The sequence below is a fragment of the Sodiomyces alkalinus genome, assembly GCF_003711515.1.
Source record: "Sodiomyces alkalinus F11 unplaced genomic scaffold SODALscaffold_3, whole genome shotgun sequence".
NCBI lineage: Eukaryota > Fungi > Ascomycota > Sordariomycetes > Glomerellales > Plectosphaerellaceae > Sodiomyces > Sodiomyces alkalinus.
In genome coordinates, this window is record NW_021167081.1 from 2181991 (window position 1) to 2254079 (window position 72089).

The 72089-nt window shown below is 43.1% G+C and overlaps 7 protein-coding genes across 7 annotated transcripts; 3 read left to right on the plus strand and 4 right to left on the minus strand.

Annotated features, from left to right (window-relative positions):
* Window positions 1–16109: 16109 nt before the first annotated feature.
* Window positions 16110–17824, minus strand: SODALDRAFT_358520 (hypothetical protein; the record flags this gene model as incomplete). The annotated part of the gene is made up of 6 exons (XM_028614114.1): window positions 16110–16145; window positions 16703–16820; window positions 16898–17139; window positions 17192–17217; window positions 17474–17505; window positions 17628–17824. 6 exons carry the CDS (start codon window positions 17822–17824, stop codon window positions 16110–16112), a joined length of 651 nt encoding a protein of 216 aa, XP_028467889.1.
* On the plus strand, window positions 17383–19632 carry SODALDRAFT_377962 (hypothetical protein; the record flags this gene model as incomplete). The annotated part of the gene is made up of 8 exons (XM_028614946.1): window positions 17383–17933; window positions 18031–18071; window positions 18195–18288; window positions 18379–18529; window positions 18780–19052; window positions 19111–19239; window positions 19296–19472; window positions 19581–19632. Exons 1-8 carry the CDS (start codon window positions 17861–17863, stop codon window positions 19630–19632), a joined length of 990 nt encoding a protein of 329 aa, XP_028467890.1. The 5' UTR covers window positions 17383–17860.
* Window positions 19633–19669: 37 nt separating this feature from the next.
* Window positions 19670–22358, minus strand: SODALDRAFT_339378 (sulfate permease; the record flags this gene model as incomplete). The annotated part of the gene is made up of 6 exons (XM_028612853.1): window positions 19670–19921; window positions 19956–20299; window positions 20333–20678; window positions 20709–21217; window positions 21301–21860; window positions 21985–22358. The coding sequence occupies 6 exons, from the start codon at window positions 22356–22358 to the stop codon at window positions 19670–19672; spliced, it is 2385 nt and encodes a 794-aa protein (XP_028467891.1).
* A 1689-nt stretch (window positions 22359–24047) lies between these two features.
* Window positions 24048–25715, plus strand: SODALDRAFT_339379 (cell division control protein; the record flags this gene model as incomplete). Its single annotated transcript, XM_028612854.1, has 3 exons — window positions 24048–24569; window positions 24666–25510; window positions 25592–25715. 3 exons carry the CDS (start codon window positions 24048–24050, stop codon window positions 25713–25715), a joined length of 1491 nt encoding a protein of 496 aa, XP_028467892.1.
* Window positions 25716–25985: 270 nt separating this feature from the next.
* On the minus strand, window positions 25986–27604 carry SODALDRAFT_377965 (hypothetical protein; the record flags this gene model as incomplete). Its single annotated transcript, XM_028614947.1, has 5 exons — window positions 25986–26078; window positions 26233–26393; window positions 26436–27198; window positions 27290–27367; window positions 27566–27604. 5 exons carry the CDS (start codon window positions 27602–27604, stop codon window positions 26022–26024), a joined length of 1098 nt encoding a protein of 365 aa, XP_028467893.1. The 3' UTR covers window positions 25986–26021.
* An 877-nt stretch (window positions 27605–28481) lies between these two features.
* SODALDRAFT_274440 (FMP42 protein) lies at window positions 28482–30298 on the plus strand (the record flags this gene model as incomplete). Its single annotated transcript, XM_028607943.1, has 2 exons — window positions 28482–28707; window positions 28800–30298. 2 exons carry the CDS (start codon window positions 28482–28484, stop codon window positions 30296–30298), a joined length of 1725 nt encoding a protein of 574 aa, XP_028467894.1.
* Window positions 30299–30674: 376 nt separating this feature from the next.
* Window positions 30675–32924, minus strand: SODALDRAFT_332250 (histone deacetylase phd1). The gene has a single exon (XM_028611654.1). The coding sequence runs from the start codon at window positions 32497–32499 to the stop codon at window positions 31006–31008; it is 1494 nt and encodes a 497-aa protein (XP_028467895.1). The 5' UTR covers window positions 32500–32924; the 3' UTR covers window positions 30675–31005.
* Window positions 32925–72089: the final 39165 nt, after the last annotated feature.

Consider the following 72089-nt stretch of genomic DNA (forward strand, 5'->3'; position numbering starts at 1 on the left):
GCTACGATAAAGGCGCGTATACTTCCTATTAGCGATATCGCGCGTGTAAGGGAGGCACGGCTTAGCACGAACGCTACCGGGAGGGTACTTAGGAGGCCGACTACCCGCCGACTTCTTTTTCTTAGGCGGCGGCGAGGGCGATAACGTGAACTATTATACAGTTAGTATCGCCTTAAGACGTAAGAGCGTTATAACTATATCGTTATCGGCGGTATATTTATTACTATTATTACCCCTATTATCGCCGGGGGCTAACGCCGTCTATAAAAATAATATAAGTTAGTAAAGGGTTCTTAATAAAAAGATTATAAGAGACGGTTTACCTTAGACGGGGAACTCTTAAACTAGCCGAGTATGACTATTATTTTCTAAGGACAGGTAACGTTAGAGAAATTATCACTATAAAGAAGAATAAGTATATATATAACCGCTATTACTATTATTATTATTATTAAAGGTAGGGAGGGGAATAGAGGAAAAGAGGGTCTATAAGGAAAACGGGGCCGATATATCTACAGATAGTATCTACGCAAGGGTGGCCTATATTACTATTTCGGGTATATAAATAAAGGTTAGTAGGCTACCTAAGACTTCTTTAATATCGAGGTAAGGGCGAGGTAAGATAAAAAGATACGATTATTCCTTTATTACCGCGATACAAGGGGGAGCGGAACCACGACGGTGACGCGCGGTTATATAACCCCCGGAGGGAGAGAGAGGGGGTAGTATTACGGGTTAACCCCGATATAGAGGATCCGGCTATACTCCGGATCTTCCTAACTACGCGCTTAGTCAACAGACCCATATCGCTAAGTCATCGTTACCTTATAGCTAGCCTAGCGCTATAGACTTTTCTCCTTGTCCTTCTTTCTCCCTTAGTTCTAGATAATGTATTATTACGACCTCACTTAGTGCCACGACCTATAACTAGTCGTTTATATAGTATAGCTATAGTTATTATTAATCTAACTAAAGCTTTAGATTCCTTAATATCTGGCTAATAAATAACGTCTCCTTAGCGGCCTTTATAAGAGCGAGTAGTTCCGACTCTATTAACGATATTATAACTATCGGTTATTTACCCGCCTTTTAGTTAATAATACCGCCGAAGAGCTTTATCGTGTATCCTTAGGAGCTCTTACGATCTAGACTATCCCCGAAGGACGCGTCGCTTATAGTTAGAAAAAGTCTATCCCTACCAAATTCTAGGTAGTAATATCTCGTGTAATATAAGAATAGCAGCACTTATTAAGCCCTTTTAAGGTGATTAAAGGAGGGGTTAACGTTATATTAGAAAAGCTTTAAATACGCGAACGCGATATCGGGTCTTATTACAATAGCGGTATATAGAATTAAACTTATTATATCCTAATACAAGTAGACCTCGGGAATTAACGTATATATACTATCGCGTAGAATTAGCGGTTCTATAGTTAATAATAAGACCTTTAATGGTTTTCGGTAAAGGATATCTACATAGTATTTAACCGCGATCTTTTCTATATAGGAGGATTATAATAACTATAACCTATATATAGCTCTATCCCTTAAAACCTTAATTCCCAGGCACTAACGGATTTCGTCGCCTTCTGATAACCTATAGCTTTATTTAAGGGCAGCCTTAAAGTCGTTGGCTTTAGTCTTATAATCTCTATTGTAGATAAGCCCGATATTATTAACGTAGAAGAATAGAATTAAACCGTCGCGGATTATAATATAAGGGTTATTAGGCATAGCCGTAAATCCTATCTTCTATAGTATACCGCTGAATTCCTTTTACTATAGTAGTGGCGATACCCTTAAGCTAAATAGGGCTTTCTGTAATAGTAGGGCCTTACCTAGCACTTCGTAGCCTTATAGTATTTTTATAAATATTTCCTTTTTAAGGCTAGTATTAACGAATACGTTAATAGCGTCGAACTACCTTATCTTTAGGTTAAATCGTGCGGCGATCGCTATTATTATACGGAAGGACCGCGAGGCTAGCGTAGCAGAGTAGTTATCTTTAGTCTCTAACCGTTTGTATTAATCTCCTCACACTATAAGGCGTGCCTTATATTTAAGGAGGGTGCCCTTTTTATTGAAGTTATAGGTATATACCTATCTATAAGTAAGGACTTATTACTTATTAGCCTAATCACCGCTTACCTCCTACTAGTAGCCTATTTATTGATGACCCTTAAGGTACTCCCCCTTGGCCTATAACCACCGCTCCCATAATAGGTAGAGGTATATATCGTGGTGGTAGTTTAGCGGAGGCGGGAGATCCTCGCGGGTTAAACGCGATAGCGGCTAAAAGGCGTTAAAGAGAGAGGGATCTATAATACTAGCGCCGATAACGTTACCGTTATCTATAGCTTACTTCCTCTTTCGTATAGGGTTATAAGTCCTTTTAGTATTAGAGAACACCTTCTAGGTATTATCGTTCTATACCTTCTTAGTTATATACAGACTCGCGATAGTTCTCACGATAGGCGCGCGGGTAATAGGCGCGCGGCCGATAAGCACCCTCTAAGGGTATCTATAGCTATCCGTTAGTGGTTATTGTATTCTTCCATCTTAACGCCCCTACTACTGCTAACGCTATAAGGAACGCGCGCGCAGGATCTTCCGGGGATATTAAAGGCGTGGGAAACGGTTTAAACCTTATAGTAGTAAACCGCGGAGTATCCGTAATAGTATCGGTATCCGTAATAATAGCGGTATCTATAATAATAACGGTGGCCTTTCCCGTAATAATAATAACGGCCTCGCCTTTATCCGTAGTAATAGCGGTAGCGTTAAAGTCTTCCGACCTAAGATCTAATACGTCTATAGCTATACCCTTTAATAGTAGCCTATTCGTTATATTATTAGATTAGGTGATACGGATAGATTATAGGTATTCCCTAATTTTCTTAGCGGAAGCTATAGCTTATAGCGTTTTAATCCTACCGTTAGAGGTCTTATCTTCGTTAAAGATCACGTCTTTTATAGTGATAATATCCGTTAGGTGTAGGAGCTAGACGCAGAAGCTATTCGAGGATTAGTATCTAATATAATATCAGACCTATACCTTCGGTTCTAGCCTTTATAGGCGGTTTCTTTTAGCTTAGGTATCGCGCGTTTTTATAAAGACTTTATAGCCGTATACTCGTAGTTATATTAGGTTAGGTTAACGGCCGCGTAGACCTTCGTATAGCGTCTTCTAATTATGAATATATCGTAGCGTTCTATTTTATAGATATATAGTAGTCTTAAAGATCTTATGCTAGATAGATATAAGCAGATTAGCCCTAATCCTTATAGCCCTTACCCTCCTTTTAACGATACCTTTAATCAGTTCTGTAACGCCGTTTTAATCCTATCAATATAGTACCGATAGTTAACCTTCTACCCCCTTAGTAACGAGGAAAGTAATAATTTCTGGGTACTAAAATATCTTAGAATTGGCCCGTAGAACGGATAGCCTAATATCGAAGTAGGTCTTAAGCAGGGTAAAAACGTCTTTTAACGTATAAAGGTTAGAGTCTTAGTCTCTTTTCTATAAGTAGTAATCCTATATATAACCTATATACACGTCTATAATAAATATAATAGACTTATATAGGCCGCCCGCTAACGACTCCGCCTCTTCGAGATTATAGAAATTAATAGCCAGGGCTTCGCCGGGCCTTAATGGGTAGAGGGATAGTATACGTCTAATCTACGCAGGTATTTACGATTATCTATACGCGTTATACTCTACGGTTCGCGGCCCCTTAATCCTTACCCCCTAAGTAGCGTCGATAACACTTATAAAGGTATCGGTACCGTAGTAACTAAGGTATTCGTGTTACCTTTACGCGGTAGTGTTCTACGGTTACCGCGGTTATCGTGATCTTCTATACGGGTTATCGCGGGGATACTAAGCTAAAACCGTAAACGCCGTAGCCGGTATAGCTTCCGCGCGTTTAATTATATACTAGCTATATATATCTAGCAGCGTATAGATAGGCCGGTTATTAGCAGAGCTAATAATAGTGTTATTTACGGTATCCTAGCGGTAGCCTTATAGGCGTACCTAGTTTTCCGAGACAATATTACTAACAAACTCCATATAGTATACGACGTTATAGAGGCGTAATAGCCTCTTCGTAGCTAATAAGGATTATATACGTAGCTTAACGTCTTCGTATCCAGGAATAGAAGCCTTATAAGTACCTACGTAAAGAGATAAAGATAAAGTATTAATAGGTGGTCTAACGGCCGTAAAACGGCCTTAATTATTAAAGATATAGATTAACGATCCTAAGTCTAGGATCGCGTAGTGTAGTGATGCTTTAGCTTAGTTAATAGAGAGTAATACTCTCTATTATAATCTTAATAGTATTATCGTATAAGGGCGCGCTACCCCTCCTTCTTAGGAGGGGTAGACGCCTAGCCGTATACTCGCGGTGACAGAAAGGTCTTTTAGAACTATACTTACGGGTGGCCTAGTAACCCGCCGATTTTATAGTTATAGTATAGCAGTTATAATAGGCGTAGTATTATAGAGTTAATCTTCCTGGACCTCCTCTATCTTACTAGCGGTGGCGGCCCCTAAGGCTTCCTGCCTCTTCTATATTGCGGTATCCACGCGGATTTTAAAACTATAGTTACGTATCCTCTTTTCTATAACCTTTATAATATCTTCCCGGTCACGCTACCTATAAGGGCGTATATCCGGCCTTACGTACTAATAGGCGGTAGTAGTATAGGTATTCTTATATATCTTATAAGGCCTTCTTATTACGGGAGGGATAGCCTTTATAGATATATTACTATAAGGACGTTTCTTAGTATCTTTATTATTAGTAGTATCCTTAGTATCGGGGAGATTCGTAAGAGTATTAAAAATGCCTCTCCCGACTCTAGCCTTTATTGCGGAGGATTATAGGCTCTTTACATTACTAAGAACCGCCCTTAAAGCCTTTACGAAATCGTTAATTATTAGCTTATTTTCCATAATCTTATCGTAGTTATTAACTAGGTAGTTATTACTCTATTCCTGGGTAATAAGTCTAATAGTTTTTAACGCGTCTTCCGCCTGATAGTCCGCGCTTAATGGCTCTAAAAAGCGTATATATTTATAGTATATTTTCGCTCTTTTCTAGCTTATAACCTACCCGTTTATATCCTTAGGTATAGCCTTTATAGGCGTAGTATATTATCGGTATAGGGCTAGGGCTTCCTTATAGAGGTCTATAGGGGTTAGTCCTATATACGTGTAGAGGAGAGTAATCTAGGCCTATAGGTTATTTACGGTATTATCCTATAATTAGGCGAGGAGGTTTTTATTATGATTATTATTATAATTATTATTATTATAGCTCTTACTCCGCTATCCTAACTAATCTAATAATACTAATAGTAGTAGGAGCCTTTCTAGGCTATACGGTCCTTCTCGGGTGGCTATAAAGGGGAAAACCTAGGTAAAACCCGGGGAAAACCTGTATATACTTCCTTAGGTAGAGTGGTGCCGCTACGGGGCCGGTATAGCCCCGGTTCGTCTTTACTACGTATCTGGATTATACCTTTAGGCTAGTGGCTAACGGGAAGTATAGTAGGCTAGTGGTTAGATAGGTTAGCCGAAGCTAATCGTTAGCGACGGAGTGGAGGCTGAGGGGGTGCCGCCCCGCCTCCGCGGTGCGGCGGCTACGACCCTTTAGCCTCGGCCTCCCTACGTCTCCGAGGATTATGCCTTTATTCCTTCCGTTCGGTTAATAAAGAGTATAGGGGACGCAGGCGCCTCCTGCCTCCCCTGGGTAGGTTCCTGCTATATCCGGCGGTAGGTAGGGAGGATAATACTTTACCCTATTATAAAATTTAGATTGTTAATATCCTATAAGGTCTTTATACCTCTTTTTCCTCTTTTTTCCTCCTATAACGCTAACGAGTTTATTATAGGTTTTCCTCCCGGTCTATACCCATTTACGGTACCGTAGGCTTATTATTATAGCTTTATACTAATAGTAAACCCCTTTAGTTTTCCTTATTATTTCTCCTTTATAATTTAGCTATAAGTGCTTTATAGGTGGCATTATAATAGCGTGGTAGTATAGGGTTAACTAGGTAATATAGTATTAATTTATATATATAAATAAGTAATCTAAAGTGGTAGTATAATATAAGTTCTTTTCGTGGCGTAGCGGTGCCTTAGTGGTAGCGTGCTAATAGTCGTAGATATCCTCTCCTAATAATACTAATACTAATAATAATAACCGCCGCTATAAGCGCGGTATAGTTCGTGTTATGCCGTATATAGCCTTTAGTGGCGTTAGAGTGGTGCTATAGCGCTGATATAGGGTAGTTATATTCGTTATAGTAAGCGTTTAGGTATTTACCCAGATAATATAGAAGCTTACGCTAATACTACGGGAATAGGCGCGGCCTATTACTAGTATACTAATAGTCGCCGTCTATATAAGAATATTAGTCGCCTTAGTGCTATAGTGGTACCGTGTGTGCGTTAAGGTGGATATAGCTAATAGTTTAATAGGTCCCCTCCGCTACTAAGAAGCAGTAATAACGCTTTATACATATCTATTAGGTATATATAGCGGTAAAGGCCGCTAGTGGCGCGGGTATCGCTATTATAGGTATCCCCTTTTAGTGCCGTGGTGGTTCCGCGTTAATAAGTTATAGGCTAAGGAGTGCCTAGAGACGGCGTCCCGGTCTTTTAGCCGGGCCTTAAACCGGGCGTTACCTTCTAGTCGCGGTCGTGGCGGCACCGCGTTAGTAGAGGTATAGGAGTTATTTCATTAGATAAGACGTCTAGAGGGTAAGATAGATCTAATCCTGGAATACCTTATAAGTGTCCCCCCTTAGTCCCGCTACGGCTCCCTGGCGTTACTAGCTAGCTAACTAGCCTAATAGGGTCTTAAGTATATTAAGAGCGGTGTTAGTGCTATTAAGGGAGGTAATAACGATAACAGCTAATCGGTGCTATACTAGTACTATATCGATACCGCTAGGGTCCTGGCTTATAGGGCCCCTATTCTAATACTTATTTAGTCGTCGTACCGCCTTATCCCCGATACGGTCCCGCTTCGGTATTACGGGTGTTTTCGTAGGCCTTTATAACTTCGAGGGCAAGGCGGAAGTCCTTAAGCCTCTTCCGTTATAGAAACCACTTTATAACTGCTCTGGCCTCGGTATTATATTCTAGTGCGTCGTATAAGTCTCCTCTGGTTATAATTAGCCTTCCTATAGCACCGAAGAGGTCCTTACAGTCCTCCTCGGTTACCTCCTAGCACTAGAGTACTACGTGCTCTGCTATTTCCGCCCCTCCGTCCCCGTAAGGGCACCGCGGTGATAGAAAGCCCGGCACCCTTGTTTTAGCTAGGAATACCCGTAGGCCTAGTTTTTCTGGTCTAATCTGGGTAAGTGCGGAGCTCTATAGCTTAAGGAGCCCTCTGTGTTTGCGAGAAGGTTATATAGTATAGTATATATAATCCCTTAGATATAGGAGTATACCTCGTTAAATTCTTTTTACTACGCGTTATAGTCCGCCTTTTCTTCGCCGTATATATAGCGATCTTATAGGTAGCGTATATACCCCTTTTTAGAGAGGTCGTTAATAGATATAGGTGTCCTTATCGTTAGTTATTTTATTATAGCCCTAGCGTTCCGGCGGGCGGCCGTTTTCTTCTTACCGGCGACTATAGCCGCCGTGGTAGCCGCTATAATAGCTATAGTATCGGTATCCGTGGCGTCCGTGGCCTTATCGCCCTTTAGTATAATAGTGGAAGACGGAGTAGCTGTGATAGTGGAAGGTGGCTATAACCTCCTCCGTCGTGTTAGGGTTAATAAGGGCTTTATATTTACGGACGTTAGGTGGTATAGGCTTAAGAAATAGGTAGGCGTTAGCCTCCTTATCGCTTAGCTTTAGATTAAGATAGTTATTCTAGTAGGAGTTAGATTTACCACGTATAGCGTGCTCCTGTATTACCTAATCCCTCTAGTTAATAAGGGTAATAGCGGCCGCCTTCTATTCGGCGTTAGATACGTTAGAAGATATCTTTACTAGTTTATCGGTTAATTAATCTTTGAATTACTCTAATTAGGTTAATAGTAGTTATTTAAGGGTGCTTATATAAACGTGATTACTTTTATAGTAAAATAGGGGTAGCCTTATTAATATCTATTATTTAGGCGTTATAAACCGAGCTTATAACTATTATATATTAAATAGCACTTATTTAATTAACTTAGTAGAGCAGAAATCTCGTATATATATATATTATATTAAGTTATATCTATATAAGTCTCTTATACCCTTAATTTAGGTAGTGAAGACTCTATTATAGATATTATATTATTTGGATCCTATCCGGTCTTTTCCGGTATCCGCCCCTGTTATATCCTAATACCCGAGGTCCGAAGCCCTTAGTTACATATAGATCCCCTATAGACTATGTCGTGGTCTGTGTACCTATACGATACCGCGAGGATTACGTAGTATAGGTAGAAGAGAATATAGGCGAGGTCGTGGTAGAATCTTACTAGTAGCGAATAGTATATGAACTGCTTCGGATAGAATATCTAGATAGTCTAATACGAATTGCGCGAGTAAGCGGCTATAATAGAAGCTACGGTAGTAGGAGGCAGTTAATTAATTAATGCGAAAATGCTTTTTTTTAATTATAGATCTGATTAATCGGTTATAGTTACGTAGATTAATCAATTAATTATAGACGCTAACGATTGTTAATAGCTTTGTCAGCTGTAAAACATTAGACCCTAGTTGGAATATCCGGTTGCCCTAGTCGGAATATCCTTACCCCTGTAAGAACGGACTAAGGTAGTTATATAGCTAGACTCGTACTTTTTCTTATAAGTATATTTATATATATCGAGAGACCTAGGAAACCTACCTAATTTCGGGTGGTGGAGATATAGTGGATTATGTAATCCAGAAAGGGTCTAAGAAGACCCGGAAGACCGAATAGGGGGTGGAGGAAGACCGGTACTCTAAGACTACCTATGTATTATTGTCGTATAGGCAGGACCACGACGTGGTCTATAGGGGATCCAGGGGGGATCCACTCCCTGACTAAGGGCTTCGGACCTCGGGCATTAGAATATAATAGGGGCGGATACCGGAAAAGACCGGATAGGATCTAAATGATATAGTACCCATAACAAAGTCTTTACCATCTAAATTAAGGGTATAAGAGACTTATATAGATATAACTTAATATAATACCCACAGACGAGATTTCTGCTTTAATTATCTAAATGCTATTTAACGTGCAATAGTTATAAGCCCGGTTTATAACGCCTAAACGATAGATATTAATAAGGCTACCCCCATTCCACTATAAAAGTAATCACGTTTATATAAGCACTCTTGAAGAACTACTATTAACCTAATCAGAGTAATTAAGCGATTAATCAACCTACTAACCTACCTATTAATTAATTAATTAACCGATAAGTAAGTAAAGATATCTTCTAATATATCTAATACCGAATAGAAGGCGGCCGCTACTACCCTCGTTAACTAGAGGGATTAGGTAATATAGGAGCACGCCGTGCACGGTAAATCTGCCTCCTACTAGGAAAACTATCTTGATCTAAACCTAAATAATAAGGAGGCCGATACCTACCTACTTCTTAAACCTATACTACCTAACGTCCGTAAATATAAAGCCCTCGCCATGGACCCCGATACGGAGGAGGCCACGGCCACCTCGGCTTCTACCGTCACGGCTACTCTATCTTCCACTATCACGCTAAGAGGCGATAAGGCTACGGATACTATAGACACTATAGCTATAGCTATTATAGCCGGTACTATAGTAGCCACGGCCGCCGGTAAGAGGAAGACGGCCGCTCGCCGGAAAGTTACGGCTATAACGAAAGAACCACTAATAAAAACGCCCACGTCTATTAACGACCTCTTTCAAAAGGGGCGTACGCGCTACCTATAAAATCGCCGCATATACCGCGAGGAAAAGGCAGATGATAACGCGTAGTAGAAGGAGTTTAATAAGGTACGCTCGTATATCGAAGGGACTGTCTACACCACGTTACGTAACCTCCTTGTATAACTATAGAATAATAACGTAAATAACCTATAAGCTTAGATTACCCTCCTATATGTGTACGTAGGACTAACACCTATAGACCTCCGTAAAGAAGCCCTACTCCTATACCGATAATACACTACGCCTATAAAGGCTATACCTAAGGATATAGACGCCTAGGTAATAAGCTAAAAAACAGCGATAATATACTATAAATATATAGGCGTTTTAGAACTATTAAGCGCGGACTATTAGACGGAAGACGCGTTAAAAGCTATTAGACCTATCGCCCAGGAATAGAGTAATAACTACTTAGTAAATAACTACGATAAGATTACGGAAAACGAGCTAATAATTAATAACTTCGTAAAGGCTTTACGTACGGTTCTTAGTAATATAAAGAGCCTATACTCCTCTACTATGAAGCTCAGAGTCGGGAGAGGCACCTTTAACACTCTTAGGAACCTCCCCGATACTAAGGATACTACTAATAATAGAGATAATAAAAAGCGTCCTTATAGCGATACGTCTATAAAGGCTATCCCTCCCGTAATAAGGAGGCCTTACGAGATTTATAAGAACCCCTATACTACTACCGACTATTAGTATATAAGGCCGGATATACGCCCTTATACCTAGCGCGGCCGTGAAGATATTATAAAGGTTATAGAAAAGAAGATACGTAACTATAGTTTTAAAAGCCGCGTAGATACCGCGATATAGAAAAGGCGGGAAATAGTAGCTACTACCGCTAATAAGATAAAGAAAGTTTAGAGAGATTAATTCTATAATACTATAATAGTTTATACAGACTTATCCGTTACCGCGATAAGACTAAGAGCCTACCTAACCTAGGGGGTAGCGTGTTATCGTATAATAATACTATTAAGTTTATAATAAGAATAAAGGGTATCCCTTTGTATTAACTAAGCCAGAGCGCTATTATACTACGTGATCCTAGATTTAGGATTATTAATCTATATCTTTAATAATCGAGGCCGTTTTACGGCCGTTAAACCACCCACGGATACTTTATCTTTATCCCTTTAGGTGGGTACTTATAAGGCTTCTATCCTTAGATACGGAGACGTTAAGCTACGTATATAATCCCTATTAGGCACGAAGAGACTACTACGCCTTCGGGATATCGTATACTATAAGGAATTCGTTACTAATATCGTCTCGGAACACTAGCTACGTCTATAAGGCTACCGCTAGGATACCGTAAATAATACTATGATCAACTCCGCCGATAACCGGCCTATCTATAAGCTACTAGATATCCACGGCTAGTATATAATCAAGCGCGCGGAAGCCACGGCCGCCACCGCGTTCGCGGTCTCGGTAAAATACCCCCGCGATAACCCGTATAGAAGATCACCATAACCGCGGTAACCATAGAAGAGAGACTAAGGCTCTATCCAATACGCGTTAAAAGACGTTTTTGCCTTACTTAAGACCTAATTCGACATTAAGCCATATATCCTAGAGGCCGATTCCGAGATATTTTAGCACCTAGAGGTCGTTACTTTCCTCGCTACTAAAGGGGTAGAAAACTAGCCGTCGGTATTATATTCATATAATTAAAACGGCGTTATAGAATAGATTAAAGGCATCGTTAAAAGGAGGGCGAGGGCTATAAGAATTAGGGCTAATCTACCCACGTCTATTTAGCCTAAGATCTTTAAGACTACTATATATCTATATAATAGAACGCCACGATATATTAATAACTAGCGAACGCTATATAAAGGCCTATACGGCCGTTAACCTAACCTTATATACCTATAAGCTTATAGCTATAAAGCCTTTATAAAAATACAGGATACCTAAGCTAAAAGGAACCGTCAATAAAGGCTAGAACCGAAGGCATAGATCGGTTATTATATCGGATACTAATCCTCGAATAGCTTCCATATTTAGCTACTATACCTAATAGATATTATCCCTATAAGAGACGTAGTCTTTAACGAAGATAAGATATTTAATAGTAGGATTAAAACATTATAAGCTATAGCTTCCGCCGAGGAAATCGGGGAACGCCTATAATCTATCCGTATCACCTAATCTAATATGACCGTGAATAGGCTACTATTAAGAGGTATAGCCGTAGACGTATTAGATCTTAAGTCGGAAGACTCTAACGCTACCGCTATTACTACGGGTAAAGGCGACACCACCGCTATTACTATAGATAAAGGCGAGGCCGTCGCTATTACTATAAAAGAGGCTACTACTATTACTATAGATAAGGTTCTAAATCTATAGCCTAATACCTAAGCTATAGATTTAGAACCTCGTAACTCTAATACTACTGCTATTATTATAGGAGAGGCTACCGCTATTATTACAGATACTACTATTATTATAGGAGAATACTATACTACCGCTATTACTACGGGTAAAGGCGATAATACCGCTATTACTGCAGATAAAGGAGACGCTACCGTTATTACTACGGGAGAGGCTACCGCTATTACTCTAGATACTTTAATACGCCCCGGCGCACTATAGATACTAGGTAAGGCATAGGAACCGTATTCCACGGCGGTCTACCGCTAGAACCGTGTTTTACGGCGGTCCACTGTTAGAACCGCGTTCTACGACGGTCTACTATTAGAACCGCGCTCCACGGCGGTCTACTATTAAAACCGTATTCCACGGCTGTCCACCGTTAGAACCGCGTTCCACGGTGGCCGAGCTAAAGTATCCCCGGGGTTCCCCTATAGATATATTAGTTCTGGGCTTTGCCCCTTAGTTTAGAGAAGATATCTATATTACACCGTATTTTCTATACCTAAAGGTTACCCCTTAAGAAAAGCCTAGTATATAGGTCCTATAGTACCGGCTGGCCAGGGATTTGCCGGTCAGGCATATTATACTTTATAGTTTACCACTACGAGGTTTAAACCGTTTCCCACGCCTCCAATATCCCCGAAAAATCCTGCGCGCGCGTTCTTTATAGCGCTAGCGGTGGTTAGGGGCGCTAAAGTAGAAGAACACGATAACCACTAACGGATAGCTATAGATACCCCTAGGGGGTGCCTGTCGGCTATACGCTTATCGGCCGCGTGCCTATCTATCGCGAGAACTATTATAAGCCTATACACGACTAAGAAGGTATAGAATAATAATACCTAGAAGGCGTTCTTTAACACTAGAAGGATTTATAACCCTATACGCGGGAGGAAATAAACTATTAACGACGGTAATATCGTCGGCGCTAGCATTATAGATCCCTTTCTCTCTAACGCCTCCCTATCGCGTCTAACCCGCGAGGATCTCCCGCCTCCGCTAAACCACTACTATAATATACGCTTATACCCGTTACGGGAACGGTGGTTATAGGCTAAGGGGGAATACCTTAAGGGGCACCGATAGATAGGCTACTAGTAGGAGGTCCGCGGTAATTAGGCTAATAAGTAATAAGTCCTCGCCTATAGATAGGTATACACCTATAAATTTAATAAGGAAAGCACCCTCCTTAAATATAAGGCACGCCTTATAGTATAAGGGGAATAATAAAAATAGTTAGAGACTAAAAATAAGTACGCCGCTATACTAGTATCGCGGTTATTCCGTATACTAATAGCGATCGCCGCCCGATTTAATCTAGAGATAAGGTAGTTCGATACCGTTAACACGTTCGTTAACGCTAGCCTTAAACAAAAGGTATTTATAAAGATACCGTAAGGCTATAAAGTGCTAGGTAAGGTACTACTACTAAGGAAAGCCCTTTTCGGCTTAAGGGTATCGCCACTACTATAGTAAGAGGAATTTAGCGGCACGCTATAAAGGATAGGATTCACGGTCGTGTCTAATAACCCCTATATTATACTCCGCGACGGTTTAATTCTATTCTTTTACGTTAACGATATCGGACTTATATACTATAAAGACCGTAAGACTAATACCGATAACCTTAAGGCCGCCTTTAAGCGAAGCTATAGGTTATTAGGAGGCGAAGAAATCTATTAGTTCCTAGGAATTAAGGTCCTAAGGGATAAAGCCACCCGTAGGTTATAGCTATTATAATTCTCTTATATAGAGAAGATCGCGGTTACATACTACGTAGATATACTCTACCAAAAACCACTAAAGGTCCTATTATTAACGATAAAGCCGCTAATACCCCGTGACGGTATACGCGCGTCGATTCCTGAGGTCCGCTAGTATTAGGGTATAATTAGTTCTATCCTGTATACCGCTATTATAATAAAACCCGATATCGTGTTCGCCTATTCGAAGCTTTCCTAATATAACGTTAACCCCTCCTCTAACCACCTTAAAAGGGCTTAATAAGTACTGCTATTCCTATACTATATAAGACACCACTACCTAGAATTCGGCGGGGATAGGCTCTTCCTAATAGTAAGCGACGCGTCCTTTAAGGATAATCCAGACCGTAAAAGCTTATAAGGATATACGATAAAGCTCTTTGGCGGCACTATTAACTAGAAGGCGGGTAAGTAACTAATAATAATAACGTCGTTAATAGAGTTAGAACTACTCGCTCTTACTAAAGCAGCTAAGGAGACACTATTCGTTAGCCGGATATTAAGGGATTTAGAGCTTCGGTTAGACTAATAGTACCTATAGCTATACTACGATACTTAGTAGACTATTAACCTCGTTAACAAGAAGGCATAACGCCTACGGACAAGGCTACGGCATATTAATATATATAACTAGTAGGCGCGCTAGTTAGTATAATAAGGTCTTTTTAAGGTTATATACGTTAATATAAAGGAGATAATCGCGGATAGTTTAACAAAAGCACTACCGGAGGCAGGGATTAAAAGACTATAGTAATAGCTTAATTTAACGGATTAAAAGGATCGTATCGAGTAGTCTAAACGGCTATACGAAGAGATTAAATACGCTAAAGCCACGGCCGTAGCGATTATAAAGGCCTCTAAGGATATAGTAGATCCGATAAATATACATCCGATTAAGTAGATCCGGCTAATTAGGATCGAAGAACTAATTAAGATAGAATTAAATTAAACGGTTAAATAGGGCAGATTTAGATCCCTTTTATAAGGGCGTTTTTCCCTTAACTATTGATTTTACGATAGAAAAGCTAAGAGCGTTTAGTTTAAACCGAAGCCTTTAATTAGTTAGTTAACCTGGAAAGACCCACCTTAACTAAGGGGGTGTATCGTATAGGCAGGACCACGACGTGGTCTATAGGGGATCTAGTAGGGATCCACTCCCTAATTAAGGGCTTCGGACCTCGGGTATTAGGATATAATAGGGGCGGATACCGGAAAAGACCGGATAGGATCTAAATATTCTAGTACCCATAATAGAGTCTTTACTACCTACATTAAGGGCATAAGAGACTCACACAGATATAACTTAATATAATACATACACACGAGATTTCTACTCTACTAAGTTGATTATCCAAGTGCTATTTAATATACGGCAATTATACGTTAGGATTTCCCTTTTAGCGTAGTGGTAAAATTCTGCTCCAAATAAAAGGGGGGGGTATTCGACACGTTATCTTTATGTATTTTCTATAATACAGGCGGGCCTATAGATAAGATATACGAGTGCCGGTCCTCCGCCCCCCCTATTCGGTCTTCTAGGTCGACTTAAACTCTTTTAGGACTAAAAATCCACTTTATCTCCCCTACCCAAAAATAAGTGGGTTTCCTAGCTACTCTAATATAAGTAGATAGATAGAATGTGTACGAGGACTCTATAAAGGCCTCTACGAAAAAGGACTCCGCCTTACGAAGAAGGCCTCCACGATAAAGGAGCCCTAGCCCTGACCCCTTCCGTGATACGTTATTATGTTCTGATAATATAGAGATACTTTACAAGACCTAGGAAACCCACTTAATTTCGGGTACTGGAGATAGAGTGGGTTTTTAGTCCTAAAAGAGTTTGAGTCGACCCGGAGGACCGAACAGGGGGGGCGGAGGACCGGCACTCGAGATATACAGGTACCGTGCGCTTTTCGAGAGCCTCGATGCCCTGAACAAGCCAAGAAAATAGAGCTCTCCTTTTTGGTGTTCTCGTCCTCTTCCATGCAGGATAGTGGAGTCCCAGAACACAACGTACTCCCTACCATCCTTGAAGATCGAGGCAGAGGAGGGGTGGCTAGTGCAAATCAGGCATCGTGCACTGAACTAAGTGGAGGGTTTTTCGTTCTTTTTTTTTTTTTTTTCCTCTCATATTCTTCTTTCCCCCTTGTTGCCTGTTGTCGATTTGGCAGGTGTCATAGGTGATTAATATCTTCCTCTCCATTCGTCTTGCGACGGGCCGTAGATCAGTATATGCGGGAGGGAGCATGGGCGAGGGAAGGGCCTTTTCCTAGGTATCTTACACTTGGTATTCGCCTGGAGGCGGTGGTCAACAGAAAATTATCGGCGCACCAACGTAAGGATGTATCCAACCGAAGCACGTAATTCGTCACAAACCGCGCCTTGACAGCTGCACCGGTTACGTCTGTTTTCTTATTCTTTTTTTCTTCTTCTTTTAGCCCGCTGCCACGAACAATGGATTATACCTACCTTTCGTTTACTTACACCAAGGGAACAGAATTTGTAATAATTTGCCGATACCTTATTAGTAGGTATGTATTAGTAAGGTAGGCTTGTCCTCCGCATGTACGATGTCTACGTAGGACTGTACTCCTCATTATTCGTACTCTGTACTTTGTGCAACTCCATGCTCTCGTCATCTCGGCAGGGTGAGAAAATGGCCGGAAAACTACCTAATGAACGGCCAAGCACATAGACGTTGGTGCGGTCCCGTGCCGCTCGAGGAGGGATTCTGGAACACCCAAGGAGGTGGACAGCGGACGGACGTAACAACTGTTTTAAGGGTCGTGCGCCGACAGAGAAATTCACATGATTGGCCCCTGGCTCGGAGTCGCAGACCGGTGCTTCGGGGAGGCATTAGGCTGAACGGACGTGTTGACCATTTCGGGCTCAAACGCTGGCCGGAACGTTATCGTTGTCTCAACCTCAATCATCCGCGTTCCCGGATGCCTGGTGGCCGTGTGCGCCAACGTCGAGGAACGTTCTTCAAGTCCGGCCCGAAGTGCGAAATGTGGCCAGACGCGAACGACGATCAGGGGACCCCGCCAAGTCTGCGTGTGTGTTGCGTGGAATGCCCTGGAAGGTATATTACCCGAGACTTACAACGGACGGCCCAGGATCGTGGCTCACTGTGGCTCAACAAAGCACCAAGCCACTAAGGATTCAGGCTTTCCTGCTTTGGGCATTTTTTCTAGTACACGTAATTATTGGGAGTACACGTGTACACGTACAAACAGATTCCGTGCATGGATGCCTATTACTCCCTTCCTACCTTCCCACCTTCCCAACCACCATGCTCTCTCACTCGCCTTGAGTACGAAGTATGCGTTTACATACCGGATTGGTGATATAAGCTAACCTACGAAGTTCTGCCTTTCTCCTTACTTCGTACGGAGATCTCGTGCTGCTTCGACTCACTGCCGATCAATGGCTTTGACCGCCGGATAAAGACAGAAGCGATCGCCAAACGATTCGAGGCTTCGCCAAGCAATACTACGCACCGACTGACCCTCCCCATAATATCATACCTAGATATCACAGCATCGCCCGCAAGGGCCCTTGCGAACAGCCGCGATGCCTCACCCTCTTTGAGGTCGGTCGTACACATCCCTCGAAGCAGCTCGCAGGGCCCTTGGCACAGTGGCTGGCGAAGAGGGCCATGTAATTGCTGTGAGGACGTCGAAGGCCACGGGGACTCCAAAGCGCGTGAGCGGCCATGCTGCCATCCCCAACCATCGCCGGCGGTTAATCCAGCAGGCACGGTCAGATATCATGGAGCTGTCCAACAGCGGCGTGAAACCGAGAGACATCCTCCTCACATTGGAAGACTCGCTACCCCGGCGGCGTCTTTCATATCCTAAAGCAACCAAGATATGTACAACGAATTACGCCTCCAAGGAGAGGCTGAAACGGATAATAAGACTCCGCTGTTGGGGATCAAGGGAAGGCTGTCGTTGTTGTTATTGTGGACAGCGAGGCAGCAGTCAACCATGCGGACCGAGCTTCCTAATTTCTTCCCCTTTTGGGAGGGGGAGAAAACAAAAAGAGGGGCGGTTGGGGAGGCAGGAGAGAAAGAAAAGAGGCTCTGGCTCTGCCGCAATCCGAGGCCGGCACTTCTCAAATTCTCCCGACTGATGGACGCCCTCCGAAGCAATACATAGGTAAGGACGCGGCGCCACCGTTTAGGTTGCAGTCCCGACGTTGCGCTACCTACCCCGTATTACTGCTTGTAACCCAGCATGATAATGCGTCGTGCTATAAACAAGTTCAGCTGCGGTCGAGAACACCAGTGGGCCGCATCGGTGAGACGCCCACAGTCCCGATGCGCTGGGGCAAACTGGTGCACGGGACTCCCGCATCACCCGTCGCCTTCTTTTTTCCACCCGGCCGACGTCAACGTCAAGAAATGCAGGCTGGGGGCCTCGGCGATGTGCCATGCCGGTAACATAACTTGGGGATGCGGAAGCGAAATGAAACGAAATTTGCGACTTACTTCGCACTTTCGCTTGCCATGTGGCATTTCCGTTTCGCACTACCCCGTAAATCATTGCCAAACGCCCTTGGCTGCACGGAGAGGTCGGCCTCCGTGCGAGCGTTAGTCCGGAATAGGTTGCAATCGAAAACCGGGGCCCTCATTCTACGAACAATTATTCGTACATTCACTCCTCTTTTGTTGCCTCTCTTCCTTGAGGCTGGACCGGTCGACGTTGGCGGAAGCCCAGATTCCAGTTCTTTTCGTTGACCCCAATAATCGCCCGGGTCGTCGACATAACCCGTCGGATGTCGTTGGAGTGGATTCCGGGAAGACCTCATTCGCGCGATTACAGAATAGGATCGGTCTCTCGACTCATCTTTCGACTTCCGTGCCCTTTCAAGTTGGGTGCGTGACTCAAGATCCGACGTCTGACGTTCGACGCCCGACGATCAGAGCAAGGACGCGGCAACCTTGCCTACCGAGCTTCCAGTTGCTATAGTCGGGTCCTCTTCAGGAGAGTCTCGAAAGCGTCATCATCATTTTGAAGTCTGCTGTTCTCGCCTGATATTCTGTACAGCATGGTCTTACTTACTGCCGCCCCTCTTGAGCCCGTCTTGGTATCTTTGAAACATCGTCCTCTCTGCGGGGTGTACGATCATGGGTTTTGCCAACTCTCGTGTGCGGATAAGGTGACTGGAACTATGCTACTCCTCCTTTTCATCCTTGCGACAGACAACCTACATGGCCCATGGCATGGCCTGGCCTGGTCAAAGGTCATCATAATTATACCGATGCACATGCGAGCAACCTTCCAGACACAGGCGACCAAACCCACTGGAGAAGTCGAGGTCCCGCTTCGGCCCTTGCGCGCTGTGATCGTATCTTCACTGGTGAGGGGCAACGAGACTTGTGCGAAATTAAAACACTTATCCTTATCATGAAGCAATGTGCTGCTCTCCAACGTCAAAGGCGACTACTAAATCGTTAGATTTTGGAATTGTGCCGTGGTTTACCAAGCAAGGAGAAAACCTCGGACCGTGACCCTGAACGCCTGTTCGTCTGCTCATGATGCTTGCTTTGCTCTACGCTACTCCCTTAGCACGTCGTCAGGGACTCGGCATCTTGCCTTCTTCCATATCCTCTCCTTCCCTTGCTTCCACATTCGCAATCGCGCTTTGCAGTGCGTTCGTCAAGTCGACGTGGAAAAGCGGCCGGTTCACCCCCGCCACCGCAACCCCCTTCCGCTGGACTATAGCTTCCATTTGTTCTCCGTACGCGTCGCGTCCGCCCGCGGCACTGACCCCGCCACGGCCGTCATCGAAGATGGCGTCGGTTATCCGGTCTATGCGGCCCTCTTCCTGACCAGCCTCGACATAAAGCATGACTTGCTACCTTCTCCGCCATCGCGGCGGCCGAGTCGGAACCTCCAATCTCGGCTACGCTAAAGATGGACTTCCGCCTGCGCGGCGGGTGGCGCTGGTCGGCATTCGTTTCGTGCACCGTCCTGTACCCGAATCCTGCGGCGGCGAGCGCCCGCTTCGTCCAGCGGTTGTTGATGCACGCGAAGTGCCAGTCGACCACGTCGGGCGCCGCGTAGCGGTCGAGCTGATTACGGACGTCAATGAGCCGTTGGACAGACGTGATGTCGATGTTATTGACGGAGCTGAAGTCGAGGGTGACGGCTTTGAGAGTCGGTCGGCCCTCGGCGGCATGACGCTCCGCTGCGGCCTTCGAGGCTTTGCGCGAGGGGCCGGGGTCGTTTCAGGGACGGTCGCCCAGCTTCTCGTGCGTCTCCATATCGGTGCGGTGCGTGCGCTTGAAAATATATTCGCATAGGTACTCGAGCGAGTGCGCTGCGTTGGGATAGTTGAACCCTTCCAAGAACCGGTAGATGAAGATGCCCGGGTAGGGGTTGTCGACCTCCACCTGCGGGTTGGACCCGTCTCCGTGGTCGATGGGCAGGAATACGTTACGGGCGGCAGTTTTCCTGGCATCGGCGTCAAAGGTCCCATATTTCCCCAGGATTTCGCGGTGGTCTTCCCCGATGATATGGTCTCCGATTACCGAATGGATTTTGACCTTTCCAAGAAATCGACCCCTGCCTCGGAGGATCCGCTAAAGGAGCAGGATAATAGACGCGATGACCGTCGCATATATGTCGTCCTTAATGGAAGAGAAAACGGTGACGAGGACACCAAGGAAGAACATAAACACTTCTAAGGGCGAGACGAGCCAGAATCGATATACCGTGTCAGGAGGAGTGATCAGGTCACCCACTGTATGAATGATAACGGCGGATAGAGAAGCGTTGGGAATATAGAAGAACACGGACGTCAGGGCATGAATAGCTAGCAGGACGACTATACACGTGATCACTCCGGCAAAAGGTGTCCTGACTCCTGCCTTCGATTTGATCGCCGTACGACTAAAGGAGACGGTCGAAGGATATCCGCCCAGGAAGGGAGCTAAGACGTTGGTGACACCGATAGCTACAAACTCCTGCGACGGGTCGATGGTGTAGTTGTTCACCCTTCCGAAGGACTTCGAGATGGGGATATGCTTAATCACCAGGACGATGACGGTGGCTGGCAGGTCCGAGGCAAAAGAACGAATAAGGGTGGTGTCGATCTTAGGAACACCAGCGTCTTGGAAGCCTGGGAGAAAGAAACGATGTGATTAGCCCCCTGAGTTGAAATACGAAGTTCAGGTTCGTTAGGGCCTGTCTTCTCCAACTTACCTCGGGGCACCTCTCCCAGTATCTTAAATAAGGGATCGCCTCGCCTGGTCCTGTTGACGAGCCAGCTAATCATGGTGTACAACATAATCACAAATGCGGTGCGGAGAGTGGAAAGGAAGAAGAAGGTCCATTGACGGGCGGGCCACCGGCGAGCTGCGTAGGAACAAGCTGCTCGTATCACGTACAGGAGCGATAGAGCGGTCAGGCCCATAGCTGCGTCAATCTTGCTGTCGCCCAAGTGTTTTGGTATGTTGATAATGACGAGATAAGGGGCCTCTCTGGTGGGAAACTCCGTCATGCCCATCATGGATGGTATCTGACCCACGGGGATGGTAATGGCCGATCCGGTCATGAAAGCCGGGAGGGACGTCAAGGGAATGATATCGATCATCCATCCGAGGCGAACCAGACCGATAAAAAGAACAATGGATCCCGATACGATGGCCACAGCTGACGCTATGTGATGTGGCTCATACTGGGGGAACTGGTCCCGGGTGCGGGCAACAATATTTCCGACGACAGTTGAGAGCACAGCGACGGGCCGGAGGGGAGCGTCAGAGCTGGCCAGAGTTTTGATTCCCCAAAGGAAAAGAGAAAGGAGAAGAGAGAGAAAAAGAAGGAGAGAGAAAAAAGGGAAAAAAAGAACATACCCCGATGGTGATGTCTTTTGAGGTAGCGAAGAACCAATATATTATGACGCCCATGAAGGAGGAATACAAGCCGAATTCAGAGGCGAGGTTGGCTAGGATGGCGTAGGCCATGCCCTGAGGTACGACGACGGCGCCAACAGTAATACCGGCAACCAAGTCCCCGGTAAACCATTTGAGGTTATAATATCCGACCCAGTTGACGAAGGGGAAGAGGGACGTGACGTAGTTTACGCAAGCTGTGCGATCAGGCACAAGTTCTCGAAGCCACTCCGCCGATGTTGGGGGTTCTTCAGCGAAGCTGCCGGTGGAGAGGACCGACTCTTCACGTAGCAGTTCTTCCGTTTCCCCAGGCTCGGGCAGTTTGATGCCGAGAACCTTGGCCAAAGCATTGCCAGCTCTTGACCCCATGCCGTCCATAAGGAGCTAGGAGCTAGGAGCTAGGAAGAAGAGAGGGAAATGAGAGGTCCACCCTTCTCGGAATCGCCTGGAAACATTCCCCTGTCTGTGATGTAGGGCGTGCTACCCCGATGCTGTGATAGGCACTTCCAGACGTCGTCCTCAGATAGCCGAGATCATCGGAGGCGTTGATACCTAGTCGAGGGGGGAACCTTTGGCGAAGGGCACGCGCCGTAGGCTACCGGAGCAATCGGACACGGCGATCCCTATCCAACTATCTACCGTCTGTTATGCGCTGAGGTGGAAGGAAGTGACCGAGAGAAATGGTAGGCCAATGGAGAGTCAGGAACTTCAGGGCGTATGATATGGTTGGATATTTTGGGTAACATCAATAGATTTCAACGAGGCATAAGGATGAGAAGCTCGATAGAAGACGGAGGATGCTTGGACAAGGACCCAACCCAGTATCTGAGTTATATATATCCACCTACGCGCCCCAGGACGCAAGCTGGTATGCAGCTGCAAGGCAGTAAAAACCAAAAGTGTAAGGGACCAAGGATGTGTACTCAGGTAGACCGAACACCGAAAAGAAGGCGTCGGTTATTGAAAAGACGTTACCGCATTCCTCTCACAAGGCAACGTGCACTGGTGTCCTGAAGACAAGACATAGATAGATGACAGCCAATGGACTTGAGCTTCTCGACGGGACGAGTCCGATTGCGCAATAGCGACAAAACGCGAGTGGCTGAATACCCGGCACGAGGGTTGTCGGCAACGGCGGAGGATGGAGCAGAGGGGTGGCAGCGTAAGTGCCCTTGGGCGGTTTGGTGGCCCTTCGGACAACCATCGACCTCTCGGCCTCAGAGAGTTTGGAGCAGATAGCCGAGAATCGTAGAATCGCAACTTGTTTGCGGAGTAGTTAATCCGGTGAACATAATGTAAAATACCTTTGAGTTTTCCTAACGGGGGGCATCTCATTTGAAGCGTTATCACAATTTATCACAAGCTAGAGGAAGACCATCGCTGCCAACCGTGGGGTTTGACGGTGTCGAGTTCAACAAGAAACGAGTCCGAAGCACGCAATCGCGGCACCGGCCAATGACAGCATGGCTAAGCTGTGGTCACTGCGCGGGCTCCAAGCACCTGGGTGCTGGTGACGCAATGTGGGGTACAGGGAATCCTCACCGAGGGGCACCGGTCTGGCCGAATTCACCTTCTGCTGCACGTGTAATTACCTTACTCATACGCTTATAAGTAAGCTTAGAAGCAACGCCGTATAAGGTACGTTACGAATACCTAGGTAAGGTACGGGTACCGCCTGGGAAGTAATTATGTGACGAAAACTTGATATCCAAGGTACCTTATCTTTTGGGTTGAATGATGAATGATGACCAACGCTCTTGCCATTTGGCGTGCTGACTAAGAAGATATGTATCGCCAGCCCCTGATCCGTCCGTGCCTGTGTGACATTATTAACGGCGTGAGGTTCCGCCGCGGTTTGCTTCCTGGGTCTTGGGTTGGGTCCTGGGTCCTTACCAACCTCCTCCTCCCCTGCCTCCATCGTCACCCACCACAAACACTTTTTTTCTTTTCTCCTTCTTTCTTTCAGTTGCAATGCGTTCTCCTCTATCGGTTGAATGACTCCAGCCTTTGTAATGCACAATCATGACCCCTCATTTCTCTTTTAACGAGACGGCCAAAATGCCGAGTCCGACAAAAGAAGCGACCGCCCCTACCCACGGATACACATTCGCCCATACCACCGATCTCCTCCCGCCGCCTTCCCCTCGAACACATCGTGCGCTGCGCAAACTTCAGTCGGCGCACAACCTGGGCTCGCGGGCCTCCGCCTCGAGCCAGCCTTCTCTTATTACCCAGCAACGCCTACAACAGCAGCAGGTCCTCTCGACCCCCCACCGTGACCTCTCCCATACCCACGGCTCCGCCGCCGCGACGCCCCCCTCCATTAACACCTCCCCGGCTGCTTCTCACCATGTTCGTCAGCGGGCCCGCGCCAACAGCGACGCGCCGCCCATGGGCCAACACCTCAATTCCACGCCTGCCAACAAGCGCAGCATGATGGGTATCAACCCAAGGTACACCCACATCTCGTTAGCACAGCTCATTCGCGAGGGACCTCCTGAGGGTGACATTCCCGAGGCCCTCGGGGCAGCTCGCCGCAAAGTCTTGAGCGAAGGCATCAAGACAGACACAGACGGCATGGTACGGCCACCGGGTTTTGCTGTTTTGCTGTTTTGCCCCCTCCCTGAATCTCAAGAGACGGCAACCGCCCTGACTAACCGTGTTCCTTCTTCTCAGTCCCCGTTGCGCATCTATGCCTGGCTCATCTTCCTCGACGCGCCCATTCTCCCGACCGACGACTACCTCGGCCTTATCCACCGCGGCGCTTCCCCCGCCTATTCCAAGATCCGCAACGACACCTTCCGCACTCTCACCACTGACCCTCTATTCCGCCGTCGCGTCAGCGAAGCCAGTTTGATCCGGCTTCTCAACGCCGTCGCCTGGAAGCTTCACGATGCCCGCGAGGCACAGCGTCTTCGAGATCGCCCTTCAATCCAAGAAAGCGCCGTCGCAGCCTCGTCCTCCGCATCCGCCTCGGGCTCCACGACCCGTCCTTCGACGTCGCACTCGCGGCCCTCGTCCCAAGGGGGCGGCTCGACCTCTTCTCCTGCCGCGAAACATCGTGCCCGGGCTCTGACCCTCACCACCGAGGCCTCTTCCAACGACCCGGCCCTCGCCTCCGAACCGGGGACCTACGTCCAGGGCATGAACGTCCTTGCGGCCCCATTTCTCTATGCCGCTCGTTCCGAAACCGAGGCCTTTGTCGCCTTCCACACTCTGTTGACACGCGAGTGCCCGGCCTACATCCGCGGCGCCATGGACGGAGTGCATCGCGGCGTCGCCCTTGTCGACCGAGTCCTCGCCACTGTCGATTCTCGCCTCAGCGGCTACCTCCTCTCGAAGGGTCTTTCCGCCGAGCTCTATGCCTTTCCCAGCGTGCTCACCCTCTGTGCATGCACGCCGCCGCTGCCCGAGGTGTTGCGTCTCTGGGATTTCCTCTTTGCCTATGGTCCCCATCTCAACATCTTGTGCATTGTGGCGCAGCTCATGGGTATGCGCGACCAATTGATGAACTCACCCAAGTATGTGTGACCTGTTCCTCTTGGTTTCTTTTTTCTTCTTCTTCTTCTTCTTCTTGGTTGACTAATAATCACGCGATATAGCCCGAATCGGCTGCTGAGGGCGTTCCCTTCGCTGCAGGCCGATAAGGTCATAGAACGAACACTATGGATCATTGAGAGAATACCCGACGTCATCTATGCGGTCATTGTAACCCATGCGCTCTAGACGAAAGACGTAAGAAGAGAACGGGTCAATATCGCACCGAGAACATAAAGTCAAGGGAGCAGCTTTCTGATATAACGGTTGTACGGGAATCAGGATGCAGCACGGAGGGCATTTCGTGCTATGGACGATACACACGCATCGCATGTGGTTTGGCTGGCGTTTTCTGGATTATGGAGGGTCAAAACACCGGCTGCTGGTTTGAATTGCAATACGGACCGGGTGGGCATGTGAGATGTACGAAAACCATGACGACTAATGATTATAAGACCTGTGTAATGAGTAGCGCGCAGGTAAGGAGAAAGGCGATCAGTTGCGCCTGAGATGGCAAATCCGACGCTTTTCCCTCAGGCCCTCCGCCACTTCCTGTGAAGTGCGAGAGTCAATTTCCCATCCGATATTTACATGATGTGTGTACAGACTGATACGAATGACTCGAAGGAAAATTTTCCCGGCGTCACAAACCTCAGACCTCCTTAGGCTTCTCGGACGACTATGAAAACCACCCCTTGACGAGGACCCACAGCATCCCCAGGATGTACACGGACTGCCCTTTCTTATACAACTGAGACCGGTCCCCAACCTCGGCCATGATGCAGGCGAGATCCCCAAGAGCAGGTGCGAAGTGTTTTCCGCTACGCGCATACGCTGCTATAAGATCGTTGCCGTTCGTTACGCCACCTTGAATGGGACAAATCGTATACATGTCAGCGCTCGGGCAACATCGAAACCCAGACCCATTAGAGGTTTGAAGAGACACGGAGTCTAAGAGGGCCAATGGCAATGGCAAAGGCACAAAGGGAACAAGGAACAGGAACAAAAAGAAGAGGGAGGGCGCGGGGGTGAACCCACCAGCAGACCAGAACCGGCCATCCTGATACCACCGATACTTCTCTCCGACAAATTCGGCCCCGGGGAACTTGTTTTTTAAATCATCCTGTATCCCCCTGGGCCCGCACACCTTCTTCCCATCCAACAGGCCCGCGGCACCGCACAGTAAGATGCCCGTGCAGATGCTCAGGATATCCGTCCCCTCGTTTGCGGCCTGCTCGCGCAACCAGCCAGTCATCTCGTCGCTGAACTCGGTGCTGGGGTCCGGGCCGGGGACAACCACGATGTCCAGTTTTCCGGGAGCCACGTCCGGGTGGTCCGTCGCGTGGGTGGGACGAGCATCAAGTTCGGCGGTCATGGGTATGCTGCCTTCAGCCATGCGGGCGCGGGTCGTGATGTAGAAAATCTTGACGTTGGGGGCTAAGTCGATCATATGCTGCGGGACTAGGGACCGGATGGCCTGTATGTACTCGTGCGACATGACGTGCAGGATGTCCACGCAGGCCATGTCGAGGAGCTGACAGCCAGCGGGGATGTACACGCCGACCTTGACGACTTTGTTGAGCATGATAGCGGGCGAGGGCTGATGCGCAATGCTGGTTCCGCGTTCTCTGCTCCTTGAATACTCGGGAGGAATGTAAGCTTGATGAGTCGACTATTGATCAGAATGTAGGTGATTATATATTAACAGAACTATCTATACTCGCGAATGCCTCCGTTCATAATTATTCTAGTCGCTCCTTAACACCCGCTGCGTCTCGGTCTTCAGTGATACCGATACCGCCAGAGTCCCAGGCACCAATGCCGCTCTCTTCGGCGTGGTGCTGTCGCCAGAAATGGCAACAATTGGGGGGGGGGGGGGGGGGGGGGGGGGGGGGGGGGGCCGCAGGGGGGGGGGGGGCGGGGGCACTGATTGGACAAGCCCTTCTTAACTCCCGAGTCTTCTCGGTCCTCCCTTGGAGCTACCTTACGGAGCTTTGGATTACCCCGTAGAGCTTTCACTCTGCGAAGACTTGTGACACCTCCAGGGCGTGGGCATAGTTCAAGTCCTCTGATGGCATAGCAAAGATATTTTGCGTACAATACAGCACTTCTCGGTGTGCCTTGTACTCGCAGACAACGGAGACGGGGCAGGTTTGCTTTACAGAATACCTAGGTACCTTAGGCAAATTGGTAGGTAGGTACCAGGGTAACTTGAGGGGTGCGTCATGATTACTCGATATTCCTATTTTGCTTCCTTAAGGCCCCTTTCCCAAGCCAATAACCTTAGCTAAACGGTACCTACTCCGTACGCTCGTACCTTATTCACTAAGGTACTGGCGATTTTTGCCGAAACAAAGACGGACGAGAGCCAACATTTGAAAGCGGATAGGTTCCCCCTCCCCGCCGATATCGGCATCCGTACATGGCATGGATGGCTCTCCGCAAACGTACGAGTACGAAGCAATACGAATAGTAGCCAGTAGCTCTTGAAAAAGCGCTTCGTTCCCTCTTCTGTCATCCTGTCCCGGTCCAGGCGCAGCTAACTTGAGCAGTCTCCGGTCAACGGTCAACAAGCCGAGCACAACATCTACAATACTCCCAAATTCAGGTTGTTTGTCTATCCGCAAATAAGAAAACCTACATGTCAGAAAATCCGATATTTCTTGAGCCTCCTTCCTATCTACCTATCCTGGTTCCATCCTTTACGCCCTCCCAGGGTAAACCAACCCAACTAGACGATAGTCGATAGGTAGGCTAAACAGGGCTATCCCCCTTCCACCGCGAATGCCCCGCTGCTTACTATCAGCAAACTCTTGTTGCCGGCATTACTACTACATGGTCAAATTTTGACGAGTCTCGGCCTCTACGTTTCTTCCTCAACCTCGACCTCAACCTCAACCTCAACCTATTGTCCATTGGTCAGAGCCATAGGAGGGACGGCGGCCATCCGCAAACATGTCACTCCAACGTGTTGCTTCCCTCGAGACGTTCCAATCCATACAGCCACCCTACCACCAACCTAGCCGCCTCCCCGGCTCCAGGCGCGGCAGCGATGCTTCTAGCACCCGTCCTCGGAAACTGAGCTTCAACCCTCTTCCCGACGAATGGGATCCTCACGATCTCAAGTTGGACGTGGTCCAGGCTGTGAGCGCCTTTGATGTTCCTTCGTGGAAACGAGTCCGTGAGTGAAGACCCCCCCTACCGAACAATATCCCTATCCCTACATATGCAGCACCGTGAGTTAACGTGGGACCTGCCGGTCACTCATCGCAGTTCAGGTCATTGTTGCTGTCGTGTACTGTCTCTTCGCCGCAGGCATCGTCTTTGGGTATGCAGCTATCAAGCCCGTATTGAAACATGAAGGTGCCTACCAAGATGTCTGCCGCTCCGACTCCGATGTCCACGACGGGGACTCTATCCCTGTCGACGACACCTGCGTTGAGATACATCTGAATCTAATGTTCACCATCGCCGCCGTTGCCACCAACGTCGTCGCCCTGCCGGTCGGTGCTATTCTCGATCACTTCGGCCCGCGCATATGCGGCATCATCGGCAGTCTCTTCCTCGCCAGCGGTGCTCTCACCATGGCCTACGCACAGCGCCTTCCCTTCGACGGCTTTGTCGTCGGCTACTTGCTCTTGGCCCTTGGCGGCCCTTTTACCTTTATTCCTTCCTTCCACCTATCCAACGCCTTCCCACAGCACTCCGGCCTCATCCTCGCCTTGCTTACCGGAGCCTTCGATTCCTCCAGCGCCCTGTTCCTCGTTTATCGCGTCATCTACCAGTCGACCGGCTTTGGCTACCACCACTTCTTCCTTGCCTATCTGGTCGTCCCCGTCTTCCTTCTCATCACCCAGCTGACCCTCATGCCGAAGCAGTCCTACAAGACTGTGGGTGATCTGGTGGAACAGGCCGAGGAAGCCGAAGCCGCCATTGATGCCGACGAGACCGACCTCTACGACGACCAGGTCGACGAGAACACGGCGCTTTTGCGTGAGGAGCGCCGCCACCAGATCCAAGCCGTACTGGCTGACACGGAGCAGCTCCTGGGCGAAGACCGTGCCGACGGGCAGGCCCAACGCGAGGAAAAGTCGAACGAGGTCTCCGGCGTTTGGGGCGTCATGCACGCTCATTCGGCCCTAGAACAGATCGCCTCGCCATGGTTCATCCTCATCTGTCTCTTCACCGTCATCCAGATGACGCGAATCAACTACTTCGTCGCCACCGTCCGCGCACAGTACGAAGCCATCTTCGGAGATCATGAGACGGCCGTTGAGATCAACAATTTCTTCGACATGGCGCTCCCCGCCGGTGGCGTGCTGTCTATCCCTTTCATCGGGCTCATCCTCGACCATACCAGCACCATCGTCGTCCTCACCGTCCTCGTCGCCGTAGCCACCGCCATCGGCATACTGGGAGTGCTCCCCTTCCACTGGGCTGCGTACCTGGGCATCTGTCTGTTCGTCCTCTACCGTCCCTTTTATTATACCGCTGTTTCCGACTACAGCGCCAAGGTCTTCGGCTTCCGCACCTTCGGCACTGTCTACGGCACCATTATCTGCCTTTCCGGCGTGCTCAACTTCTCCCAATCCGGACTGGATTTCCTCTTCCACCAGACGTTCCACGGAGACCCTGTACCCGTGAACGTGATGCTGCTGGCGGTGGGATTCGCCGTCGGCGTCGTCCTGGTTACCTTTGTCGGTATCAAGTCCCGGGGCATTCGGCGCAAGTTGTTGGAGCTTGAGGCTGAAGAAGTCACACGCGCCCCTTGATTTCTGACATATCGACATATATATATATATTCCAATATATCCGTCCCATGCCTTATCACAACCGAGGCCACAAATTTTTGGATACGCCCTTCCTCTTACTGTTCAACAACCCCTCCCCCCCCCGGCAAAAGGGACTACGGTTTGTCCCTTTCTTTGTTGCATATCAAAAATGGATTTGGTTATTCATTCCTGCAAAATGTGTATATTCCTCGCCATATTCAGCCTGGCTTGTTTGATACTACACCGTGTTGGTTTTATTTAAATGCTGGATCCTTGCTCGTCATGCACTTCACGAGTGTACCATAGACAACCAGGCGTTTGGGTTGCAAGTGTCAAGGGGCGCAGAATTTGGAGTAAAATCATCATCGCAACAGTTACCATTGATTTGGAAAGGCGACGTCCACAAGGCCGATCACATTTACACGTATATATACAGACAAACTGTTACCCATGTTGTAACTTCTATAGCCCTGGGATTTGTGATTCGCACATACCGTACCCAGAAACCGCAGACACAATTGCACGTTCCCTGACTCCCCATCTTGGTAACCCTACCTAACGCCATGCCGACCGACTGCTGGAGTCCCTTTACCATAGACCCTTGGGCTTGTACAAGCCATGTCCAGAACAAACGGCAATAAAGACAAGAAGAAGAAGAAATGGGCGGCGCCCACATCCGAGAGTATCACGCCCATAGAACCGCAACCTCACATCTCCATCGGAACCCCCACTGCCTCCTCCTGGGCTCTCCTCAAACTGTCATCTCTGGCCTCCCTTTCCTCCTTCAACCTCTCTTCCACCTCATCCCGCAGACCCTCCAGGTCCGGCGGAATAACCTGGTATTGTACACTGGGCGCGGCTTCGACGAAGCGGAGCTGCTCATTGACATGTTGCACAATTTCCTGCAACCGCTTGGGAGGGTTCTTATTCGCCCGGGGCTCGCCTAGTATCTGTTCCAAGGTCGGGAAAAGCTCCTCGTAGCGAAACTGGTCGCGCCAGGGGGTGTGGGTCGGGATGATGGGGGAGATGCGGTCCTGCACGCCGGCGGCGATGCTCGTCTCGTAGGCCCAGGCGCGGGCCACGTTCCTAGGCGTGTACCCGCCGCCGCCGAAGAGGATCATGGGCAGGCCGAACTTCTTGCAAAACTCGACGCAGGCGCCGTGGCCCTGGACCTGCAGGTTGAAGCGGCCCAGGCGGTCGCCGGCCAGCGAGTCGGCGCCGCACTGGAGGGCGATGGCGGTGGGGCGGAACTTCTCGATGCACTTGCCGATGACGTTCTCGAAGAGCCAGCCGTACTGCTCGTCGGTGATGCCGTCGTTGAGGGGCACGTTGATGGCGTGGTGGGCGCCCGGGTTGTGCTCGTTCTTGGGGCCGTTGTCGTCGAGGGCGCCGGTGCCGGGGAAGAAGTTGCACGGGTCGTACTTGTGGAAGGACACGGTCATGACGCGGTCGGTGGAAAAAAAGGCCTCTTCGACGCCGTCGCCGTGGTGGACGTCGATGTCGATGTAGAGGACCCGCGGGTGGTAGCGCAGGAGCTGCAGGATGGCGAGGACGATGTCGTTGATGTAGCAGAAGCCGGACGCCTCGGATCGTTTGGCGTGGTGGAGCCCTCCACCCCACGCGACGGCGATATCCGACTGCCCGGAGCAGATCTTGCGCGCGGCGTCCAAAGAGCAACCGCCGGACATGGAGCAGTACTCGTATAGGCCCTCGAACAATGGGCAGTCGGAACCACCGAGGTTGAATTTGAGCTCCGGGTTGGGGTTCTCTACGTCGCGGGGTGTCGGCTCCGGGAGTACGGTGCCGAGGAAATCGAGGTAGTCGGCGGCGTGGAAACTGTTCAGTTCTTCATAAGTAGCCGGCCTGGCCGTGTAGTTGTCCATGGCAAAGTTCATGCCGTAGGAGAAGACGAGGCTCTTGGACAGCGTCAGGCGCCACGGCTTCATGGGATGGGTCATGCCGAAATGGTGGTTCTCCATGTCCGGGTTGAGGTGGAAGGAGACACTGTAGCCCTTTGGTCGGGTAATGCCGGCTTCCAGAGCGTAGCGCTTGCATTTGGCAAAGTACTTTGCATTCTCCTCTCCGCTGGGCTGGCTGAGAGGCACGTTGTACTCCTCGACGATGGGATCGGTGCCGATGGTGTGTGGTAGGTAGTTGGGTTTGGCCACGCGGAACTTGTATGGCGGGTTGACATTGGACATGTTGAGGACGCCAGGCGTTGAGAGGAAGGGTTGCGGGATAGCGAGGGGTAGGAGTGAAAAGAGGAGGACCAGGACGGCCCTGGAGAAGAGCACTCAGAAGGAGAAGCCAGACTTTCGTCGCGAGACGGCTAAAGGCGTCGGCTCGGTGAGGTCAGCAAACCCCGATGGGTGGAATCGGAAAGGCTTCCTTCGTACGAACGTCGTGTGCTCTGACAGCCCGTAGAACTATTTTCAGGCAGAAATTCTTAGCGGGGTGGGATATGCTTGGAATGGACGAGACAAGGGCTGCCGCGCTGTGCAGAGTGGTCTGCGACTCGTTCGACTTGGTAATAATACCGGTATTTGAATTCGAGATTTCGAGATCGATTTTGAAACCTCGACTTCCAATTCCCCAGATTTTACGAAGTAACTCCGTACCTTACTTTCATGCGGAAGGAAAGTACGAACGAAGGAACTCAAAAACGAACAAATGAAAGTTGTCACAGACCAGGGCTTAATTCGGTAGTGGCGCATCAATTGGCCGAAGGGGTGGGGCTTATCTATTAGTAAGCAAACAAAAAAAGGACCCCTGTCTAGGTACGTGTCGTATGGGCAGGACCACGACGTGGTCTATAGGGGATCTAGGGGGGATCCACTCCCTGACTAAGGGCTTCGGGCCTCGGGTCTTAGGATATAATAGGGGCGGATACCGGGAAAGACCGGATAGGATCTAAATAAGATAGTACCTATAATAGAGTCTTTACCACCTAAATTAAGGGTATAAAAGACTTATATAGATATAACTTAAGATAATATATATATACGAGATTTCTGCTCTACTAAGTTAATTATCTAAGTGTTATTTAACGTGCGATAGTTATAAGCCCGGTTTATAACGTCTAAACGATAGATATCAATAAGGCTACCCCTATGCTACTATAAAGAAGTAATCACGTTTATATAAGCACTCTTAAATAACTACGATCGACTTAATTAAAGTAATTAAAAGATTAATTAATCTACCTATTAATTAACTAACCGATAAACGATAAACTAGTAAAGATATCTTCTAACGTATCTAATACTAAATAGAAGGCGGCCGTTACTACCCTTATTAATTAGAGGGATTAGGTAGTATAGGAGTACGCCGTACGCGGTAAATCTGCCTCCTACTAGGATGAATATCTTAATCTAAAGCTAAGCGATAAGGAGGCTAACGCCTATCTCCTCCCTATACCTGCGCCGCCTAATATCCGTAAATATAAGGCCCTCGCCGTGGACCCTAACGCGGAGGAGGCCACGGCTATTACTATCACGGCTACTCCGTCTTCTATTATTACGTTAGAGGGCGATAAGGATACCGTAAACGCCGCCGCTATTACGGCTACCACGGCCGCTATTATAGCGGCTATAGCCGCCGGTAAGAAAAAGACGGCCGCCCGCCGGAAGGTTACGACCATGGCCGTAATAAAAGAACTAACGATTAGGACGCCTATATTTATCGATAACCTCTCTAAAAAGGGGCGTACGCGCTACCTATAAGATCGCTATATATACCGCGAAGAAAAGGTAGACTACGATGCGTAGTAGAAGGAGTTTAATAAGGTACGCTTTTATATTAAAAGGACCGTCTATACTATATTATATAGCCTCCTGGCTTAGCTATAGGATAATACCGTAAATAACCTATAAGCTTAGATTACCCTCCTATATACGTATATAGGACTAATACCTATAGACCTCTATAAGGAAGCCCTAGTCCTATACTAACGATATACCATGCCTATAAAGGCTATACCTAAGGATATAAACGCCTAAGTGGTAAGCTAGACAATAGCGATAATATACTATAAATATATAGGCGTTTTAGAGCTATTAAGCGCGGACTATTAGGCGGAAGACGCGTTAAAAGCTATTAAACCTATTACCTAGCAATAAAGTAATAACTACCTAATTAATAACTATAATAAGATTACGGAAAACGAGCTAATAATTAACGACTTCGTAAAGGCTCTATATACGGTTCTTGGTAATTTAAAGAGCCTATAATCCTTTACTATAAAGCCTTGAGTCGGGAGAGGCACTTTTAATACCCTTAGAAACCTCCCTGGTACTAAGGATACGGCTAATAATAAAGATAATAAGAAGCGTCCTCGTAGTGATATATCCGTAAAGGCTATCCCTTCCGTAACGAGGAGGCCTTACGAGATTTATAAGAACCCCTATACTACCGCCGCCTATTAGTATATAAGGCCGGATATATGCCCTTATACCTAGCGCGGCCGCGAAGATATTACGAAGGTTATAGAAAAGAAGATATATAACTATAGTTTTAAAAAGCCGCATGGATACCGCGATATAGAAAAGGCGGGAAGTAGTAGCTACTACCGCTAATAAGATAGAGGAAGTCTAGGAAAATTAACTCTATAATACTACGCCTACTATTATAATAGTTTATAAAGACCTGTCTATTACCGCGACGGGATTAGGAGCCTACCTAACTTAGGGGGTAACGCGTTATCGTACGACGATACTATTAAGATTATAATAAGAATAAGGGGTATCCCTTTTTATTAACTAAGCTAAGGCGCTATTATACTACGCGATCCTAGATTTAGGATCATTAATCTATATTTTTAAATAATCGAGGCCGTTTTACGGCCGTTAGACTACCCACGGATACTTTATCCTTATCCCTTTAAATAGGTACTTATAAGGCTTTTATCCTCGGATACGGAGATGTTAAGCTATATATATAATCCCTATTAGGTATAAAGAGGCTATTACGCCTCCGTAACGTTATATACTATAAGGAATTCGTTACTAATATCGTCTCGGAATACTAGCTACGCCTATAAGGTTACCACTAGGATACAGTAAATAATATTATTATTAGCTCTGCTAATAACCGGCCTATCTATAAGCTACTAGATATCCACGGCTAGTATATAATTAAGCGCGCGGAAGCCACGGCCGTTACCGTATTCGCGGTCTCGGTAAGGCACCCGCGCGATAACCCGTAAAGGAGATTACGATAACTACGGTAACTATAGAAGACCACGGTATAACGGTGGCACGAACGCCTTAGCTATTATAGCACGGATACTCTCGCGAAGATTATTAACGCTACTTAGGGGGTAAAGATAAAAGGACCTCGTATAACGGACTATAACGCGTATAGGTAATCGTAAGTGCCTACGTAAATCCGGCGGATACTATCCTTTTACCCGTTAAAGCCTAAAGAGGCCCTGGCTATTGATTGTTATAATCTAAAAGAGGCGGAGTCGTTAACGGGCCGTCTATATAAGTCTATTATATTTATTATAGACGTGTATATAGGTTATACGTGGGATTACTACTTATAGAAGAGAGACTAAGGCTTTATCCTACACGCGTTAAAAGACCGTTTTACCCTGTTTAAGACCTAATTCGACGTCCGGCCACGTATCCTATAAGCCAATTCCGAGATATTCTAATACCCAGAAATCGTTACTTTCCTCGTTACTAAGGGCGTAAAAGGCTAGTTATCGGCACAATATTTATAGGATTAAAACGGCGTTATAGAACGGATTAAAGGTATCGTTAAGAGAAGGGCGAGGGCTATAAGGATTAAAGCTAATCTGCATATATCTATCTAGCCTAAGATCTTTAAGATTACCGTGGATCTATATAATAGGACGCCACGATATATTAACGACTAGTAAACGCTATATAAAGGCCTATGCGGCCGTTAACCTGACCTTACGCACCTACGAGCTTACGGCTAGAAAGTCTTTATAAAAACGCGCGATACCTAAGCTAAGAGGAACTGCCTATAAAGGCTAGAACCGAAGGTATAGATCGGTTACTATATCGGATACTAATCCTTAAATAGCTTCCGTATTTAGCTACTATACCTAACGGATATTATTACTATAAGAGATATAGTCTTTAACGAAGACGAGATATTCGATAGTAGGATTAAAACGCTATAAGCTATAGCTTCCGCCGAGGAAATCGGGGAACGCTTATAATCTATCCGTATTACCTAATCTAATAAGACCGCGAATAGGCTACTATTAAGGGGCATAGCCGTAGATTTATTAGATTTTAAGTCGGAAGACTTTAACGCCACCGCTATTACTACGGGTAAAGGCGACGCTACCGCTATTACTACGGGTAAAGGCGACGCTACCTCTATTACTACAGATAAAGGCGAGGCCGTCGCTATTACTACAGGAGAGGCTATTACTATTACTATAGACTATATTACTGCTATTACTATAGACGAGGTTCTAAATCTATAGCCTAACACCTAGGCTATAGATTTAGAACCTCGTAACTCTAACGCTACTACTATTACTACGGGAGAGGCTATTACTACGGATACTACTATTATTATACGAGAAGACTATACTACCGCTATTACCACGGAAAAGGCTACCGCTATTACTGCGGACACTTCACGGTTTACTACTACGAGGTTTAAACCGTTTCCCACGCCTCTAATATCCCCGGAAGATCCCGTGCGCGCGTTCCTTATAGCGTTAGCGGTAGTCAGGGGCGTTAAGATGGAAGAACACCATAACTATTAACGGATAGCCAGGAATGCCCCTAGGGGGTGCCTATCGGCCGCGCGCCTATTACCCGCGCGTCTATCTATTATAAGCCTATACACGACCGAGAAAGTATAGAATAATACTACCTAGAAAGCGTTTTTTAACGCTAAAAGGACTTATAACCCTATACGCGGGAGGAAGTAAGCTATTAACGACGGCAACGTTATCGGCACGGGCACTATAGATCCCTTTCCCTCTAACGCCTCCTTATTATATCTAACCCGCGAGGATCTCCCGCCTCCGCTAAACCACTACCACGATATACGCCTATACCCGTTACGGGAGCGGTGGTTATAGGCCGAGGGTAAATACCTTAAGGGGCACCGATAGATAGGCTATTAGTAGGAGGTCCGTGATGATCGGGCTAATAAGTAATAAGTCCTCGCCTATAGATAGGTATACACCTATAAATTTAATAAGGAGGGCACCCTCCTTAAGTGTAAGGCACGCCTAATAGTCTAAGTGGATTAATAAAAACAGTTAAAGACTAAAGATAACTACGCCGCTATATTAGTATCGCGGTTATTCCGTATACTCATAGTAATCGCCGCCCGATTTAATCTAGAGATAAAGTAGTTTAATACCGTTAACACGTTCGTTAACGCTAGCCTTAAAGAAGAGGTGTTTATATAGATACCGTAAGGCTATAAAGTGCTAGGTAAGGTACTACTACTACGGAAAGCCCTTTTCGGCTTAAGGGTATCGCTACTACTATAGTAAGAGGAATTTAGCGGCACGCTATAAAGGATAGGATTCACGGCTATACCTAATAACCCCTATATTATAATACGCGACAGTTTAATCCTATTCTTCTACGTCGACGATATCGGACTTATATACTATAAAGACCGTAAGACTAACGCCGACGACCTCGAGGCCGCCCTTAAGCGAAGCTATAGGTTATTAGGAGGCGAAGAAATCCGTTAGTTTCTAGGAATCGAGGTCCTAAGGGATAGTGCCACCCGTAGGTTATAGCTATTATAATCCTCCTATGTGGAGAAGATCGCGGTTAAATACTACGTAGATATACTCTGCCGAAAACTACTAAAGGTCCTATTATTAGCGATAAAGCCGCTAATACCCCGTAATGGTATACGCGCGTTAATTCCCGAGGTCCGCTAGTACTAGGGTATAATCGGTTCTATCCTATATACCGCTATCGTGATAAGATCCGATATCGTGTTCGCCTATTTAAAGCTTTCCTAATATAATGTTAACCCCTCCTCTAACTACCTTAAAAGGGCTTAATAAGTGCTATTATTCCTATACTACACGAGATACTACTACCTAGAATTCGGCGGGGATAGGCTTTTCCTAATAGTAAGCGACGCGTCCTTTAGGGATAATCCAGACTATAAGAGCCTATAAGGATATACGATAAAGCTCTTCGGCGGCTAAATAACTAATAGTGACGATATCGTTAATAGAGTCGGAACTACTCGCTCTTACCGAAGCAGCTAAGGAGACGCTATTTCTTAGCCGGATATTAAGGGATTTAGAGCTTCGGTTAGACTAATAGTAACTATAGCTATACTATATTAATTAGTAGACTATTAACCTCGTTAATAAGAAGGTATAACGCCTACGGATAAGGCTATAGTATATCGATATATATAACTAGTAGGCGTGCTAGTTAGTATAATAAAGTCTTTTTAAGGTTACGTATATCAACACAAAGGAGATAATCGCGGACGGTTTAATAAAGGTATTACCGGAGGCGGGGATTAAAAGACTATAGTAATACCTTAATTTAATAGATTAAAAGGATCGTATCGAGTAGTCTAAACGGCTACACGAAGACATTAAACGCGCTAAAGCCACGGCCGTAGCGACTACGAAGGCCTCCGAGGATATAGTAGATCCGATAGATATAGATCCAATTAAGTAGATGCGGCTAATTAGGATCCAGGAACTAATTAAGATAGAATTAAATTAAACGGTCAAATAGGTCGGATTTAGATCCCTTTTACGAGGGTGTTTTTCCTTAACTATTAATTTTATAATAGAAAAGCTAAGAGCGTTTACTTTAAACCGAAGCCTCTAATTAGTTAGTTAACCTGGAAAGACCCACCTTAACTAAGGGGGTGTATCGTATAGACAGGCCTATAACGTGGTCTATAGGGGACCTAGGGGGGATCTACTCCCTGACTAAGGGCTTCGGGCCTCGGGTATTAGGATATAATATAGACGGATACCGGAAAAGACCGGATAGGATCTAAATAAGATAATACCCATAATAGAGTCTTCACCAACTAAATTAAGGGTATAAGAGACTTATATAGATATAACTTAAGATAATACACACACACGAGATTTCTACTCTACTAAGTTGATTATCTAAGTGCTATTTGACGTGCGATAGTACAGTACCTAAGATAGGTAAGCCACGGTAGCTCCGAAATAGATTAGTAAGGTAGGTAGGTAGGTAGGGAAGGTATATTGTGTGTAAGATAATCGTCGTGTACGTGGTATAGATGTGTATGTATAAGGAAGAAGCTAAGTACTAGCTATAGGTCCTTATACGGATATAATAAGTTATCCGTTCCTGGGCAGGTTATATAACCTGCCCTATAGCCTGCTCGATTTTATCCAGAGCTCGACACTAAGCTTAACGCAAATAAGACCACTAATCCTCCTAAATCTCGCCTTTAATCGAGGTCGTCTTTATATCTGTCGTGATATCCTACACGCCCTTATACCTCCTAATAGTTTCTCTTATTCGTCCTCCTATCTTAGTTTAAATAAATAATATATAGAAGCCGCCTATAAGTCCAGTAATCTATTACCTATCGCTATTCTAGCCTTCGCAGTCTTTAAGTCTACTCCTTTAGAAGTAATATCTTAGTGATAGTCGATTAGGTGCTTTAGCCTTACTATAACCGGTTCAAGATAGTTCGCGTGTATCTTCCGATACCGTTCTTTGAGAACCTCGCTTAGTAGACCCTCTAACTAAGTAGTAACTCACTAGGTTATATACGACGCAGGCTTGAATAACCGTAACGGTCCTACCTATATCGGGTCGAACTTAGATATTAACTTTCTTTCTCTATCGGCGAGTTCCTACACGTATATATCTTTTCGTAAACGTTCCGATACTCTTATAAGCTCGATAGTATCCTTTTTTAGTATCCTCGTATTAAACCTAGCGATCCTCTCTCGTTATTTATTCCGAGCCTCCGTAAATACTCCTAGCAATACGTAATATCGGAAACTATCTATATTAAGAGTAGATTCTAATAATTCTCCTAGCTCGATGACCTCCGGCAGGTATCTGTCCCCACGAAGCCCTCTTAATATAGCTATAAGTGTCACTTTACGATTATCCTGATATTCGCGTGTTTATTCGATATCGTTATCCTCTACGGCGTTATCGCCGTATAAAGGAGTAAAACCTAATATTACCTTTACTGGTGATATTCTTAGTAATACGATATATCTCGCGTTAATCTTCTATGAAAGAGCTAGTATCTCTCGATACTATCGAGTAATATTACCTCTCTTTATACTATCTAGTGATATTGAAACTACGAATCTTCGTAGCTAAGCCTTAATAAGTTTTACTATACTCTTCGGAAGTCCTGTTAATCCCGGGTAAGATACTAGACTAAAGATTATCCTAGTACCGTGATGCTTAAAGACTAAGTCTATAAAGGCGTTCTTAAAATATAATTTATTATTGGAGTAAAACAAGCTTAGCTATCCGAAAACGGGTGCTATTCTATTCTAAAGTGTCTTATACACCGATAAAGCGTTTACTATCTTTATAGCGTATAGAAGGACGAACCTGGTTAGGTAGTCGATAAGTACCAGAATATACTAGTGCCCTTCTGCTAAAACGGGGCTAATCAGGCCTATAAAATCTATCCCTACTAGTTTAAAAGGGCGGGAGATAATGACTTTTCTGGGTAATAGCTATAGGATCCTCGGGCCTATTTACTGGTATACCACGTATAAGCGGATATAATCCGTTAAGTCCTTTACCCGTTCTAGCTAGTAATATCTTCCCTTTAAGTTAGCGAGCACTATATTAATCCCGTAGTGTCCTTTATCGTTATAAAGTCTCCTTAGTACCCTTAGGATATTCTGTTAGGGAATATACTTCGCCAGGGATCTATTCTTCTCTAATCTATAGAGGTATACTCCGTAGATATAGTACTTCTTACTTAGGTGTTATAACGCCATTTTCTTCGCTCGTTTCTCGTGTTTATAGCTTACCGGTCCGATTATAATATGTCGCACGATATCCCTGTACTATTCCTTGAGATCTTGGTAATCCGGGTCGAGAAGGAACTTAAGTAATTCCTGTCTATAAACGTTCGAGATATTTACTGGTTCCGCTATTACCCTTAATAGCACTACTCGACGCTATAAATCTTTTAGAGTTATTAGCGGTAGTATAAACGCTATATAGTGAATTAGGTATACCTTTAACCGTAGCTAATTATTCTTTCCCCCCTTTCCGCCGCCCGGGTTTGAAAAATATAGCTTAACCCGAGCCGGGACGATAACGTTTAGACGGCCGTCCGTTATCGAGAACTCCGGGGCTTCGCGTTATTATAGTGGACGTGGTTTATCCTGAAGGCGTGTTAGTATATGGCGTAGGCTATCTACGACTTTAATAATATGCTATATATTAGGTTAGTGAAGGTAGTGGTAATTAAATTCTATAAGCTTCTTAATCCACTTTAGAAGTTTTCCGTGGACCTTTATAACCTTATTTATAGATTATATTATACTAAGGTGGTCGGAGTATACTATAATTAGAAATAGACTATATATTATTAACTATTACGTTTCCTATAGGCCTTATAACACGGCTAAAGTCTCCTTCTCGGGTAGTAAGTATCGCCTCTCTACTTTATTATGACGGAAAGATATAAACTAAATAACTCGTATAGAAGACTCCTAATTCTTATCCGTAATCTCTATCCCTAAAGAGTAACCCTTAAGCTATATAAGGACGGCGCTTAGTCCGTGATCCGAGGCGTTTACTAAGACTTGAAACTATATATTATCTAACACGCTAAAGACGACGTTTTGCTAAACTGCCTAATAGAGTTATTAAAGGGCCTGGTCCTGTTTTATACTCTAAGCTGGGGTTAGCCATCGTATATACTTCTTACGGACGCTAGATTTACCTAATAGTATAAAAGTAGGCTTAAACTTAAAGAATACTTAGCGAATAATATCTTCCTAGCTAGCTCTGCCTAGGATATACTTACGGAACGGTGGTATATATTATTGTAGTGGTTATATCTCATCCTAGGAGGCTAGTAGCTTATCTGCGTATTATCTCGCGAAGTCTAGGAACTTATCGTGATACTTATAGCCTATTCTGATTCTGCCTCCGTAGATATATATACCCACCGGATCCAAGTAGTCGAGGAAGAAATAACACTTCTTAGGCGTAAGTCCCACGGGTCCCTAAAGCACCCTAGGAAAGTAGTAGACCTAGAGATATAAAATGAGTGAAGAAGTCTTTACTGCCTATATTATAATCGTCGACGTAAATAAATAAATTAGACTAGAGCTCTTTTATATAGCCGAGTATAGACAGATGAAAAGTATAGGGAATTAAAGTACTTTCGCCGTCGTTAAAGATATCCCCGAATACTATATCGCCGAACCGAGTATATATACTAGGAGAACCTAAAAGACCTTACGATATACGATTATAATACTAAGCGCTATTAGGTCCGGTGACTATAAAAAGTTTCCGTGCGTCGGGATATAGCTAAATACCCTAGAAGCCGTTTAATATATTACAGCTAGAGTATACTGTGAGATATCCCTGGTGAATAGAATCTAAGTCTGTTTCCAGGTTATAGTATAGATATGCGGGGCGTTAGATGGCCGTATTAAAGATTCTGAAATTATAGATAATACGGAATATATCTTTAGCGTAAGGCTTAGAAGGGAAAAGGGTAGGTATAACCCACTAAGCTTAAGACGCTTTAGTGAGAATTCCGGCCTATTCTATTTAAGGTATAGTAACCCTTATAAAGTCGCGTTATCGTCTACCGTATCTCTGCTATCTTTATCGGGAGGGCGGCTTTATATACTCCTTTAGGGAGATCTCGTGTTAAAGTCTTATAATAACTCGGATATTGTCCAGAGTTATTATAAACGTATCCCTATATATGTATAGGAGGGTCTTAGCTAAGTCTCTTTCCTAGGGCGAGTCTGCTATTATCCTAATATCAATATTACTAGATATATACTATAAGTTAATCTCGGATATAGGTGTATAGCTTAAAGTACGAAATATATAGAGGACATTAAAGTAGTAGGGGGACTCCTGAATTTCTGAAAGTCCTATATAAAGTGGAATTTCCGACTAGGATAATAGTTTCGGGTAATAATATTAGGGTAATATATCCGGAATACTTAATAATACTACCGGGAGAAGTATATCTCCTTAGCCCTCCGAAGTAAAGTCTGTCTAATCTTGATCCGTATAGGCTTTATTGCCTAATCCGGAAATATCGTCTAGATCCACCGGCGTGGAATCTTTAGCGACCGCTATAATCGCTCTATAAGCGAAGAATACTGCCCGGTACGAATTAACTATTCCTCCGGCCACGGCCTTCCGTAACTCCGTAGGTATTATAACTAGAGGGTGTTCTTCTATGTCTTCTTCTCGCTAAACTTTATATCCTGAATACACTCCGTCTCCCATACTCGTCGTAGTAAGCTATCGTCTAGCATCTTAACTCTAAGGTAACTAGAAATAAGGTGTTAAAGGGGTATTCTGTTAAGTAGTGTCTTAGGGAAAAGAAGTCTTAATTCCCTTCTAGGTTTCGGGTAATAGAATAAAGTTAGGGAGGATTCTATAGTACTCTTTTATAGTTAACCCAGCTATTCAGAAAACGAATTAAGGTAGGTAAATTCTCTAAATCTTCTTCGTCTAGCGACGACTCGTCTTCCCGCTAAGTCGACGCGTTATTTTCTGATTTCGTCCTCCTATAAGGTAGTGCGTCCTACGATATCGCGGGGAACGCTATATCTAATATAGCCCCTTTATCGGTCTAACAAGGTAAATATCTAAAAGAGTATAAAGATAATAGTGTTAAATAGATCTCTTATTCGTGTCACGGAAAATATAAACTTAATAATCGTAAAAAGAATTTCATTTATTTTCTACTCGTTATCCGTTATAATAATAATAATAATCATAACTCCTCTACTTAAGATATCTCGAGAGCTGCCTATCTATATATCGACCGTGTTCTATAACTTATAAAGTTTTACCCGTATACTTCCTTCCCGATAAAATAACCTACTCGTACACTCACGTTATAGACTCTACTACGCACCTGCCTAAAGCTATATAAAGGATACTATATAGCAGGAGTAGTACACTAAACCGGAAATCCCTAAAGTAAGACTACCTCCTCCGTTCCCTTGTAAGACTTCTTAATTTAGTGGTGGTTTCCCGGTCGCTATCCTCTTAATCCTCTATATACTATTTCGCACGGGCCTTTAGCTTATCCTGTCCTGCCGCTAAAGTATCTTCTAAGTTCTTTAGGATATCGTTATCCTAATTATTACCAGAATCTCTATCTATCTTACTATCTAAGTCCTCCGTTTCGCCTAGTACTTTTATCGTGTAAGTAGGCGGGCGGCTCTTAATCTTATATAGTTATTTAGAGTCGGGGCGAACGTAGAAGTTTCGGGAGTTAGGGTGTGTTAGCACTACCTTAGTGTGTCCGTCTATACCTCTAACTATTAATATCGCTCCGCGATAATCCACGATAGCCTGTATACGTCTATGCTATTACTTTCCGAGGAGGAGGTCCTATTCCTCTAACTATCCGAGGATAAACGGCCTGATTATACTAAGAATACCGCCTACCACGATTTATAATAGATGATAATCAGTAACGGGTATAATTTTATTATCCGTTAATCGGACTATACTTAGTTTACCGAGTTTTCCTACCGGCAAGTCGTGTTTAGAAACGAAGTGACCGCTAACGGCTTTTATACTAGATCCCGAATTAAGGAGGATTATATCAGAGTATATATCTTCTATATAGTCGAATATATAGACTAATATATTCGGCACTCCGTCTTCTATTCCGAAAGCGATATCTCTGTATTTTAGAGTAAAGGGCGCGATATCGCGGCCCCCGGATATTAGCGCGAGATAAAAGATCGTTATTACCTTATTTCTCTTCTTTTTATTCGCTCTTATTCGGTTCGCCTCTCCTTTACCGTCCTACTTAGATATCTCCGTCTGAATTATATAATATAGCTCCGCTCTTATTAATAGGGAAGCCTAAAATAGTTATATTATGCTTATATTCACGTTCTAGCGGGAGAGAAAATCTGTTATAGAAAAAGGCGCTAACCTAGAGACCTTTATACCGCGAATCGGCTTTAGTCTCCTAAAGGTATCTTTATCTACCTTTTTCGTACCTCTATCCTGGATCTAAATCTATTTCCCCTTATCCGCCAATAAGGTTCCCGCCTCTTTTCGCTACGTAGGGCGAGTAACCTCCAGAATTAGTTCTATAAAAGGCTAGGGGATCGTCTCCGGTTTATTAGCTTCATCCACCACGGTTAAGTATAGTGGGTGCTTAACTATAGCGGGCAGCTTAGATTTAGGTTATGCTAGAGGACGGGGGGGTAGTACAGTACAAGGTAGGATAGTGTTAGGATAATAAGGTGGAGGAGGATATATTCTCTAAGGTTTAGCCCTTAAGTCGGCTATATCCTCGTCTTTCTCCGCTACCTCCCGTTATCTCTTATTCAGAAACGCTTACTCAGTCTCTTAGTACCCTATCGTATTATAGTACCTGGGTCTTAAGTCTCTAACCCGGATATTATTAACCTTATATTCTAGTAGACTTTTTCCTTATAAGCGTAAGTTAGAGGAGGGATCTATATACTCTATTCGATCGATACTATTATATACCCCGCGGAACCTATAATATTATAGTAATTTAACCCCTCGACCTATACTTATAAGGATTCCGCCTATATACGATTAATATTCCGGAGGATAAGGTAAACGGGAATCTATCCGGGTTATAGTCTAGTTAGCTAAGAGTTATTTAATTATCCTCGGTTCTCCCTAAGCTCTTTATCTTATACTACTAGTATTTTATCGCGTTTAGCCTCCTAAGTTTCTCTCCTCTATTACTATTATTCCCGGGAACCCTTATTCGGATAATCGCGAAGAAAGTATCCCTAGTTACTATAACTAAAGCAGAAAATCCTGTCCGTATTCTAGGGGAATAAAGGGTTATTACGGGGCTTATTAGACGAGGGGGAAGTAAACGCTATATTCGGATTATATAACCTACCCGAGGCCGATCTAATAGATATACCGTTAAGTTTATTCACTAATACTTTCACTAACTTCCCTTAGCTTTCCCTAAATTTCCTAATAAATTCCTAATTAATATTACGGGAAGTATCTTCCAGAGTATTATCTATTAATTCGGATATATTATAGTAATCACGAGCGACTTCGATAAGTAGACTTTTCACCTCCTTAAAGGAGACCGAATCCTTAAAGATACCGTGTTTAGTTTTACTGGATACCGCTAATCTATCTATAATCCTCTCCTTAATATAGGAGTTAATCTTACTATCTATTATCTAGCTATAGACGCGCTGGATAAATAGACGCCGGATTTCCGACGGTATCAATCTCGCGTTTAGGCGAACGGCTCTCTTAAGGTACGTAACGAGCTATTCCCTAATCTTACGAGTAAATATCGTGGCTTCGATACTTACCTGCCCGTCGCGTCGGGCGGCGTTATCCTTAAATTCGTCCTAAACTTTTCCTTTACTATCTTCTAGCTAGTTCTATCTTTTAGTTCGAGTATCTCCTACTATATTTTTACTCGTCCTATAAGGTAAGTGCATATAAAGCGGAGCTTATATTATTCCCTGGCTATATCGCTTAGACGGTCTCCGAGTAGGTCCGCGATATCTTCAATATTACTAAGGAACTCGGATATAAGGTATAAGTGTTTAGTGCTAAAGAATTTAAACACTACGCCGGCTCTAAAGCTCTCTATCCCGGGGACTATAGTGTAATAAGGTTAGGGGGGTAAGGTACCTAAAGGGGGTATTAGTTCCTCCAGAGAGGTCACGGGCCTTATATTAAATAGGTAATCGTAAAGAGTAAAAAGGTAGGGCTAAGTAAAGAACCAGATAGAATCACGAGGGGATCACGATAGGGAAAGTGTAAGGGTAGCTAAAGAATCAGATTAATCGCTAGCCTACCTCTTCTAAGGGGAGGCTCCTCTGCTTCTTAAGACTATACTCCGCTACTCCTCGAGGACTGCTTTATTTACTTCCTCGAGGGCTGCCTTATTTACTTCGAGGGGCTATTCTGTTTACTAGTATAATAACTGCTTTATTTATGCCTCGAGGGGTCTTAGACTAGGCACGCCTGGACCCCTATGGGCTCACACTGGGAACCTATTATGACCACTACTGCAGGCACCTGACACCTTAATACTAGAGATAGTAGAGATATAAAGACTAAAAACGAGGAAGGGGTGGGTTATCGTATTATAAATAATCGTGCCACGATAAGGGGAGCTATCTAGAAGAGTGTAGTAGGGGAAGTAGGTAGAGGGACTTTTAACCTGCTTATATTCCCGGATATGCGAGGAAGATAACCGATAGTAAGGTAAGGGAGAAAGGGGGGGGTTTTCCGCCAATAACTCCGGTATATATATATAAGTGTAGCTAAACCAGATATACTATTTTCTCGTGAAGAATAGAAAGGAAAAGTGTTAATATAATTCTAGTCGTGTTTTTCCCCTTTATTTCTTTTTTCGTTATCTAAGGAGGAGAATTCTAAGAGAGGCCGTTCTCTATCCTACTATTTTTATATATAAATAAACACCTTCCTCGCTACGTTATCACTTTTATGGTTAAACCTTCCTAGCCACTATAGTTAGGACTATCGCTTCTATTCTTCGCTTACTGAGTTTCGTTCTTAAAGTAGCTCTTATTTTATCGGAGGTATTAGCGTTATCGCTAGCGCACCCTGTCCTGGGTCTTAACCCACATTTTAGGCTTCTACCTGCCCGAGCTAAATATATCTATATATATCTTTTATTCTTACTCGGACACGCCTTTATATAAGAAAGCGACTTCTAGCTTTTAATCGATTTCCTATAAATGTTGACTATATCGGGTCCGTGGTTTCTTTTTCTTATATTTTACTTATCAAAGTAAAAAAGCGTTCGGCTTCCTTCTCCGTAAAGCTTACTATCCCTATATAGGGTAACCCGAGATTCCTATAAGGTCCCTATATATTATTATTTGACTAGTTAATTTACTTTCCGAACTATTAATATCTTCTTAACGCGCCGATCGCGTTAAGTCTTTATTCGATCCGTGTCGTCTTATTATACGTGAAAGTATTAATCTTAGTCGGCGTTTATTCCTATTATAACGTGCCCTCGCGTTGTAAACCTACAATAGCAGAGTTTTATCGTGTTAGTCGGGAGTTATCGTATACTACGAAGGGAAAGGGGTAATCTAACGAGTTTACCTAGTATAATTTAATAACGATTATCTTTATAAACGAAAGATAATAAAATAAGCTTAACTAAAATAATATAGTTAACCCTTATACTGACCACGAACTAAGATAATCGTCGTGTACATGGTATAGATATATATATATAAGGAAGAAGCTAAGTACCAGCTATAGGTCCTTGCACGGATATAATAAGTCATCCGTTCCTGGGCAGGTTATATAACCTGCCCTATATATGAAAATATAAGATTAACCTAGTATAACCACGCCGCCCTTACGTGGATAGTATAGCTTACCACCCTAACGACCTAAGCCGGAACCTCGCCCCCGCGGAAGGCCCTTATAAGGGAATAGGGTCGAGCCTAGGCGGAAGCACGGCGGCTCTGTAGCTATACCGTAGCGGTACTAAGCCGCCCCCCGATATAACGCTCCCTCCGGAAATAGAAAAGGCTCCTTAAGCTATAAAGCTCTGTACTTACCTGGATTAGATTAGAAAAACTAGGCCTACGAGTATTCCTAGCTAAAATAAGGGTGCCGGGCTTCCTATCACCGCGGTGCCGTTACGGGGACGTAGGGGCGGAAACGGCGGAGCACGTAGTACTCTAATACTAGGAGGTAACCGAGGAGGACCGTAAAAACCTCTTCGGTACTATAAGAAGGCTACTTATAACTAGAGGAGACTTATATAATATACTAGAACACGATACTAAGGCCCGGGTAGTTATAAGGTGGTTCCTATAATAGAAAAGGCTTAAGGATTTTCGCCTCGCACTTAAAGTTATAAAGGCCTATAAAAATACCCGTAATACCGAAGCGGGACTATATTGGGGATAGGGCGATATAACGACTAACTAATTATTAGAATAAGGGCCTTATAAGCCAGGACCCTAGTAGTATCGATATAGTACTATTACGGTACCGACTAGCTCTTATCGTTATTACCTCCCTCGGAGGCATTAACACTACTTTTAACGTACTTAAGACCCTACTAGGCCTAGTTAGCTAGCTAATACCGCTAAGGAGCCGTAGCGGGACTAAGGGGGAGCCACTTATAAGGTATTCTAAGATTAGATCTATCTTACCCTCTAAGCGTCTTATCTAATAAGATAACTCCTATACCTTTACTAATACGGGGCCGCCGTGACCGTGACTGGAAGGTAATGCCTAGTTTAGGACCTAGCTAAAAGACCGGGACGCTATCCTTAGGTACTCCTTAGCCTATATCTTATTAGTGTAGAATTACTATAGCACCGAAAGGGGATACTTATAGTAGCGATACTAATACTACTAGTAGCCTTTACCGCCACGTATACCTAATAGATATCCATAAGGTGTCATTACTACTTCTTAGTAGCGGAGGGGACCTATTAAGCTATTAGCTATATCCACCTTAATATATACACGGTATTATTATAGTACTAAGGCGACTTATATCCTTATATAAACGGCGACTATTAGTATACTAATAATAGACCGCGCTTATTCCTATAGTATTAGCGTAAGCTTCTATATTATCGGGGTAAGTGCCTAGACGCTTACTATAACGAATATAACTACCCTATATTAGCGCTATAACACTACTCCGACACTACTAAGGGCTATATACGGTATAATATAAACTACGTCGCGCTTATAACGGCGGTTATTATTATTAGTATTAGTGTTATTAGAAGATAATATCTACGACTATTAGTATACTATTACTAAGGTACTGCTACGCTATAAAAGGAACTTATACTATACTACTACTATAGATTACTTATTTGTATATATAAATCGATACTATACTACCTAAATAACCCTACACCACTACGCTACTATAACGCTACCCGTAAAATACTTATAGTTAAACTATAATAGAAATATAATAAGAAAGCTAAAAGGGTTGATTAGTTAGTATAGGCCGTAATAATATACTTATAAGACCGTAAGCGGGAATACATTAAGGGGAAAGTCTATAATAAACTCGTTAGTGTTATAGGAAGAAAAAGGAGGATTAAGGAATAAAGGCCTTAGAGGATATTAAGTATTTAATCCTTATAATAGGGTAGGGCCTTATTCCCCTTACCTATTACCGGATATAGCAGGAACTTACCTAGGGAAGGTACAAGGCGCCTACCTCCTTACTCCCTTGATTAACCGAATAAAAGGAATAAAGGTATAATCCTTAAGGGATATAAGAAGGCCGAGGCTAAAGAGCCGTAGCTACTATATAGCGGAAGCGCGGTAGCGCCCCCTTAGCCTTCGCTCTACTAATAGAGATTAGCTTAGGCTAATTTACCTAACTACTAGCCTGCTACACTTCCTATTAGCCACTAGCCCAGAGGTAAGCTCCAGATATGTAATAGGGAAGAACCGGGGCTATATCGGCCCCGTAGCGGCACCTCTCTACCTAAGGAAGTGTATAGAGGTTTTCCCCGGGTTTTACCCGGGTCTTCCCTTCTATAGCCACCCGAGAAGGACCGTATAGCCTAGGAAGGCTCCTATAGATTAGTCAGGATAATGGAGTAAGATCGATAATAATAAAACCTAGTATAAATTACGTAAGGAATTATATTAATCAAAAAGCTAGGGTAGATATTTAGTCTAGGCGATACGGGCTAGGGTACTTAAACAGAACGGTTTCCCTATATACACACCGTTCGTTTAATATACCTACGCCCGAAGAGTCCACCGTTTTTATACCGAAGATTTCCCGTAGGACTAGTCATTAGACCACGGCTATATAGGGCCGATATAGTTATGCATTATACGTTTACACTCCCCTTTAAATTGTTAAATATCTAGGTAGTAGAGGAGCGATAATTTAACTAACGTTAACTAGTAACCTATTCTATCTTAAGCAGGTCCTTAAAGTAGTTAAACGGCCCTAGTTATAAAGGCTTTATAAAGCCGTCGGCAGGGTTATTAATACTCTTAATATACTCGATCTTAACCTTATTATACTCTATAGTATTAAAGATATAAGAGTAGTCAAGTAGCGTAAACTTATTATAGTTAGAGCGTTCTAACTTAGCGATAGCTTTAGTATTATCGACTTTAATAGTAATAGGGTTATTAAGGTCCTCGCTAAGCTCTTATATGAGGTATCGTATATATTAAGTAGTTTATACTACGTTACTAAGGGCATAGAACTTGGCTTTAGGTATAGATTTTATAATACGAGCCTAGCGCTATAGACTTTTCTTCTTTTCCTTCTTCCTCCCTTAGTTCTAGATAATCTATTATTACGACCTTACTTAGTGCCACGACCTATAACTAGTCGTTTATATATCTAGAACTTAGCGATACCTACGCGCTACGCTAGCGATAGATTAGGATCCTAACGCTACTGCCTAATAACCTATTAGAATTAAATAGGTCGTAGAGTGGACGAACTAACGGTTCGAAGAAAACGACTAAGCCCTAAATGTAAGGCTAGGCCCTCTCTATAAAGAATATACCGATATTAACTTAAGGCTTACTCCGATATAAGAATACTACTCGGAAATACGCTAATTTATAGACCGATAACGGGCGAGAGAAGAAGCCGATAAGCGATAACGCTAATTAGTCGAATAGCTTATAGCCCGGCTCCTAGGATCGCCTACCCCGTAGAACCTAATACCGTTTAACCTAAATATCCCGGCTCCCTTATAGACCCCGATAATCCTTATACTAGTAGAGTCTACCCTATTACCGGTTTTATCGCCTACGCTATAGCCGATAATAATAGTAGTCGCCCCGACCTTAACGGCGATATCCCGTAAGACCGTTAATAGCCCGGCGAAGTTCTTAGAGAAGCGAGTATACTATAGCGTATAGGCCTATATAATACAGTAGAAGCATATAATCGATAGCGACTTATTCTAGAATAATATCTAAGCTTAGTATATAATCTATAATTACCTAGGGCCTAAAGTATAATAGGTTATATCGGCCTTTTATAAAAGCGATAGGCCGGGTAAGCTTATAGACCCTAACGACTTTATAGCGTATATTAATCGTATCTACCTTAACCCTACGGAATAATTATAGGTCGCCTAAGCCTTACGTATAATTAGTTAATAAACCGATAAATCGTTTACCGCCTTCCTACCCTATCTTAAAAGATAGATCGCCCTTATAGGTAGTACCGAATAGGAAGCCACCGTATAGATTTTATTCCTCGAAGGAGCGATTACTTCGCGACTTAGGGATAAACTTATCTCCGCCCGAATCCCTACTAACCACTATACTATATAGCTTAACGGCGTGTAAGAGATTGCTAGGAAACTCGAAGGCTATTAGTTTAAATAAAACTACGATAAATAAGCTTAAGACTATATAACCGCGAAGAAGGATACCGATAGCGATATAAGGATAGGCGGAGTAAACCGTGTTAGTGATAGGAAGGCGAAGTAAAAGACTCGGATATACTATAAGTATAATCAAAAGGGGTATATCGCGCGGAATTATAAAAAGCTAAAGGAAAACTAAGACACGGTCTAGAAGGTTAAGGAGACTTATATAAAAGACCGCGACGAGAGCGGGGATAAGTTAATTAGCGAGGATATCTCGGAAAAAGAGTAGCTTTAACGCGAAAACGGGCGTTAAAGCCGATAGCCGCGATATAGCGGGAGTAAAAGGCGTTCAAAGTGCGTGGTAGTAATAACCCGGTATTTATAATAGCTAAAGTAAATAAACGGCGTATCCTCTCCCTTATTAATACTAGTTACGACTACTATACTGCTATAAGTAAATAGTTTACCTAAAGACTCGAATTACTATTAGTTAATAAGACGAATCGATTACTAAATAGCTTCTCGGAAGCTACCGGGACTATTAGTAGCGCGGGGATCGCTATCTATAAGCTTAAGATCGGCGGTTACTAGTAAAGGATATTCGTATATATAGTGCCCGGGCTGAATTAAGATATATTCGTCGGGAAGCCCTAGATAGAATAAAACAATATAACGTATTATACTAAGGATAAACGGCTTTACTATAGAGTAGCCGGATTAAATATACGACTTTATCACGAAAAGGAACCTATTAGAGTATAAGCTATCTATAACGCCTATTTAGTTACGGGATCTATATTCACGGGTATTATTCGATAACTATACTGGAAGGGTAAGAAAGTCTTAATCTAAGGAGTAAGCCTAAAGGATATCGAAAAAGCGTTATATAAGAAATAACTTATAGACCCGAAGGACTTTATACCCGAAGAGTTACTATAAGAATTCGGCGACCTATTCGCGCCTAATAAGGCTAATAAATTACCACTATACCGATTAGGAGTCGACTATAACGTAAACCTTATACCCGGAAGCGACGGTAAGGAACTATTATTTCCTTAAGGGCCGCTTTATAATATATCGAGAGAAGAACTCTTAGTATTACGGAAAACACTTACCGACCTAATAGATAAAGGATTTATCCGTGCTAGTAGTTTAGAAGACGCGGCTCTTATCTTCTTTATAAGAAAGCTAGGCGGAGGACTTCGATTTTATTACGACTATTAAGCGTTAAACGCGATTACTAAGTAAGACTATTATCTATTTCCCCTAATCGCTAAGATACTATAAAACCTAAGCGAAGTAAAGTAGTTTACGAAGCTTAATATAATCGCCACTTTTTATAAAATTAGGATAGCCCCCAGATATAAATATAATACTATATTCCGAACTCGGTTTAGGCTTTTCGAATACCTTATCTACGTATTCGGTCTAAGTAGAGCTCCCGCGACTTTTTAGCGATATATTAATAAAATACTATAGCGCTTCCTAAATAACTTTATTACCGCTTATATTAACGATATCCTAGTCTACTTTAGTAGGAGTTAGGCCGACTATAAGGCGAAGGTAAAGTAGTACTCCGCGTACTCGCGGACGCTGGCCTAAACCTAGATCCGTGGAAGTACGAGTTTAGCGTAAAGACTATAAAGTACCTAGGATTTATAATCACCGCGGGGAAAGGCGTGTCTTATAACCTAAAGAAGTTATAAGCTATTCGTGAGTAAGAAGCGCTTATAACGGTTAAGGGCGTATAAAGCTTTTTAGGGTTTACGAATTATTACTAAATCTTTATTAAGGATTTTTCGGGGATCTTAGCCCTATTAATAGTATTAACTAAGAAAGACTATACCTTTTAATAGGGTCCTAAGAAAGAAACGACCTTTTGCGAGCTAAAGGCGAGGTTCTAAAAAGGACCGATACTATAATAGTAAGACTTAGTAAATAAGATATTTATTAAGATAGACTACTCGGGGTTTACCCTTAGGGGTAGCCTAATATAAGAAAACACGGATAGAAATCGCTATATAGTTATATATTACTCTTATAAACATAATAGAGCGGAATATAATTATCTAATCTAGAATAAAGAAATACTAATAATTATAAGTTATTTAACGATATAGCGGGCCGAGCTTATTAGTTATAGGTAGTTTATAGTCCTCTCCGACTATCAGGCCCTTAAATACTTTATAATAAAGCGAACGCTTACTAAGCGATAAAGCTGATAAGCTAGCGAGCTTATATAGTTCGACTTTATACTTAAGTATCGGAAGGGAAAAGATAACACGATAGCGGATACCCTCTCGCGTTAATAGTAAGATAAGCCCTAAAATATAACGGATAAACGGGAGTAATCTTATTATATTTAATTAATTCCCGATACCGTGATTCAACCTAGTATTCGCTATATTAATAGCGGTTAATCGATTTTTAAGTCGGACTAAAAGCTATAATAACTATAGGATAAAACGCTTACGACTAATAAATAATATTCAAGAGCCTTATTTACGGTTACTAAAAAAGAATAATAGTTCCTACTATTATTAGACTTAAAGTCATAAATAGCCGAGTGCTTAGTCTCTACGACTTAGTTACTACTATTCCGCGACTGAATTTAAGTGCCCGGGTCTATTAAAGGGTCGATATTTTAAAGGATAATCGTTTAGTTAATCCACGATTTAGTAATCGGAGGATACCCCGGATATAAAAACACTATCGCCTTAGTAGCGCATCGCTTCTTCTAGCCGAGGATAAATAAGGATATCCGACGATTAATCCGGAACTCTAACGTTTACGGAAAGGGGTATATATAGAGAAATTTAAAATAAGGCCTTTTACGCCCCCTCCCGGTGCTAGAACGAATACGGAGCGACCTATTAATAGATTTTATAACGGACCTACTACTAGCCGGCAAGAAGAAGGCGCGCTACTTTTAGGTTATTATAGACCGTTTAACTAAGGCGGTGATCTTAAAAGCGATAAAGATAATAGAAGCCGAAGCTTACGTGGAACGGTTCCTATACTATTATTTCCGGTTTTACGAAATACCTAGGTCGATTATTAGCGACTAAGGCTTAAATTAGACAAGTAGGTTTTAAAAGCACTTTTACGAGCTCGCACAGATATCGTGTAAGCTTAGTATAGTATACTACCCTTAGACCGATAGAGTAATAAAGCGTATAAGCTAAGAAGTATAAGCTTCTTTACGAGCCTATATCTATTACGCTTAGGACGACTAAGATCGCCTACTACCTATAGTATAACTAGCCCTAAATAACTACGAGAGCTTTATAACGGGGTTTAGTCCTTTCTTCTTAGAATATAGCTACTATATCGATCCGACCTAGATAACCGAGGAGCCCTTTTCGGAACCTAGAGTATTAGCGGCCTATAACCTATTATACCGTTTATAGGAAACGACCGAGTTCGCCTAGGCCGTGATTATATCGATATAGCTTAGAAATAAAGAGTCTACTAACTAACGTTATATACCGGCTAAGCGTTTTAAGGTTAACGACTTAGTCTAGCTATTATTAGTTAACTATTCGACTCCGCGATTATTATAAAAGCTTAACTAGCTTTATCGTAAATACCGAGTTATAAAGGTAATTAGCCTATATATAGTTAAGCTCGCTATGCTATTATAGATTTACCCTTAGTTCTATATAGATTTATTACGTCGCGCGGGCGATAACCCCTTTCCGGGATAGGTAGTAAATAACCCTTAACCACCGCCTATTCGAGAAATAACCGATAGTAAAGAATAAGAAGTCGAGGAAATCCTTTACGTAAGGATAAAAAGGCGAGGTAGGGGATTAAGACGTAAAGTACTAGTACAATAGATAGGATACTATAAGCCTATATAGGAACCTCTAGAACTATTGGCGTAAACACGGGTACTCGATGAGTTTAAAGGGAAATTCGGCTTACTAGTAATAAATAATGGCCTATTAAATACCTTTACGCTATTATAATATAAGAACCGATATATAAGCGATTATATCGCAATAATTAGAAAGGAGTAGAAGTCGGATTTAGTTTAGGCTAAATAGGCCCCGCGCCTTAGCCACGCTTAATATAAGCCTAGATCGATATCCTTAGCCTTAAAATCGCTATCCTTAGGATTATCGACTTCCGTAAAAGTCTTACTTTTATCGCCCCGCTATAGGTCGGAGTCTATCTCCTTAACCTTATTATCGTTCTGATTATCACCGTTATCGGGAATTATCACCGTGCTAACGATAGTTATACCTATAAGTGTAAAGCCCGTCTATGCTTTATATATTATTAGAATTCGGAGATTATAATATTAGCGCGACCGAGTACGAGTATCTCCCTAAATAGCTAAGTATACTTCCTTAACTCTATAAGACTAAGGCGTCTAAAGTCTTTATCCGATAATATTAACCCCGATAAAGGAGTAAGAGTAGTAGGATACGCGTTCTTTTCCGCTACGATATTAGGAGGGACCGGGCTTAAAACTACTACCATACCTATAACCTCGTAAGGAGGAGATAAGGCTAGCCGTTCCGCCCTAATAATAACCTCCTTTAAAGGCGATACGTTTAATCCCGACGCTATCTCTTCTATAACCTCTAAGGAAGGAGAAAAGACTAGTGTAACTACTTTATTAGCGATCCCTATTACCGGAGGAAATAAGGCTAGTTTAGCCACCTTATTAATAACCTTAGGAAGAGGTAATAAGGCTAACTACGGTGCTACCGCTTCTTAGACTTCCTAAGGAGGAGAAGGGGCTAACGCGATTACCGTGCCGGGAGCCTTAGCGGGATATATAGCTATAGGTAATATCGCTATTATCGCTTCCCTAGCTATAAGGGTATCCTGGAATACCGTATAGGCGTTAAGATACGGTTCTTACTCCTAAAAGAAAAGTTAGCGATACTATTATAATCTCTTAAGGGGGAGGAAGTCTTATAGAGGCGTTCTTATTATCGTCGCTAATAAGGGTAGCCGTCTCGAATAGCCTCTACGCGTAGCCTTTAAGGTATACTAGGAGAGGAGTATACCGGTATATCTTCGTAGAGTATATATAGTATTTCTTCCCCCGACTAATCTAGCTACGATAAAGGCGGTTATACTTCTTATCGGCGATATCGCGCGTGTAAGGGAGACAGGGCTCGGTATAAACGCTATTAAAAGGGTGCTTAGGAGGCCGACTACCCGCCGACTTCTTCTTCTTAAGCGGTGGTAAGGCCGATAACACAAACTATTATACGGTTAGTATCGCCTTAAGACGTAAAAGCGTTATACTTATATTATTATCGGCGGTACGCTTACTATTATTATAACTCCTATTATCGCCGGGGGCTAGTATTATCTATAAAAACGATATAAGTTAGTAAAGGGTTCCTAATAAAAAGATCGCGAGTAAAAAACGGTTTACCTTAGACGGGGAACTCTTAAACTAGCCGAGTATTACTATTATTATCTAAGGATAGGCGATATTAAAGGAATCGTCGCTATAAGGAAGAACGAGTATATACGTATCCGCTATTACTATTATTATTATTATTAAAGGTAAGGAGGGGAATACAGGAAAAGAGGGCCTATAAGGAAAACAGGGCTAATATATCTACGGATAGTATCTCCGCGAGGGTGGCTTATATTAATCTTTCGGGCATGTAAATAAAGGTTAGCAGGCTACCTAAGATTTCTTTAATATTAAGGTAAGGGCGAGGTAAGATAAAGAGACGCGACTATTCCCTTATCACCGCGATGTAGAGGGGAGCCGAACTATAATAGTAACGCGCGGTTATATACCCCCGGGAGGGAGAGGGGGGGGATAGTGTTACGGGTTGACCCCGATAGAGAGGATCTGGCTATACTCCGGATCTTCCTAACTACGCGCTTAGTTAACGGACCTATATCGCTAAGTCATCGCTACCTTATAGCTAGCCTAGCGCTATAGACTTTTCTCCTTTTCCTTCTTCCTCTCTTAGTTCTAGATAATCTATTATTACGACCTTACTTAGTGCCACGACCTATAACCAGTCGTTCATAGTAGTCTCTATAATAGAAGATAAGCCCGTTAGATAGGCGGCCACGAAGGTATCGTAGGATCCTTTTAACGCCGGCGAGGTGATTATTAAGGGGCGCGTGGCTAAAACGTCCCTAAAAGGAGGCAGCGTAGATAATATCGGGTCTTATTAGGTACGCTAAGTATAATAGCTTCCCTATAATTTTACGGTAAAGGGTATATTCCTTTTCCTTTAGCGGCACCGTGGTGATATTATCAGTTCTAAGCCCGGGGGCAGCGTTAGTTCCGCTACCTATAGCGGTAGCGTTAGTTCCTTTACCTATAGCGGTAGCGAGGTGGTTTAGATCTATTAGTGTGGTTACCGATCTTATAGTGGTGTAGTTAAGTTCCTCGAGGGCCTCCGCAACGTAGGCGTCTTATATAATTACGGTTCTTTTATGGGTAGTATCCTATTAAATACGGACTCTAAGGAAATAGTTTGCGAGGCCGAGGTCGATAATATTATGGCGTTTAGCTAGTTAGTTAAATAACTATAAAACTGCTATAGGAGGCCCGGTAACGAGGAAGTCGTTAATATACGTGGAGACGATAATGCTAATAATAGCGTTACGATAAATCGTAGAATTAGAAATTAGTACTTTATAGCCAAGGGTATCTAACTCCTTATAACGCCGTTATTACTACTAGTAGCCGCCCTGCTTAAGGCTATATAAGGCTTTACGGAGCCGTATAAGGAGGTTAGGGTTAGGGTGCCACCTAAGTTAAGTTATAAGGTGTTAATATCGGGGGTTCTTAAAGCAGTCTAATAGCATACCGAACTGCCTTATATAGACCTATTCCTTCAGGTCGCCGTGGAGATAGGCGCCGACGATATTAAGCTAACGAATAGGCTATCCGTTAATCATTACGAGGGCGATAATAATACGCCATGAGGCTACTTTAACGGTGGAGGTATAGGTATTATAGTAGTCGATCCTATACCGTTATTAGAAGCCTTTCGCGACTACCCTAGCTTTACGTTTTTCGAGGAGGCCGTTCTTCTTCTTATATTGTAGCACGATCTTTACAGTTAACCTGTAATTACGTTATTGCTTTAGAAGGGGTTTGAAAGAGAGGGGACCGTAATTAATAAGACTAAGTATCTTATCGTAAATAGCCTCCTTCTAGGAGGGCTAGTCGGCAAGGCGGCGTGCTTCTACTACGCTTTTAGGGTCCTAGGTGTTCTATTAGTCACCCTTATTATTAGCGGCTAAGGGCCCTACGATATTATTATTATGTAGCCGTTAGATTTCCGCGGGGTCTACGCCGGCTAGTGGTTCCTTAACTACAAAGGTGGCTCCAAGGGATACTTTATATTTCTCCAGGTTAACCGTTAGTTCTATAGCGTGCTACGGGTAAGATATATAGCATTATAGATCTTCGTAACCTATAATTAAAGGATCGTTATAGACGTTAATAGTACTTATTATAGTGCCTTTAGTGCCGTAAACCACTTCGTAAAATATTAAGAAGGTCGGTCTAGGTGGGGTTATAGGCGGCCGTTAGTTTAGATCGGGTGTGCCTATTAGAGGGCGAGGATTATTATAGTGGTTCCCTGGTAGTTAGCTACGTACTGCTAAGGGTTATGCGTATAAGGGGATACCGCTATCGTGATAGTCCTCGTGGAAGACCACCTGGCTTAAGATAACCAACCTGCTCTTTAGTTCCTTTATAGTGCCTACGGGTATCTAAAGGCGGTATAGGTGCTCCCATTTAAATCTAATAAGGATACCCTCTTCTACACGGGCGTTAAGCTTATAAGACTTTACCCTGACTTCCGGGAGGATATAGATAAAGGCTCTATAACCGAGGGTCCTTAAGTGGTGGATAGGCGGCTTATTATCGTAGCTAGGGGCTAGGTCGTCGTAGTAGGCTTAGTAAGGGGTCTTTTTATCGTGGATTACCGAGGTGGCCGTGATATTACTAAGGTACACGGAGCTATAGAGGATTTCGGGCTATAGGAAACGGGGGATATCGGCACCGACTACTATTTTCCTGCCCTCATTAAGGATAGCGCGGATAGACCTTTCCGTAACGCTGTTTTATTCGTGGCCGTAAGGAGGGCTGCTTAAAAAAGAGGTGCCCTAGGCTTAGGGGGTATAGCGAAGACCGTTACTAAGGAACTCTCCCGCGTTATTAGTATATACGTGCCTTATAGGTTATCCTTAGCGGTTACTATACCAGCTTAGGGCGTTAAGCTGAAGCCTCCTTAGCTTAGACTTAGTCTTCGAGGTTAGGATACCCTTTTTCTGGGAGGCGTTATCCGTTATACTAAGACCGTATTTATCGCTAGACGGTCTAACGGGCTTTAGCTTAAAGCTATCGATGTGCTATAGTTCTTTAGCGCGGGTGGCGCAAGGTCGAGGGTCCTTAGGACTATATCTAAGGCTATAGGAGAGGTTATACACTATATAGGGTTAGCCGTCGATCCTAGCAGCTTCTAGGGTATTCTTCGTGATTTTAACGGTGTTACGGAGGCCTCTATAGTTAATATAACTAAGGCGTTAGTGCTATAGGCGTGCCTATAGTGCCTATAAGGTTACCGCTCTAGTTTACGCATAGTCGAGTTGTTAGTCGGTAGGTTACTCTCCTGGTTAGGGCTTCTTAGACTATACCTCGCTTAACGGTGCCCTAACTAGTGGTGTTATAGAGGGTAGTAGCCTGGCGGCTATAATAGAATTAAGTACGATATAGAAAACGGCTATAGGATCGCTAGGGTGGCTAAGGAAGAAGCCGCGAGTACTTATATCGATAGTAGTATAACTGGGTAAAGACATAGTGGCACTAGATCGTCAAGACAAATATCAGATAAAGAGGTTAGTCCAGCAAAACCACGATACATAACCAAAACATAACCAACGACACTATAACCTTTAGCGAAGAAGTAGATCGGTAGTTATTATTCTGATTAGGGTAACGTAAGTTAAACTAGAAGATACATCGAACGTGGAATAAGTAATGATAAAAGAGGATAATAATTAAAATTGATCGTCCCTCGATAGGGATATCCGGAGCCTGTCCTTAATATATATATAGGAGGTGGATTCTATAGCCTTAAAAAGGGGGTTATATAACTAGCTACCAATACTATACTAAAGCCGTATCTGCGCGTTTATAATACGGCCCTAGTTATCTCGTTTACGTCCTTATAGCGTAGATAACTCCTAAAAATAAGCAGATATAAGTAAATAAACTAAGTAAAGAGCTATCGTATACCCTTATTCCTCTAATTACCCCGTCCTCTATATATACCTAATTAGGGATCCTTTTAGTTCTAATTCCTCCTTATATACTATTCCCTTACTATTATTACTAACCGTATCCCTAAGACGTCGCTTATCTAATCCTCTATATATACCTTTACTTACGTCGTTATAAAGTTCTTTCTCTTACTATATAGTCAGGCTCGCTAGCCTTCTTAGTCTCTTAATTAATAATAGCCTTATCTACTTCCTACTTAATAGCGGCACTATAATAACGCTATCCTCTCTATTCTATAGCTCGCGATAGCGGGAGATACTTACTATTATTAGCGGCGGTATCTTACAAAACGGCCTTATAAGGGTTATTATATGACTAGACCTAATCCTTATAATTATAGTTACTTAGCCTAAACGGTATATTCCTTATCTTAATTAATCTATAGAATACTAAACTACGAGATATTTCTAGGCTATAATCCTAGCATACTTAGTCCTTCTCCTACTTACTCTATATATCTATCCTTATAGAAAAGTTAACGATATCTTCTCCTTCGTGCGTATAATAGCTAATAAGTAAGCTAATCTTAACTAGGGCGGGCTACTATTACTTTTCTGGCTTACTTTTTTTCTAATTAGGGGAACCGGTAAGGGCTTAGGCTTTAGGAGACTCGGGCGGCACTATAATAGAGATAAGCTCGGTAGTTAGGGGCGTGCTCTCCTTAGTAACCTTTTTATACTTAGGGGTAATAAGCTTAAGGTTACCTAGCTCCGGGAATACGCCGCTATTATTATTATCGAATACCGGTACTTCTATTAGTCCCTGATTAGGGGAAGGGGACTTTTATTTAGTCGTTTAAGGGGTCTTAGGCGCCTTAGGCGTCTTCGGTGTCTTCGGTCCTTTAGGCGGGTTAATAGGCGTCCACTTTTTATTAATAGGCTTAAAACCCGTTATTCTAGGCGGATTATAGGAGGGGGTTATAACGGGAGCGGTGATAGTGGGAGTTAGGTTAGGGGATAGGGTAGACTACCTAAAAGCCAGCTTAGGTTAGTAGCTAAAGCCAAAGAATTCGCCTATATAGCTTAACTAACTATATCTAATATACCTAGTATAGCTAGTTATATTATTAATATAATAGCGGCTATCCTATAAGCGGTATAGTCAGGGTAAGGCAGGGAATTAGTATCTCTCCTAAATAACGTAACGGATCTATTCACTAACGAATAGACTACACGAATATACGTCTTCCTACTAAGGATTAGAGATAATATAGAATTTCCTGATTAGACTATTTACGGCCTTCTCGGGCGCCTTAACGTGTTATAGCTAACTTATATCTCCCCGGAGACTTTCTAGTAAACGCTTCTTAGCTCATTTATCGTGCTATATACTATCGTATACGTATATAACCCAGGTCTTTTAATCTAAGATTAGGCTAATAAAGTAGTTACCTCTAACGTAATAGATAAAGGGGATTCGCCGGCTTATCGCGATATAAAAATGGTCCTTATCACTAATATCTAGGTGGTTATATTTCCTCTTCTTAGCATCGTATCCGCACGAGTTAACGTTATTAATCTAGGCCTTAGGTCTAGAATCCCTTATCTGCCTAGTAGTTATTACTCTAATCAGGTCTTTTAGGGTAGACTTTTCTAACCACTTATTCTAAGAGACGTTATTATATACTCTTTACGTAGTAAGTAAGGCTATTCGGGTAGATATAGTACTATCCCCACGGACTTTTACTAATAGAGTTAATAGGGTTATATTATTCGCCGCCTTACCTCCTGAATATTCTCCCTCTACGTTTCCTAAAAGCTATTAAATAACCTATTAGGTAGCCTTATTACTTATAGCGAACCCGAAAAAGAGAAGGTTACTATTAGATACGTCGAATAGGCGGTAAGGGAGAGCGGTTAGGGGAAAAGCCTATCTACTCTTTTTAGGGACGTATTCTATATAGCTCCTAGTATAAGATTTAACGGCTACGCGTGCCTTAGGGTGAATATACCGCTTAAGTAAGTCTTTTACCGGAGCGGTAGCCTAATAGTTAGTTATATTAAGAGGTTATATATTCGGTATATAAGAAGGGAGGGGTAAAGGAAAAGGGGATATTAAGGGGAAATAAGACCTAACACGAGTATAAACTATAGTAGGTTAGCCTGATTAGGTCTAAAGACGTTAAGAGGGGTTGAAAAGAAAAGGAAAAAGTCGTTATTATAAAATAGGGGTTAGTAGTTACGGGTAATATCCGAGAGTAAAGGGCTAGCCGAAAACTATAGAGTAGAAGAGAGGAAAAAAGATCCTTGGGGCTCGAGGTCAAGGGGTATTTATCCTCCTTTAATACGCTCGAAAATACCTTTTTCTATAATAGTCTTTACCTTAAGGATTCCTTTATAGTAGGCGTTACTATTTAGCTACTACCTATCCAGGAGTCTTTTAATTAGTTAAAGGAGGCGTGCCTTAGTTATATCGATAATAACTTCTTTAACTCGGCGGGAAGGTTCCTAATTAGGAAAAAGACGTTAAAATCCGGGCTTTAATTAGTCGAAAAAATTAGACGAAATAGCTCCTACGTTATTTAGTTATAGACGTAGCCATAACTTAGGAATAAGGGATCTAAAAGGGGAAATAGTGAATTACTCCTCCCTTAAGCCGTAGTAGGTAAAGGCCCCTTTACGACTACTTTAACTATATAGCTATCTTTATAATTTATAGTAGTAATAAGGCTCGTAACCTCCCTTAATCGCTTAATCCCTTAAGTATAAAAGGCGAGCTTTCTAACGGTATCCCTCCTCTTCTTCTTCTTTTCCTACTATAATATTAAGGCAGATATAAATATAACTATTTCTTATACTTATAATAACTAATAATAGTAATAATAGCGACTGAACGGCTAATTAGTATACTTAATAAGACCGAGTCTTACGAAAAGAAGAAGGTAGTCGGCTATTAGAAGTCTATTAAGCCGACTCCTTAGTTCTAGCCTATAGCTCATCTACCCCTTAAAACTCGTAAGGAATACTCCTTTAGGGTAACCCTAGTGGATATAGTAGTAGGTTTTCGTTAATTCTATATATAGATTACTTTAATTAGGTTATAAAGAGGCTAATAATCTATAGGTAAACTCCTATCTTAGTTAGTTTAAAGTGGCTAGTAAGGGTGGCTTATCGTATATCGAGTTAGATTTTCTATAGTCGTTAATCCCTAATAAAAGTAAGGCAGCCGTTACTAGGCAGGTCTAGGATACTCTTCTTAACCTTAGGGATATTAAGGTTAGCATATTTTTAAAGATAAAAGCTAGTAATAGTTCGCCCCTTTTCCGTTATCGAGTCTTTATAGTAAAGGATATAGCTAGCCCTTAAAGGGAATATCTTATAAAGATTATCTTAAGGCCCTATATTACTAGGGCACTTTTGATCTAGGTATACAGCACCGTTAATAAGGTCCCCTGCTAATACTACGAGGAATATTAGATAGCGATAACTAATTGTGTTAATTATAAGATTCTATACCCCTTTTTCGAGTACGTATCGATTTAGGTGAGTAAGGAGTTCCCGGACTATACTAACTACTAATTTCATGAATCCGCTTTTACGTATCGCGATAATACCCTTTAAAGATAGTTTTAATAGGGTAACTAAGAAGTCTCTTAGTCAGATAATAAGTATCCTAGTATTAATTACCCCGATCCTTCTCCTAAGTAGAGTATAGTGCTACCCTAGTCGATTTATAACGATAATTACCGCCCTTTATAGTCCCCTTAGCGTAGCGTTTATAGTATTAATATAAAGACTATTTATTAATAGGTGGCTCGCTAGTAACACGATACTTTAAGAGGTAGAGATCTCCTGGCTTAGGATAGTATTCCGGCTATAGTTCTAGCTCTAATATATCAGTATTATGCTAAACTAGATAGCTATTACTAAAGGGTTAAGGATAGCGCTTAGTATTAGAAGGGGGAGACTATTAAGTATTACCGGATCTCTCTTCCCGTAAGGGCTTATATCTAGCATAGGGAAATCAAGGTATATATCCCCGAATATAAGGACTATAAGGAAGGACCTGCTTAGGAGTAAAAGAAGGGGGTAAATATGTGTCTTTTACGGTGGTTAGGGGAATAAAGGCGTAGTTATAGCTAAATAAAGTAGTCGGGGCTGGATTAGCTAGTGGGTAGTGAATTATAACGAAATAAGCTTTTAAGCCTAAATCGCCCGTGTAGTTCGGGGAAAAAAGAGCCGTTATATAGAAAAGTAGGGTAGGGTAGTAAGATTAAGCGAAAAATAGGTATAAAAAGAGGTCTTCTTCGTGGCTTATCTTCTTCTTTTTTCCTTCTATTTAATAATCCGTTTCTACTCTACACGAGTAGACTCCACGGGCCTAATAAAGCCCTTATAAGAAGAATAAGATTTATAGGTAGCGGCCGGTAGTCGCTTAATTAGGCTAATAAAACTAGGGAATCCCCGAATTTCCGGTTTTTATTATTAATATCGCCGTCGTCGTCGTGATATTACGTTTTTCTGGCGGGGCTCTTAACGCCGTTGACTTAGTGTCTTAAACTTACTCTTTTAGTGATAGGTATAGTATTAGTCTTTTCTTTCCGGATAAGGAGCTTACGTATAGCAGGTTTAAGGGTAATATATATAGGCGTGGTTAGGGGAATAGGGGTATAATATTAGTAATAGGGAGAGCGATTAGTAATAGAGATTAGGAAAAGGGGCTTTAAGTAGTAGGAAGGAGAGGGCTTTTATACTTCGAAAATCAGGTATCTAAGATTAATATAATAACTTAATAAGTTACTAGTACTAGGGTTAATAAAGGAGGGATTTGCGGTTATAGCTTATAGCCTTTAACGGTATTTCTCTCGATTATATTATACCCTTAATAACCGTCCTTATACTAGTTATTCCGGATTATAACTCCCTTCTGCCGAATAGGTAATTTTCTATTAAACTAAGTGTAATTTCACTTGGGTCTAATAAAATATACGGTGATTAGGGGAATAAAAGTAAAGAATTCGAGATTATAATAAAAGAAACCTATACTTATTATAGAAAAGAGACTATATAGTAGTATATCTCTATAATATCCCCGTAGTTAGGCTTACTTATAAATATAATAAATTATAAATATAGGGAAAAGTCTTCTAGTCGGGGAAATAAGTCTAAATAGATGTATAGTACTTCTAATCAGGGTAATAAAGGTAAAAGTTTAAAAACAAAAACGGATTACGGTAGTAGTTAGGAAGATTTATTTATAGGTTTACGCCCTTTATATTAGCGTATATCGCGACTTTAGGTAGATACTAGGTGGATAAGAGGCTTAGCTTTATTTACCCTCGGCCCTAGGACTATACGGTAGCCTCTTAGCGAGTATAGGCTTTAATAATAAAGGAAATCAGGGAAAGTGATAATAAGTACTGAAATACAGCTCGCTAGTATAATCCTTATACTTACTTAAGTTAAAATCTAAGCGCTATAGAATTTGTACCTTAACGGTACTAGACTCCCTTACCTTTTTTAACTCGTTCTCTAGCTTTTTATAACACTCCCCTAATAACTCTCTTAGTCTTTTATAGCGGCGTAAAAGGCTATTAATAGTATAATTAGGGGCACTAATATTATCCTCGGCCTTAGTATCTTCCTTAGGGTCCTTACTAAGTAAAAGGGGTGCTTCGGTGACTTTCTTAGTGATAGGCGCTCCTTAAATAGGGTATGTAATCTTAAGCTCCTCGCTATAGTCTTATTTAAGTATAGTCTAGTCCTTAGGCTTCTAATACTTATTGTCGTTTTTGATAAACTTCTTTAGGCGGTTAGCGGTAAAAGTAATCCCTTTTAGTTCTTCCCTAATAAGAGTCTTAAGGATAAAGGACTTATTATCGTGATTAGCCTTCCGGGTACGATATAGGCCGTTTTATCAGTAGTTAAGCTTAGCCTTATAGCTTATATCGATAGCTTTCTTAGTATCGTGAACTAATATAAGATCCTTAACTTATAGTCTTTACTTACGGAGTACCCGGGTATAGCTAGCGTTAATATAGACTATCCGTCGCCCTTACTTTTAGTAATTATAATAATAATAGTATATCGGTTAGTATTAAGCTAGGTAAAAGCCTTTAAGCGAAGTATTATCTTATTCTTAGGGGTTTTAATATAGCCCTAGTCTAATACTCTCTAGGTTAAGTAGGTTATCTCGATCGGGGTAATAGCCTTATAGCCGTGTAAAAGGAAGAAAGGGGTACGGCTAGTAAAAGCGCTTACCGTTATACGGTTAGCGAAAAGGATTATCGGGAGGATCTTATAAAGGGCTTTAGAGTAAAGCTTCGACTAGATAAATAGAGTGTAGGTAATAGCCTTATGCCTAACCTCGTTAAGGCTATTAGCGCGGGGGTAGTAGACCGAGGCGAGCTTTTAAGTAGTCTTATAATAACGGTTTAGCTCGATTATATAACCCTTATTCTCTGGTCCTCTATCTATAAGGAGGATTATATAAAGCCTATACCTCTAAATTATATCTTCCTATACAAATAAAGTAATAGCCTTGAACGTGTTTTTCTTTAGTAGTTAAGCCTTAACCTAACCTATAAATATATAGCAGGCCTTTATAAGATACTACCCTTAGAGATATTAAACGTCTAGGCTAACCTAGGTAAAAGGGAGGGCGGTTTCGGGCAGGCTTATAGCGATTAGGGGACCCTCCTAGGAATAACTATAGTAGGCGTAGTATTTAGAATAAGACTTAATAAACCTTTAAATGCTTTTATAGATACTATCCTAGAAGTAGTTAGCGGCGAGGCGGTAATAAGTGCCCTGCCTTCCTAAGTATCCGGATTCGTTATAGGCTCTCCTAATTAGGTTAACCTAGGTGTCTTTATCGTTAATCTAGCATTTAGGGGTCGAATCGGCCTTAGTTACTCGGGTCTAAAGTAGTTTATCCTTAAGGAATACACGGGTGGCTCTATCTTTAAGCCTATAGACTTTCTTAGGATTTATTCCTCTAGGCACGCGAAAGGTCGTTAAAAAGGTAGCTACTTATCGGGAAAACTAACTCTAAATAAGGTCCTTATTAACGATATTATTAGCTCGGGCAGGGTTATTAAACTATTTCTCGGCTTCCGTATGGAAGATTCTATTACCTATAAAGTCGTCTAAGTCTCCTTCGGTATCGTTATTAGTCTAAGTAAAGGGTATTCCAGGTATCCAAGAGAGTCTATCGGCTATAGTATTCTTAGATCCTTTAATATACATAACGTTAAAGTCGAAGAGCTGGATCCAGGTAAGCTATCAGGTAATTAGGGTATTAGGGAGGTTAGTAATAGATCCTTTTAACTAGGATAGAAGGGCTTAGGTATCGGTTCCGAGGATAAAGTAAACCCTATAAAGATAGTTACGTAAGCGCTAAAGAGTTTTTAGGACTCCCCTTAACTTTAGTTTACTAGTATTATAGACCCTATTTATAGGAGACTAGCGACCGTGTTTGTATAGTGCTATAGCTCTTTTATCCTTAATATATTAACCGAGGATTCTACCCTATCTATTTATACTAGCGCCGATAATAACGTAGCTAACTCCTACGCCTTCACCGTACTAGATAGTAATCAGGATAGGGGTAGTAGTAAGGGCTTTCTTAAGGGCGTTTATAGCGTGGTATTAAGGCTCCTCCTACTTAAAGGTAGTATTTTTCCCTAATAGATCGGTTGGGGTCTAGCGATAATAGCGAACTTATAAATCCAGACTTAGTAAAAGGTAGCGAGACCGAGGAATAAATAAACGTTAAAGACTATACTATACCTTTCCTACTCTTAGACCTTCGCGATCTTAGCCTACTTAGGGGAATAACTATTAGTACCGTAGACGTAGCCTACGATAATGGCTACTTTCTAATACTACTAGCTTTTAATACCTGCGATAATACCCCTAGCTAGCTCTATATTAAGAAGTACTTTATCGATATTAGCGATATACTTAGCTATAGAACGGCGAATTCTAGGTCTAATTAGAGTATCCTTATAGGTAGTTATTATCGCACGTCAAAGGCACTTAGATAATCAACTTAGAAGAGCAGAAATGTCGTATATATGTATTATATTAAGTTATATCTGTGTAACTCTCTTATACCCTTAATTTAGGTGGTGAAGACTCTGTTATGGGTACTATATCATTTAGATCCTATCCGGTCTTTTCCGGTATCCGCCCCTATTATATTCTAGTACCCGAGGTCCGAAGCCCTTAGTAAGAGAGTAGATCCCCCCTGGATCCCCTATAGACCACGTCGTGGTCCTGCCTATACGATACACCCCCTTAGTTAAGGTGGGTCTTCCTAGGTTAACTAACTAATCAGAGGCTTCGGTTTAAACTAAACGCACTTAACTTTTCTATCGTAAAATTAATGGTCTAAGGAAAAACGCCCGCGTAAAAGGGATCTAAATCTGCCCTATTTAACTGTTTAATTTAATTCTATCCTAATTAGTTCCTCGATCCTAATTAGCCGGATCTGCCTAATCGGATCTATATCTATCTGATCTACTATATCCTCGGAGGCCTTCGTAAGCGCTACGGCCATGGCTTTAGCGCCTTTAATCTCTTCGTGTAGCCGTTTAGACCACTCGATACGCTCCTTTTAATCCGTTAAATTAAGCTATTACTATAGTCTTTTAATCCCCGCCTCCGGTAATACCTTCGTTAAACTATCCGCGATTATCTCCTTCGTGTTAACGTATATAACCTTAAAGAGACCTTATTATACTGACTAGCGCACCTACTAGTTATATATATCGACGTGCCGTAGCCTTATCCGCAGGCGTTATGCCTTCTTATTAACGAGGCTAATAGTCTGCTAATTATCGTAGTATAGCTATAGCTATTATTAATCTAACTAAAGCTCTAAATCCCTTAATATCCGGCTAACGAATAACGTCCGTTTAGCGGCCTCTATAAGAGCGAGTAGTTCCGATTCTATTAATAACGTTATGACCGTCGGTTACTTACCCGCCTTCTAGTTAATAGTACCACCGAAAAGCTTTATCGTATATCCTTATAAATTCTTACGGTCTGGATTATCCCCGAAGGACGCGTTATTTACGGTTAGGAAGAGTCTATCCCTACCGAATTCTAGGTAGTAGTGCCTTATATAGTATAAGAATACCAGCACTTATTAAGCTCTTTTAAGGTAGCTAGAGGAGGGGTTAACGATATATTAGGAAAGCTTTAAATAGGCGAACACGATATCGGATCTTATCACCATAGCGGTATATAGGATAGAACCGATTATACCGCGGTACTAGCGGACCTCGGGAATTAACGCGCGCGTCCCGTCGCGTAGTATTAACGGCTTTATAGATAATAGGACCTTTAGTGGGTTTCGGTAGAGTATATCTACGTAGTATTTAACCGCGATCTTCTCCACGTAGGAGGATTATAATAGCTATAACCTATAGGTAGCCCTATCCCTTAGGACCTTAATTCCTAAGAATTAACGGATTTCTTCGCCTCTTAATAACCTATAGCTTCGCTTAAGAGCGGCCTTAAGGTTATCGGTGTTAGTATTATAGTCTTTATAGTATATAAGTCCGATATCATCCACGTAGAAGAATAGGATTAAACCGTCGCGGATTATAATATAGGGGTCGTTAGGCACGGCCGTGAATCCTATCTTCTGCAACGTGCCGCTGAATTCCTCTTCCTATAGTAGTAGCGATACCCTTAAACCGAAATGGGCTTTCCGTAGTAATAGGACCTTACTTAGTACCTCGTAGCCTTATGGTACCTTTATAAATACCTCTTTTTCAAGGCTAGCGTTAACCAACGCGTTAACGGTATCAAACTACCTTATCTCCAGATTAAATCGGGCGGCGATCGGTATTAGAATACGGAATAACCGCGATACTAGTATAGCGGCATAGTTATCTTTAGTCTCTAACCGTTTTTATTAATCCCCTCAAACTATAAGGTATGCCTTATACTTAAGGAGGGTGCCTTCCCTATTAAATTTATAGGTATATA

Bases quoted from the DNA above. Each gene is read 5' to 3' on its own strand.
- SODALDRAFT_332250 (XM_028611654.1), bottom strand. From the start codon at position 32,499: ATGTCCAATGTCAACCCGCCATACAAGTTCCGCGTGGCCAAACCCAAC.